This window comes from Cyanistes caeruleus, chromosome 14 (genome assembly GCF_971803275.1).
Source record: "Cyanistes caeruleus chromosome 14, bCyaCae1.hap1.1, whole genome shotgun sequence".
Taxonomy (NCBI): domain Eukaryota; kingdom Metazoa; phylum Chordata; class Aves; order Passeriformes; family Paridae; genus Cyanistes; species Cyanistes caeruleus.
Genome location: NC_141714.1, coordinates 14,829,497 through 14,899,166, shown reverse-complemented (window position 1 = coordinate 14,899,166; position 69,670 = coordinate 14,829,497). Strand labels below are relative to the sequence as shown.

The window sequence follows — 69,670 nt, the reverse complement described above, 5'->3', positions numbered from 1 at the left end:
TCGGGCTCAGACAAAGCTGACGTGGAGCAGGAGCAGATTGAACACCCTCACGAGGGAAAATCCACATCCACCCACAGCAGGAACGATGGAGAGACATCAGGAGCCTCCTCTGGGAGTGATGGAGAGCCACTGGGAGCCTCCTCTGAGAACGATGGAGAGCCATCGGGAGCCTCTTCCAGGAGCAATGGGGACCCTCCTCTGGAAATGATGGAGAGCCACCGGGAGCCTCCTCCAGGAGCGATGGAGAACCCTTGGGAGCCTCCTCTGTGAGTGATGGAGACCACCAGGAGCCTCCTCCAGGAAAGATGGAGAACCATCGGGAGCCTCCCCCAGGAACAATGGAGAACCATCGGGAGCCTTCTCCAGGCTTAAATGCCAAGGAGGGAGGGAGGGAGAGCAAGGGAGATGCTCGAGTGAGCCCACGGGCAGTAAGGAGTGATGGGAAACATGGGAGTGAGAACAGGGAAACACAGGCTGGATAGCAGGGAAATGTTGCCAGCAGGGCAGCACAGGGATCAGGGAATGTCTCTGTCCTGGAGCAGGACAACCTGCTGTGTCCTAACCTGGGTTTGGTGGCTCCGCTCCCAGCTCACTCTCCAAGGGGCTCAACAGCCTAAATAAAGCCCAGCCTAACACAGGTGAAGGCACTGGGAAGGACAGAGGTTTGTAGGGAAAATCTGCTCTCCGTGGGTCGGTGAGGGGCAGCTGCTCTCTGGATGCCCATGGAAACAGACATGGAATGTTCTGCCCAACAAGAATCCAACAAATCAGGGGAAATGGGAAAAAAAGCCTTATTTTCCCACCTCTCTCATCTCCAGCTGCACCAAGGACTTGGGGGAAAAGATAAGTGTGGATCCAGGCAGAGGGATCAGGGCACGGCTCAGGGCTGCAGGAAGATTTAGAACATTGAAGTCCAAAGGCAGGGCTGGATCATCACACAAGGAAAGAAAAATCCCTGGGAGTGGAGATCACGTTAAACAATGTGTTGTAATAAGTGTTTTATGCTTTAGAGGAGGAGAGAGAACAGTGAAATCCCCTGTAAGAGCTAATTACTGCAAATTCCTTTTCAATAAAACAAGACCAAAAAAATCCTCTCTTAACGGAAAAATCCATTTAAGGCTCAACTGAGGTAACCTCGGTTCACATCCTGGAGCAGCGTTCCTGGGAATCAAACGGGATTTAACTGGAGCTTGGCATGACCAGCCCAGCTCCTCAGGGAGCCCAGGTGTTGGGGTGAAGCTCTGCAGGGTGACAGAGGGTGACCCCTGGGCACCAAAATCCCAGGGGAAAGGCTTTATTGTGCTGGCAGTCATGTGGAAAGTCACCGTGAACTTCTTTGGGAGGATGTGGCAGGGATTTTGGGAATGGGAATGGCAGGAACTCGCAGACATCTCCTCCTCTGGGGATCCTGCTCTGCTCATCCTGGCAACTCAAGGTCCCTGTGGCACCTCCCCAGCAGTTTCAGGCCACTGGTGATGTGTGACCACAGAAAGGGACAGTGGGATGTCCCCAGCCTGTGCTGCTGCCTCCCCCAGCCCCACACGACCTCCGTCGCCTCTCCCAGTCCATCCCAATTAAAATAAAACAAAGCCCTGGATTGGGAGAGGATTTGCCTCTGTCCCTGACACTCTGCATTTCCTGCCATTTGGAATGGGGCCACTTTGGTGGATTTCTTGCACATGGGAGCAATAGATTGAATTACACGAATGTCCAGTGCTGAGCAGAGAGACATTTCTTTTCCACATGTTCCTGCAGCTGTGTGACCCCAGGAAACCCAGCGGTGGGGTCTGTCTTGGAGACAAATAGGGATTGTTTTGTGTCCGTGTGGAAATGCTCCCTCCCCCTTGGCTCCCCCTGTGTGTGTGAGGGTTGCCGGGGGGGGATCATTCCCCAGCAGACACGTTCACATCCCAAACAGCACAAACTCAGGATATTTCTCCACCACAAACCCACAGGGTGGGAATGCAGCTCAGGAGCCCCCAGACAGGAGAGCTGTGGCTGCCCAGGGAAGGGCTGGGAGGCTCCTGGCAGAGGACAGATCCATGGCTGGATGGGGCTGCCATGGGTTACTCCATGTGCTCAAGGAGCCACCATTCCCTTCCCACCACCAGCCTGTCCCAACACTTCCAGCCCAAATGTGGGGCTGGAAAAAAGGAACAGGCGAAGAGGGGATGGAGGATGCTTGTGGGAGTGGGATGTTTTGAGCAGTGGGATGTTCCTGGCAGTGGGATGTTCTGGGCAGTGGGATGCTCCAGGCAGTGGGATGTTCTGGGCAGTGGGATGCTCCAGGCAGTGGGATGTTCTGGGCAGTGGGATATTCTGAGCAGTGGGATGCTCCAGGCAGTGGGCTGTTCTGGGCAGTGGGATGTTCTGGGCAATGGGATGCTGTGGCCAGTGGGATGCTGTGGTCAGTGGGATGCTCTCAAAAGCAGAATGCTCTGTGCAATGGGATGCTGGTGGCAGCAATATCCCTGAACTCTCCCTGCTCAATACTTCAGTGTTGATAAGAGCTGGGGCTTTCAGGGTGAAATGGATTCCCTTTTTTGTGTGTTTTGCTTTAACAGGGAAAAAAAAAATAAAGAGAAACTATAAAAGTAAAGAGATGTAAGGAGAACATCCTTAAATGTTTGTAAAGAGAACTGTTTGTAGGGCAGGAACCTTTTGTTTCGTGACCAGTCAACCTTTTTAGGTTGGATGCGGAGCATCTCTACCCAAAGACCTCCTTCCCAACCAGTTCTCCCATCTGCTGGCTGAAACCTGGACCTCCAACAGCTCATTTTCCAAGCAGCAACTCAGACAAAGCCCAGGGAGTCCTGGGGCAAGGCCTGGAGCCTCCCAGGGAACCAAAGACTGCTGGACTCGTGCTGGCTCTGGGGTGATGCAAGGCTGAGGAGCACCAGTGCCTTCAGATCCTGTTCCCATATCCCTGCAGCTAAAACATCTTAGCCCTTTGGGGATCCAGCAGCATCCAACGGCATCCACAGCATCCAACCACATCCACAGCATCACCACTGAGATCAGGGAGGCCGATGGGATCCCCATGGACCGTGGGTGAGCAGGATGAGGAGGGGAGGGAACCTCTGGCTGGAGGAGGAGCTGAGCTGCTCCACATCCCGGGAGTCTGAGGCTGAGGGATGAGCTGCTGAGCCCCGGGAGCTGCCGGAGGAGGAGCCCCTGGCTGCGCTATCCCTGGCACAGCACTTGCAGCGTGTCTATAAATAGGAGTTTTAAGCACAGCAATTAATCACAGAGCGCTACTGTCCATGGGCTGGGCTGGGTTTAACAGGGGATGCAAGTCTGGCATTCCCTGGATTTACCAGTCATGGCTTTGGGGACCCTCCCAAGCGGCACTTGGAGGCTGCAGTGTGAGCTTGGGTTGTTGTGGTTTAACAAGTGACCAGGCACCAGCTGACCACGTGTGACTCTCTTGGGCTGGCGCTGGCAGCAGGGTCAGCACGGATTCCTTGGCATCGACAGCTGAGGAGCAGGAAGATCACAAGCCATGCCAGCCTGTGGAGGTCCATCCCTTCCCAGCCTGGAAAGGGTCTATCACCCACTGTGAGCCCCTAGATGAGCTGGAATGATTTTAAACTAAATGATGAAAGATTTGGATGGGATATTAGAAAGGAATTCTTCCCTGTGAGGATGGAGAGGTGCTGGAACAGACTGTCCAGAGAAGCTGTGGCTGCCCCACCCCTGAAAGTGTCCAAGGCCAGGTTGGACAGGGCTTGGAACAACCTGGGATAGTGGAAGGTGTCCCTGCCCATGGCAGGGGTGGGACTGGATGGGATTTATGGTCCTTTCCAACCCAAACCATCCTATGGCTCTGTGTGTTCCTGACCCCTGAGCTCCCTGTAAGTCCCAGTCCTTTTTCTGAGCCTGGCCTCGTCTCTTTTCTCCTTGAAATGATGCATTAAGTTTCAGCTTTCATATTTTTCAGATTCTGTGCTGCCCAGGTGTGTAGTTTTGAGCTTCATATCAAGTGTTAGTGAGCTCTCTTCACAGAATACGTAGACGAAACAATTCCTTTCTAACTTGACACCAAGGACAATCGTTACAAGTTTCAGGCCCAAAAGCAGAAACAAGGGTGGACTGAAGAGAGAAAACAAGAAGGATGAGACTTCATAATCTGAAGCTGTAATTAGACAATTAACCCAAATATGCAGATGGACCAAAACTGATAAAAATGTGAGACCTCATGACCAGTCATGCAGTTTGTGACTGTTTTTGGGTGCAGCCCTGGCCAAGCTCTTGTACTGCCCAAGGTGTGTCCTTTAAGGCCTGTCAATAAATCCCTTCTTTATTCTTAACTCTGTCCAGCCTCTGTTCTAGGTCAGCCTTCTCAAGGCATCAGAACACGGATAGTGTGAGGCCTTGGCTCTTGTCAAAGTGGGGACAGTGTCCCCCCGGCCCTTGGTGTGAGAAACAGTGAAGGTGAGAGGACTTTCAGAATCCACCAGAAAATAAAAAACAGAGAACCCAGAGCTAGCTGCAGCTGCAAGGCCTGAAAGTAAAGAAGATATAATAATACAATATGCAAGGACATGAAACAATGAAGAAAGTTTTTAGCTTTAGCTAAGATAGGCCTTAAGACTGCAGAAAAATTTTCTTACCAAGACCGTAGAAAGTTTTAAGCTTAATAACGAAGTGTTGTGTATTGTTAATAGAAAGCAAACAAGCAATCATTGTTTGAAGAAGGTGTTTCTAGTGATTGGATAGAACCATTGCCTGTAAGCATTAGCAATGTGCTATTGGCTGAAAAACTTATAAAATGTTCTGTGGCAAAGAGATCTCGGGCTGCTCGCGGCAGACGTGGGCTTGTGCCATCTCCTATGTCTGGACCTGAGACTGGTGCCTGAAATAAAAGCTTGTGGCACGTCACCCAGCAGTCCCATCCTGTTTGTGAACATCTCCAGCACCTTGGGGGTGTTTGGGGCCGTGGGAGCCGTGCTGGGTCTGTCCTGCTGGGAAGCCGCTTTCAGCTGCGGGTCCAGCAGGGCCGTGTCGGGGTCGGTCTGCTCCGCAGCGGGGAGGTTCCGGGGAATACTTGGGGGTTATTGGGATTGTTCCCATTGTTCTGGCAGCTGTGCTACAGCCAGCCAGGCTGGGCACGGGAGCAGGGCAGGGGTGAGCGGCTCTCCCTGCCCAGAGCTCGTCCGTGGCACAGGATGGGGTCAGGGACCACTGGCCGCTCCCACCGGGATGGGTCTGCCTGGGCTGTGGGGGAAGGCTGGGCACAGCGTTTCTTCTTGGGCTGAAAGTGTCAGTTTTGCATAAAATATGAAGTGAAAATTGCAGCCAGGGCTTCCCGAGGGCTGGGAACAGCAGGATCTCCAGGACAGGGGTGCTTGGGCAGGTACAGGGACCTCACTGCACCAGGGGAACCTGTCCTGGTGTGGGTGTCGGTTGTAGGACACGGGGTTTACATCTCCGGGGCTTGGTTCCTGCCGGGGATGGGGAGAGCAGAGGGAAGGTGATGGAGGAAGCAGGAGAGGTTTTCTTTGGAGAGACCCAAAGCAGCAGCCAAGCCTGAACACCACCAGAAGAAGAAACACCTCCAATTCCCAGCGATCCAAGTGAGCTAGAAAAAAATAGAGGGAGAAATGATGGCTCTGGTTTGATTTACGAGCAGAGCAAAAGCCCCACATGGTGTGAAAATGTGGTGCTTTGCTGGGCTTTGCAGGAGAAAATCAAAGCCCTGTTTTGCAGAACTACAGAATCCCAGAATCCCAGGGTGGTTTGGATTGGAAATAACCTTAAAGCTCATCCAGCCCCACCCCTGCCGTGGCAGGGACACCTTCCACCATCCCAGGCTGCTCCAAACCCTGTCCAGCCTGGCCTTGGACACTTCCAGGGATGGTTCAGACACAGCTTCTCTGGATAGTCCATTCCAGCACCTTCCATGCTCCCAGTAAATCATCCTGACTTCTCCCTCATGGGCTGGGAAACAAGCAGGAGCCTTGATGGATTCAGTGTTTTTCCTTCTCTGTCCTTCCTCACTAATTTGCAGCAAAGGAACCAGATAAAGTTTGATAACTTGGAAGGAGAGAGAGTGAAGAAGTCACCCAAGCCGCCGGCTCCCAGCGCTCCCCCGACTTCCAGGGAGGATAAATGAAGTGTTCTCCATTCCCTGCTCGTCTGCCACCCTCCAGTGAGTCTGTCACGGGCTCATCTGTGTCTAAATTAGCTTTGCACAGCAACGCCGTGTACAATTATTGCTGTCAGCCTTTGATCTGACCAGTTTATCTCATCAGCTTGTCAGGCTTCATTCTCCAACCTTTCTCTCCTCGGTGCAGCCACCGGAGCTGCCCGGGCGCCCTTGGAAGAGGCTCTGGGCTCGCAAGGAGCTCCCGAGGGATTTATAAAGGCTTGCAGTCCAATGGTGCAGCCGGAAAAAATGGGTTACAGCAAGCCTGGCAAGATGGAATGGAGCAGCAGAATTCCTGCCACTTCCAGGTCATCCCTCATTCAGAACCAGGGAATGACATTTTTTGGGATTGGCACGTGGCAGGGGACCCACTGCTTGGAGCGTGGTGACATCAGTTCCGTGGGATTCTCCGTGTTTGGCATTCCAGCTTCTGCTGCGAAGGCTCATGGAAAAAGCATTTCCATTGTCTGGGACTTCTTGTGCTCTCTTGCATGAGGGCTGCTGGGAAGGGAACCCCAGAGGGACACAGCTGGGATGGATTAATTAGGGATTCCAAAGAGTGGTCACCCCAGTCCTTTTAGCACCTTGTTCCAGCTCCAGGTGTCGCACAGCTTTCACCGAGGGGCAGTCCTGTGGGAGGGAGGCGCCTGAGGCCCTGTGAGGTGCAGGGTGAAGGATGGGAGGGTGCCAAGCATCCCAAGGGATGCTCATCCCACAGCCAGGTGCCCCAGGGGGTGCTTCCCAATCCTGCAGAGCAGCTTTGGGCACACAGCTCTGTCCAGGCATGCTGTGTCTTCCCAAGGCTTCTATCCCCTCTCCCCAGTTTGTGCTGCCTGCCCAGAGGACCCTCTCCCCCAGAATCCTCTCCCCTCCCTCCTTCCTGGCTTTTCTCTGAGGCTGTAAAAATTCCTTTATTCTGGAAAAGCAGAGGGATGGACCTCTCCTCTCTCCAGGTGTCACTCGTCATCTGCCACCAGCCCAGGTGTGGCTCTGTGGTGTCCCTGACCTGCTCATGGATGGTGAGGACACATCCCCAGCCCCTCACCCCTCCTGCCTCACCCCCTTTCCTGCTGCTCTTTGATTTCTCCGCGGTTGGTTGTGACTCCTGGATCCCCACATCGTTATCTGTCCTCCTTCACTCCCAGAAGTCCTGCGGGTTGGAATTCTGTCTGCTCCAACTCGTGAATATTCCGGACTCTGAAGTTTCCCAGCTCCAGATGTTCTGGCCAGACCAGAGGAAAAAAAAAAACCACCCAAAAAAGCCTCAGCATTAATAAAAACCTTTTGAAAATCCCGAGTCCTATTGCGCAGCAGTGACATCATATCCGTGAAATATGAGCTGATGATGTCACAGCTGGGAAATGAGGGATGATTGTTCCATTTTGGCACACTCTGCTGCTCGGGCCAGACCTGTTAAATAAATGCACATGGCCCATAAATGTGGAGATTAAACCCAGGAGTTGGGAACACAGCCCCGTGGGCACCTGGGCCACAGAGCCTGGCGGGGACGGGGAGCACGGGGAGGGTGCCAAGGGTAGGGAAAGGGTTTGTGTCCTAATTCTGCTCCCAAAGACTGGAGGAGGGGTTTGTCTCCCAACTTTACACCCAAAGACTGGAGAAAGGGTTTGTGTCCCAGTCCTGTACCCAAAGACTGGGAGAGGATTTCTTACCCACTTCAACCCCCAGATCTGGAGTGTCTGGAAGCCTTTGGATTTTCCTTTGCTTTCCTCCCCCTGCTCAATCCCGGTGGCTGCAGGGGACAGAGGAATGGCTTTGCCAGGCTGTCCCTGTGACCCAGGACAGTGGGGGGACAGGAGAATGTCCTGAGGGAGCAGTGACAGACCCTGCACTGCCACCCATCCCCACCCCATAACTCCCACAGCTGCCTGTGCCAGGCATCGTTGGAAAATCCTTCCTTTGACCCCCCTGAGAAGCATTTATCCCTGATATCCTTGGATTCATCTTCCTCACTCCCATGCCAGAGCTGGCTGCAAACATTCCTTCCTGGGCTGGCTGCTTCCACACCAGAGATTTGAGACAACAGTCCATAAAACCCCAGCACTGGGTCCCCCAACATTCCACATCCAGACCCTCCCTGGCACAGCAGGATCTGTTATCCTGCTCATTCCCCTCATCCACACATTCCCTTCCTACGGGTGTGCAGCCTCCTGATGAAGGAACACATTCCATGCCACGGAAAAAGGATATTTTTTTCCATCTAGGCTGTGCTGACAACGTCAGGCCTCTCGTTTAGGCTCCCAGCTGGATTTTTGAATTTGGCCTTTTCCCTCTTTCCTTTTTGGGTCCACTCTTTGTGCCGGGAAGGATGTGCCAGGTGCGACGGGAACTTCTGCCGAGGTATCCATCAGGGAGATCCCAGGGGATGGGATGTTATCTGTGAATTTGATAATCCTTCTTGTTCTTGCTTGATCAAACCAACCTTATTTCTTTATTTACTCACTCATTCCTTAGGACAGGTTTTGATGGGATAATTTCAATTCCAAAAGTTGGGGGAAACAAAAAAAAACCAAGCCAGCCCATACATTTTTTCAGGATGATTTTGTTTTTCTGCACCAAAAGTGAAAATTTCCTTGTCTTCTCACTTAACACGGGCTCATATTTCCAAAAATATGCCAATCATAACAAAAGAAGTGGAAGGAGGGAAAGCAAAGGCTGCAGCCGAGATAAAACGCTGGGACCAACCTGTGCTGACGCTGTTTTCCTTTTTTAGCTCCATGGAAAAGGTATTTTTATGTTTTAGCCCAATGCAGATTTTGTCTTTTTATTTTATTTGAAATCTGAATTTTCAGCAGGCAGGAAACTGTTTCTTTGACAGCTTTAATCAGAAATCAAAGATTTGATCATGCAGGGAGATGGAATTTCAACTTCAAAGCCCCGGCACAAGAGGTGGATGCAGGTACCGGTGTGCTGCGATGCCGTGGAAATGGGAAGGGTGATGGGAGGCAGCGCTGCTGGAGGAAATTAAAGGGGGACACAGCACTGGGGAATGTTCCCAGCAATGAGGAGAAGCCTTCAAAAGGCTGGTGTTTAATTCTTGTACAAAACAAAGCAGCAAACAGCGATTAGAGCCCAAAACCTCCTCTCTGTGCAGCCGCGGTGCCCAGGCAGGGCTGGAGGCTGGGGAAGGGGGGATGTGCCGGCTCCCCCTTCTCCAGCTCCTTGGCAGAGCCAGGCTTGGAAATTTGGCTGCATCCAGCAGCCAGTGGCAGGGGAATGGGGACAGCAGTGGCACCCAGAGCCAGAGCCAGCTGTGGCCACACAGCAGGGCTGGAACTGGGGCTGGTTCTGAAGCTGGGGCTGGTTCTGAAGCTGGTGCTGGTGCTGGTGCTGGTTCTGGTGCTGATTTTGGTGTTGGTATCGATGCCAGTGCTTGTGCTGGCTCTGATGCTTATGGCAGTGCTGGTGCTCAGCTGGGACTGGCACAAATTCTCTTTCCCCCCAGGAGTTTGTGTTTGTAAAACGAGTCTGAAGTAGCTCAGCATCACCCTGAGCCTTTCCCAGGATATTTTTCCCGTTGCATGCAGCTGGAGACAGAAAAGGTGGAGAACCCCACGGGTGGGGAGGTGGCTGCAGCGCCCAGCGAGGGGTCCCACAGCTCCCAGGAGGGATAGGCAGCTCCTGTGCCGGAGGCTGCTCTGCCCATTAGGAACCTGGATTCATATTTCCCTGAGCTGGAGAAACAGAGGGACACGGGGCCCCACATCCAGCACGGTGACCGGGAGCCACCCCTCGGAGCCAGCCCTTCCCATGCCAGCTCTGACCAGGAATTTCTCGGTCGTGCTTGGAATTAAGGCTTTTGCTTGTATGATGTCCCGGGATTTGCTTTTCCAGGCTTGATTCACTCCCTGGAAGGAAAGTGGGGTGTCAGAAAGCTGAGGATCTTCTGCAGGATTTGGAAAGAAAGAAGTCTGATCCATCCATCCATCCATCCATCCGTCCGTCCATCCATCCGTCCGTCCATCCATCCGTCCGTCACCTGAGAGCCCAGGTGCCACAAAGCACGAGGAGAGAGACCACAGGGAAGCACCTAAGACATTCCCCATGGATCTCCATGCCTGCCAATGCCCTGGAAGCAGCAGCTGGCCGGGAATGACAGGGCAGGCAGGAGCTGGGCTTTGCTGCGCGCTGCCGGCACCTTGATGTCTGAACCCGCTGATAATTAGCAGGAATTGGGTTGTAATTGCACCAGCGGCGGCAGAGCGGGAGTGACCTCAGCAGCCGCTAATTCCTGACACAGAAGGACAATCTGGGGGCACCTGGAGCGCAGTTCGGAGCTGCAGCCCTTTCCCAGCCGTGATTAATCCCCAGGAAATGTTCTGTGGTCGGGCCATTACCACTCCAATCTGGGGCTGAAAATGAATCAGAGCCGCGGATGACTGTGGGAAAATTGTCACCAAACTTGGATGGCTTTGCTTTGTTTCACCACAAAACTCCTAACGAAGCATTGAAATGGAGATGGATTCTCTGCCTGGCCCCGACATTAACCCTTAGTGTGCCCTGCCAGGCTGGGGGAGCAATTCCAGACTCCCGGCTCGGCCGGGTGGAAATTCCTTCAGTCAAGGCAGAGAGACTGAGGGAGTGTTAGGGATGAGCTGGGCTCTGCCTTGGCTCAGCTCCTGCCCCGCTCTCCCAGCCCGCACAAAACCCGGGAGCGGCTCCCTGATTTGGGAGTTTTGGGATTCTGGGATCTCCCCAGGGCTCCTCCATCCCCTCGGAGCGGCTCCCTCCGAGTCTGCGGGGTCTGGGTGGCCGCTCGGGGACCATCCTCTCCCGGCCGTCCATCAGCGGCTGTAATGAGATTCCTGGCACCGCCGCTGCCTCTCACGAAGTCCTTCTGCAGGCACTCGGCAGCCCCAGGCACAAGAGCCTCCCCCCGCCGCCACTCGCGGCTCAAAGGCGGCTTTGTGAGGCACCACAGGCACAGCTTTCTTAGCGGGGACAGGCAGCAGCAGGCAGCCGGCAGGCACAGCCCATCCAGGGAGCCTCGGGATCCAGGGAAGGGAGGGGGAGGAGAGGGGAAGGGAGAGGGGACAGCCATGGGCTGTGGTGGGATGGAGAGGGGTGGTGCAGTGACACGGAGGGCTGAAGGAGGGAACGGCTTCCCAAAGCCAGAGGGAAGGGTTGGGTGGGATACTGGCAAGGAATTCTGCCCTGTGAGGGTGAGGAGGCCTTGGCACTGGTTTTGCAGAGAAGCTGTGGCTGCCCCTGGATCCCTGGAAGTGTCCAGGGCCAGGCTGGACAGGGCTTGGAGCAATCTGGGATAGGGGAAGGTGTCCCCTGTCGTAACAGGGGTGGGATGGGCTTTGATGTCCCTTCCATCCCAACCATCCTGGGATCCTACGGGGACGGCACAGACTGGATCACAGCACCGGGCACATGACAGGATGATGTCAGGATGTGTATGGAGCTCATCCAGCCCCGCTGAGAGCCCCCAGGCAGGCTGGAGCCATGGAAATAAATCTGTCCATGCTTTAGATCCCGGCGTGTTTGGCTGGGGAAGGAGCAATGCCAGGCAGGGCTGCACACCCAGGACTGGGGACAAATGGCAGGGATGGCAGGACCAGCAGGAACCCAGACTCCTGGGGCTGGGAAAGAGCTGCAGCCTGCTCAGGGAACACAGTCCACTGAGGGAACCCAATTCTCTAATGGGTTTTTCATACTTCTGTGGATATAAGGAAACATTTGAGGTAGAAAGAGGCAGAAATGTGTGTGCACGGCCTCAGCTCTGAAATTCCATCTCCAAGCCAAGGTGTACATAGACATATTTTGAAGTGTTTTCATTTAAAAGAGTAAAAAAGAGCTCTGGAAAAGGAGCAAATTCTTTGGCTAATAGGATCCACAGGGAAACTGCAAGAACTTAATAGCTCTGCAGGAAAATCTGCACGGCACCTTCCCAGAGAGGATCATGGTGCACACAGGGGAGAGAGGTAGAGGGCAAGGAGAGGGATGAGGTCACAGAATCTGTTTGGGCCTGAATATCATAGATATTTGGGTTGGAAGTGATCTTAAATCCCATCCAGTCCCACTCCTGCCATGGGCAGAGACATCTTCCACAATCCCAGGTTGCTCCAAGCTCTGTCCTTGGGCATTTCCAGGGATGGGGCAACCACATCTTCCTTGGGGAACCTCTGCCAGGGATGTCACAGGGTCCCCTGAATGGCCACAGGTTGTGGTTTTGTCACCCTGTCCTGAGCACAGCAGAGGTTGGGAGCCCTGGGAGGTTTCTGGCACCATCAGTCCTGGTTCCTTAGGTGGAATTTGCTTGGTGGAATTTGTCTCTGTACCCTCAGCACCTTGGCTAAGGGGCTACAAACCCACCTGGCCCATGGCAGAGCCCAGCCAGGAAAGGGGGAAGACAAAAAATAAAGCAAATTTTCCAGGGAAGCAGAGATTTCTGTGAGTGGGAATGGGGCTGGAATGCTTTAGTAATCCAGTGCAATGCCAGGCCTTCTGCATGTGGGAAAAAGAGCCAGGAGTTTTGACCTAAAGCCATCTCCTGCCTCAGCTCCTGGCACACCAGGAGCTGGAAAAGGCTTCCTGGAGCTCTGTGACTCGTGGCTATGGTACCTCCTTTACACTTTGTGGTTTACATGGATTGCAGTACACTGGATTTGAGGTGTGATCCCACTGCTGGTCGTGCTCCCCCTCTGGAGTCTCCCCGCTCTCTGTACGCTCCTGTATATTTATGGACTGTGGGATCCTCACACTTGTGGTTTCTGTACCACACACTCAGCTCAGTGAAATGTTATTTAAAACGTGCAGAGCAGCTCGGGGTGTGCTGACAGTACCCCAGGATTGGAGGGGAAGTGCTTTTCCATGGCAAGAATGGATCCTAAAGGAGAGGGAAGAGGAGAGAGAAGAGCTGAGAAGAGTCAAGGGGAGAGGGAGAGGGAGAGGGAGAGGGAGAGAGAGAGGGAGAGGGAGAGGGAGAGGGAGAGGGAGAGGGAGAGGGAGAGGGAGAGGGAGAGGGAGAGGGAGAGGGAGAGGGAGAGGGAGAGGGAGAGGGAGTTTGCCACCTGAGCTTCACCTCATCCACATCCCTCTGGAAAGAGGCTGTGCCTGTCCCAGAGCACCTCCACTGAAGATCCCAGCTGGAAATGACAGCCCACATCACCACCACGATCCCAGGATTCTAGGGCAGAGGCAGCTGCTGTGAGCTCTGGGGCTGGATGCCCCACGGAGCTGCAGTGGGATGCAGAACCCTGCCCATCTCTCCTTTATCCCAACCAGATTGTCACTGCTTTGTTTATTTGGTCATCTTTGGGCAGGGAAGAAAGGGGTGGGTTCAATTTTCAGCAGCCCATGACAGCATAATTAGGGAAATATAAATGAAAGAAAAACACACTCTAGAAATCCAAGGACTTTCACATATTTTCCCTGTTATTCCATCGGCCTGGAAAAATAAAAGCTACTCAGCAGGAACATTTATTAGCAATTAGGATCTCAGACACTGGGGACAATTGGGGTAATTAAAGCTTCCCACAGCCTCCTGTGCCACCCCCTGCTCCCTGTCCTGCCTCCATGGGACAGGACACCGCGGATCTGTGGGAGCTGAGGCACCAACAGCATTCAACAGGTCAGCGAGGCCAAAACCTCCGGACCATCCTCACCCTTTCCAGGTCAGTTCATCAACAAATGAACAACATTCCCCAAGGGAAAAGAAAATAATGAAGGGGTTCATGTGAAAAAGAGCAATAAAATCTTGTAGAAGAACAAAGCAGCTCAGCTTTCTGCCTCTTCCCCATTCCCTGCCCATCCCAACACTCGGAGCAGCTCCCTTGGAATGGAAGATTTGCACGTGTGCAGGAGGCAGAAGCTCCGAGCTGAGTTTTGTTTCAAGTGCCAGACTTGGATTTATGTTAGTGTGAGGTTCAGGGCTGGTTTTGCCATTGGGATGAGGAGCATTCCCAGGAGGCTGTGTGGCTGGAGCAGGCAGGATTTACCCTGAAGGAATTAAGGTTCAGTTCCCACCGTGCTGTGAAGAGCAGGGACCTCCCTTACTGCCTCACCTGCCCAAAGAATAATGGAAATACAGGAATAAATCAAGAAATGAAGGAGATGGACAGGCCTAATATCCACTGCCTTCTCAGGTGGGAAGATTCCCATTTTCTCTGGGATTTCTGGTCTTGCTGCCATTATCCCAAACCCTCACAGATCCAGAAAGTTCCCAGAGTCTGGATTTTGGTTTCACTGGGAAGCCTCTGCTTTATACCAGCGCTGCAAAAAGCTTTTTAAAAACAACTTTTCTTAGTGACTTTATTTCGTTCCAAAATTGTAACAAAACCCACTTTGAGTGAGGAACTCACAAACAAGGAATGCTGACGCTCGTTCCATGACCAGCTCGGAATTTTCCTGCTGTGCTGATTCATTGGGCTATTTTTATCTTCATTTTTTTTTTCCCCTTTTGGGAAGCTTTTATTTTGGATGAAAAAAATGTTTTTCAGGAAGCAAAAATGACGTTATAATTTTCTTAATCCCTTGTAGCTGGGCTGATCCCAATGCCTGAATGCCAGGGATCTATTTGAGCATTCCATGGCATCAGAGCAGCGTTTTCCCTTTTCTTCCTGCTCTTTTCCATCCCAACACATCCCTGGAATTCTGAACTGGACTCAAAGTGCTGCCAATCTGCATCCAAGTAGGTGGCAACAGGGAGTTCTTCCCTTTGCAAAACTCTCCACATGAAATTCCCAAAGGATTTGGGACCTGAGCTGTGCAAACCCAGGGACGGAGGGAAATGTGATGTGGCTGTCCCAAATTTAAGCCCAGAATCCCACAGCAGAGGTGACCTCTGCCACCAGAAATCTCTCACTTTGAGCATAAACTTCCAGATATTTCTGATTTTCCCTGGTGGGAAGAAGGATTCCACCGATGATTTCAATATCCCATTTTGGAATGTGCATTTCTCAGTCACCTCCAATAACCAGGGCATGATCCCAGCAGGGACCCAGCGGCCCTCAGGGACAAAATGCTTCTCCCCAGGGTGGGTTTTGTCACCAATTCCAGATGATTATTTCTGGAGAGAGAAAAATTGGATTAAAAGTCCTTTCTTTAGGACCAGGATGAGCTCCCTGGCACAGCAGGAAGGGGGGAATTGGGGTCATGCTGCTCCTGGAAGCCTCTTGAGCAGTGATTCCCTGGAAAAAGGTGAAAAGCAGGCAGGACCTTGTGCCCAGTCACAGCCAGAGGCTCTCACTGCGTGGCTGCAGCTCCTCCAGCAGCAGGTTTGAGTCATCCCCGAATGTTCCTGAGCGTTCCCAAATGTTCCTTCGGCCACATCCACATCCAGCAACCGCAGCACGGAGCAGACCTGCTGGGTTCATCCCGGGAAATCACTGCCCTCCCTTCGGGAAGCGCTGTGCAGTGCCCCTGAGCCCTCACTGACGTTCCGTGGCGGATGGAAGGCAGGAATCCTGGAGTTCCAAGGGAGGATTTGAGTAAGGCAGCCCCGAGCCTCTGTGCTAATGGCTTGTAAATCCATACCCAGTGCATCCCATTTGCCAGCTGATTCCCGGGGTCCCAGCGTGCCTCCATCCTGCAGACATTTGCTGGCAGCCCGCGGTTTCCCGGGATCCCCCGGGAATGGAGCAGGGACTGCAATCATCCCCCCACCATCCCCCCCGGCCCCAGAGCCGCTGGCAGCTGGAGTGATCCGCACATTACGGGATTTATATGAAGTGCTGCTGAACAAGAAAGATTTGAGGGGGTTTAGCAGCTCCCTGGGACAGGGATGAGCTCAGAGCTTTGGCTCGTGCTCCAAGCGGAGCTGAGGCTTTAAAGTCACACACCAGGAGAGGCCTGAGGAGAGACTAGGCTCCTCCTGCCCCTTGGGATGTCCCCACGGCACAGCCAGGACCTGCAGCAGGGCTGGGGCTTCATGAGCCCATCCAATATTCCTGAAGGATCCTCAGAGCTCTGGCTCGTTACCTGAGCTGGGCTGGGGTTTAAAGTCACGCACCAGGAGAGGCCTGAGGAGAGCCAAGGTGGCACCTCCTGTCCCCTGGGATGTCCCCACAGCACAGCCAGTGCTCCAGAGGCACTGCCAGGACCCACAGCAGGGCTGCAGAGGCCATCCAGTGTTCCACAAGTGTCCTCAGGTGACAAAGCTGGTGACAAACGATGCACTCAAGTGATGTTTTCTTTACCTAGGAGACAGGAACAGAGAGAAACTTGTGTGTTCTTGTGCAGTGCTGGAATAAGCAGAGGCCTCCTGAACAGGAAAGAGGGTTTATCCAAACATCAGCCTTGCACCCACCCATGTCCTGCTGCTGCAGCCCCTTCTCTGCCCCATCAGGACAGGGCTTTATTCCCAGGCATCAGCTGGATTTTCCCTGGCTGTGTAATCTCCTCTTGCTGCAGTCTGACCTGGAGCTCAGCTCGAGGCAGCTCAAAAACCAACCCAGCCCTGCCTAAAAAAGGAGCTGCACCCACAGAACCCCAAGCCAGTGATCAAGTCTCACCAGGAGGCAGGAATCGCATCCATCAGGAGTGAGGAGCTGTGGGATTAACCCCCTTGGTGGCTCCTCACTCCCTTCAGACAGAAAAGCTTTTAATAGGTCAGCAGATAAAGAATAGCAGCGCAAACATTCCTTATCTGCCCTGCCATGCCTGGGCTCTGGAATACAACTGATCCCTGCCATGTGCAGCCCCACTCCAGCGAGTTTATCTTCATTGGAGGCACAGTCATCCAGCGAGATTGGGATGTAATTACCTCCTGCAAACCCAACTGCAAATCTTCCCAGCCAGTCATTAGCTCCGAGACAGGCAGACAGGCAATTACAGATGAATAAATGACTGAGAAATGACTCCGGGAGCCTCTCAGCCCTGCTTCCACCTCCAGCTCACAATCCAAGGCGCAGCTCTAAGCTGTCCATCAGGCCCACCTGCGCCTGGCACGAGCCTTTCCTGATCCCACTCCACTCCTCCCGGCCTTCCCAAGACTCCCACAGGTAACCCCACACCTCCCTCCCTGTGATCCCGGCAAAGGCAAACCCCCCAGCTGCCTTTCCATAGTCTGGGATGGACCTGGATAACCTTGATGAGGCCCAGCCCAAGGCTCCAACACCTCCTGAGTATTTCACTCCTGGCTGAACTCCTCTTTCCCCTTTTCCCTTCCTCCCTTCTCTCCGCAGGTTTTTAAGCCGCGGTTCTGAACGTGTGAAGTCTCCCAAACAGGTGAGCTATAAAAAGCTGGAGAGCTCTTTGTAGGGAGGCAGCAGCACCATGGACTCATGGCTAGAGCAGGCAGCAAGCCAGGACACGCGGGATCAGGGCCTGGCTCCAGCAGAAACTTCCTCAGTGGCCCTGGAAAAGGGGCAGAGTGGAGTCCCACAAGAGCCCTGCTCCCTTCACAGCGTTTCTGAAGGTCCCAGCACCCAGAGGGGCACAGAAAGCCCCCCAGAGCTTTAGGAACAGCTCTCCATCCACTGGGATCACCGACCTTCCTCTTCCTCTCCCCCCTGGGAGCCCAGCTGGGCAGACTCCAAGCCTTTCCCAAAGGAGGCCGGGTGAGTTGTGCTGGATGCATTTCCCAGCTCTGCTCTTTCTGAATCTCCTTTAAACGGGCAAATGGAACGCTCCCCCCACAGAGCCCCCTAAAAGCTTTTCATCAATTCCTCTCCAGCGGTGCCAGCATTCCCAGTTACCTGCTGGAGCTCACTGGGACTGCCAGCACCGCATCCACCCTGAGGCCGCATCTCCAGCCCCGCACTCCTGCTCCCCCCTCCTCCTCCCCACCAGCCGGTGGATGTTTTATCGTCTGTGATTATTTACTTAACCAAACGCAGGTATTTGCAGCCCGGAGGGCTTTCCCCACCGGGAGGCTGGAATAACAGCATGGAACAGCATCAGGCCTTGGGAATACTGACAGCATCCCTTGCTCGGGGAGATGGCGGTGCTGGCAGGAGGAGGAGAGCTCAAGAGGTTGTTTGATTGTTTCCTGGTTGTGAAAAAAGTCAGCTGGTTCCAGGGGGGAGCAGAGGAGGAGGGAGATGCAGGGAAGGGGGTGGTGACCTGCTGGCGATGGGAGAGACACTTCTGGCACAGCTTTGGCCGGATGGAAGCCTGGATTCCTGGCGAGCCAGGGCTGTGAGTGGCCAGGTCTCCCTCATCTCCCACGGGAGGTGTTTCCTGGATGCAGAGCCTCCTCCCAGCCCAAACAGCTCCAACCCTCCCTTGTCTCCTGCAGAAACCTCGCCGTGCTTGGGATGCTCAGGAGAAGGCTCCTCTCCCCACGTTCTCCTTCTCTGTGATCTCACACCTACAACAAGGCAAATTTACCTGGCTCTGGGGTCCCAGCCAGGCCTGGAGCTCAGGGGGAACCTCACAGTTCCAGGAGGACCTCAGTGCTCTCCACACTGGAAGAGGGAACTCCTCCTGGAAGGGGATTGCAGCAAGGTGGGGGTCAATTGCTTCTGCTGTGTCCTAGGTGAGAAAGGAAAACAGCCTCAAGTTGCACAGGGGAGCTTCAGATTGGACATTAGGAAAAATGTTTTCACTGGAAGAGTGGTCAGGCCTTGGAATGGGTTGCCCAGGGAGGTGGTGGAGTCACTGTCTCTGGAAGTGATCAAGAGGTGACTGGATGGGGCCCTTGGGGCCAGCATTTAGTGCTGACTGTGGGGCTGGGCTGGTGGTTGGACTTGATGATGCTGAGGGTCTCTTCCAGCTTTGATGATTCTGGGATTCTGCAGGATGCCAGGCAGCCAGGACCCTTCCCAAGAGTCCTTTCTCAACCTTGGCATAGCTTGTGACTGTCACAGGGCTCCTGCACCACAGGGAGATCACAACCAGATCTGGGGACACATGTCCCAGTTGATGCCAGGCCTGAGCAACCTCTGTGAACCCTTTCTCCAAGCAGGGAGCATCTCTCCCAGCTCCTGTCCCAGATCCCAGTGAACTGAGCCCTCAAACCACTGGGATCAGGGCCTGTGGGATGCTGGGGAGGCTGGTGAGCAGACTTTGGGCGTTTCAAGCATGGTTTGAGTTGCTTTTCTTTTTCTGGACCACACAGGCCCTCCCTGAGGCATCATTCCTAGAAAAGTCAGAGCACTGCAGGATTTATGGGCTGAGGGAAGAGCTGGAATTCAGTTCTCTGTCCTTGGGTTCCTGCTCAGGAGCTCCAGCACAGTCCTGTCCCCATCCCAGGATGGGCAGGAGGGGGACAAGGGACTGTCCCAGACACACAGGGATGTGGCTGGGCGGTGTCACCTCTCCAGCAGGTCTGGGGACTCTGTGTGCCCCTGGGAGGCCGTGCTGGTGTGCCCCCCCTCAGGGCTGGCAGAGGTGACACAGGGGTGGCAGAACTCAGCCCAGGGTGCTCCTGAGAAGGAATATCCCCGGGGATTTGTCAGAGAACGACTGGACCCATGGTGGGATGCTGGACCATCTCACAGCATCCTGAAAGAGCAATAAAACCCCCCTGGGGACACAAAAAAAGTGCTGGTGTTCTGACCAGGAAGGAGAATTGGAAGCTGGAAACATTTATCCCTGTGAATGCCTAGGGATGAGCAGTGGGAGCTCTGCCAGAGCCGCTGCCCTGGGCTGGGTTTGGCACCAGCAAAGGGGGTCCTGCAGCTTTGTCCTGCCCAGCCCAGGCACTGGTGGCCCACTGGGCTCCCAGGAATGCAGGAGCTCTGCCAGGATCCAGCCAGGCCTCTGGGCTTGGCATGGGAGGAGAGAGGGAGAGCAGCCCATGGGAGGATGAGAGTTTAGATCATGGAGGACCTCACTGTAGAACCAGAGAAAAATCTGTGAGAGAAAAGTTCATCAACACAGGGAGACAGGCTTTGGGAAACAGGGGTGGAGGGCTGTGGGGAAGGGTCTGCCCACCTACAGGGAAAACTGGATGAGAATTTGGGGCTCAGCCTGGTTTTCCTCAGCCTGAAGGGGCTGGTGCTGCTGCAGTGATAGGAGAACCTGGAGCAGGTGTAGCACAGACACTGACTGTCCCTGCAGTGCTGCCCTGAGCTTTCCCTGCTGCTCCTCATCCCTGTGCCTCCCCTCTCCATCACTCCATCACACCTCTGTGCTTCCCTGTCCACATCACATTCCAGCCAGGCACACACAGCCCCTTTCAGGCCACTCAGCTGTGAGCTGGGACACAAAACTCTGAGGTGAGAGGCTCATCCTCCAGACCTGGCCCAGGAAAGGAGCTGGGATCCTGCTGCTCTTTCTCAGGAGGCAAGAGAGACATCTGTTCCCTGGAGCCTGGCACAGGGAGGATGGATTTTAGCTCCCTGCTGACCGAGGGCTGGGGCTGCTTCCTTCGGGCGCTTCCCACCTTCTCCCAGCCCTTAGTGCTGAATCCCAGCATTTCCCTTCCCTGCACTCCGTCCTTCCAGCACACTCCCGGTGCAGCACCTGGAACGTGGCTGCTGTACCCTTGGGCAAGGCAGGAATATGGAAATGTCAGTGTTATTTGCAAGGCAATAATGTTTGGAGCCGCTGAGGTCACTCAGCATTAACCTGCTGATGACACTGTTTAATCTTCCCAAGAGGTTGGAATCAAAGGGAAAACACAGCGAGCTCATTCCCAGGAGTGTGTCCTGCACTGGAGTTTACAATCAGAGGAATGTGGGCTGTGTTTGGACTTGGCTGGGTTAGGAAAGGCCTTTGCAGAGGTTTGTTTATTCAGAGGTTAATGCAGCCACTGGGAGGGAGCTGCCAGCCAGGGCAGGGGACAGCAGCTCCTGTGCTGGCCCTGCTGCCCTACCTGGCACAGAGCTGCTTCAGGTGAGAGCCCAGAGTGCAGGTGAGGTCTTTTTGCTGGAACATCTCCCACGGAATAAACAGCTGGAAGAGCCTGGAGTGCTCTCCTGTATTGCTCTCTACTCCTGAAAAATCCAAATGTGGTCCTCATCCTTTAAAGTCACCCTCGTCACTTAAAGTCACCCTTGCTGTGGTCCTCACCTGGATGGGTGAGGCTGAGGTGGTTTCAGGGCTGTTCACACTTACTCCTCTGGGATTCCCCCATGCTGGCTCTCATCTGTCTGAAATGGGAATATTTGTTTGGTTCTGTCAGAATATGTTTGAGATTCTTTTTTCCAGTTCAACATCTCTAGTGTGTTCTCTAGACCCAAGCTGAAGCACAAAAGGCTTTGAAGGCATTTGAAGGCATTTGAAGGCACCCCTCAAGCTCCTCAAGAAACTGCTCTGGCAATTTTTAGGATTTCCTTGCTAATTGTTTGTCAGCAGGACAATTTCTCAGCGATGCTGTCACTGACAGTGGGCACAGGGGGGACAGGTCCCAGAGCCAAGTCACAAAGTCACTGTAGAAACAGCTGCCATGGATTTAGATGTTGCCATCCACCGCTGAGCTGGGATTACAGCTGGGAATTCTCTCCATCACCTTCAGGGCAATGTTAGCAAGTCCATGTATGAGTTAGTAAGGAGTGTTTATGGAGCATAAGCAGGGATTCCCAGAATGGTTTGGGTTGGAAGAGACCTTAAATCCCATCCAGTCCCACCCCTGCTGTGGGCAGAACCACCTTCCACTGTCCCAGGTTTCTCCAAACCCTGTGCAACCCAGCCTTGGACATTTCCAGGAATGGCAGGTCCACAACTTGTCCTTGAAGGAAGATGAAAACCGCACATGGGACACATCCAATTCCATGCCCAGAGCTGGGAAGATCCAAGATGTGGTCACAATCCTGCTCCAGAGGCCAAGGGCCCTCTTCTCCATTCCCAAGTTACCAATTCCTTCTGCCCTTGCACTTTGTTTCTCTTCCCTCAGAAGCTGTCCAGGCATCAAACTCTTGTCCAGGAGTTTTTTATGGAGGGCCACCAAATCTCCCCAATCCAACTGAAAAACCACGGCGTGGCAGAAGGCAAATTGTCTTTCCTCTGTCCCTTTCCATGGAATATGGCAAATAAAAGCTTAGGAAGTACTGTATAGTCAAGAAAATCCTTCAGCACAGCTCTGTGCCTGCAAATTCAGGCTCAGCTCCCCATCTCCCAAAGGAATCTGTGCCAAGAGCAATCGGATGTGGGGCATGACCTTTGTCAGCACTTAAGACGCCCTTTGTTGGTCACCTCCATAAGCTCCTGCCCGGTCTTTAATGCACAAAGGGAAAGGATCTGATCCCATCCTTCATAAACACCAGGAGGATTCCACTCGTTGATTCCAAGGGAGCCCGAGCAGGGAGAGGGACTCTGCGAGACAAAGCTCTTGGTTAAACAACATCGATGGCTCAAATATTTGCCAACACTTGCGAACACAAATATTTACGCCGGCAGCAGGAGCCAAGGCAGATTTTTCCTTCCAGATGTATTAAATGTTTCCTTGAGTGTGCAGAACTGGGAAAGGGCTCTTCTATCACTCGCCGGCTCATTTTCCAGGCCACTGGATGCACTCACTTATTTGGCAAATCTTGCTGTTAACGGGTTTTTCTCAGTTGATTTTCCGGACTTTCCTGCTTCCCCTGACAATCCTGTGCAGGGAGGGAGAACAAATGTGTTTTTTTAACTCTAGCAACCCAACCATTGTCACCCACTGCCGGCTTTCACTGCCAAAGAGGATGATTGGGGGTCCTCCACATCCCTTGGACCTGCTCAATGTCCTTGTGGGAAGGGAGGATGTGGAGCAGGGTCAAACATCCAAGGAAGTGCAGGACTTTGTAAAGACACCAAGGCTGATGTATGCTGGATTCAGCCCATTCCTTGGCACATTCCAGAGGCTGGAGTGACACCTGAACCTCGGGGGTGACTGCTACCACCTAAATTGCCCCATTTCCAGAGGAATGCTCAGCCTGGATAAATTACATTCTTTTGGAGGTGCCTTCCCTGGTGGAGAAGGACCAGCAGTTCTCCTGCTGCTCCTGTCATTGCTCAGTGGTCCTGGGAACGTCTCTGATGCCAGGATACTGCAGGAGAGAGCTCTGATCTTGCTCAGGCATCCACATTCCCCTTATATGCCAGGATATTGCGCTTACAATAAATGGGAGGCTTGTTCCCAGCCCCAAACACCGGCGAGGAAAAAGGGGAAGCAGCAGTTCCTTCTCAGGGAGTTGTGGTGGATTCAGCAGCAGCAAGAAAACTTCAGATCCAAGGGGATGAAGGGAGGCACTGGACAGCCAAACTTTAGTCCAGGAGCAGGGATTTGCATTTCAGGGATGTGCTACAGGTCCATTGGAAGAGAAATGAAACATCAGTTTAAGGCCTGGTGTGGTGCAATTCTATGGATAATTATGAAGGGGGAATATTGTGAATGAATACAACTCCAAATCCCTTTCCAAGCTGTTTGGCTCCTATAAAGTGAAGAAAAGCTCACACATGGTTTTGGTGTGGGTAATAGGGGGCAGATGAGGTTGGCCTTCCTCTGCCAAGGCAAAGCGAATCCAAATGGAGCCTCCAGGGATGAAGTTGTTCATCCCACTGGTTGGTATCCTGCCTCTGGAATTAATGGACCCAGAAATTTTCTGGAAAAAGGTACTTTAACACACAGGCAATGGGAAAAATCTTGTGTAAAATTGGGTGGAAAAGTGGGTGACATTGGACAGGAGCTTGGTTTTCCTGCAGGTCCTGCAGGTCTTTCACACTGTCCCAGTAAAAGCTCCAGTGGGCAGACTGGGAAGGGGCTGCAGGAGACACAGAAACACATTCCAGGGACACAGCCAGGCCAGAAAATGGGAAAGAGCTGCTCTGGCCCAGGGAAAGGTGAACAGAACTTTGTGGATGCTGAGGATCACATGTGGAGAGGGTGTGTCAAGATCGGGAATGCTGGACTGGGGACAGCTGGGAGAAGCTTCCCTAACATCTTCCCACTCTTTGGCTGGCTCCATCTGGCTCTCCCAGCACTTTGCTTAACAACATAATCCAGCTTGGCACCTGCATTCACACCCCCGGATCTGCAGGGGAAAGCACTGACCTGCACTTCCAGCCAGGATCATCCCGGGAATCAGGAATCATTCCTGTCCCTCACAGGGTGACAGGAGCAGGGTACTCCCTCCTGCCCTGCTTCTCCACACCCTGCAATTTATTAACCCTTGTTGTGCCTGACTGAGAACTGGGAGAGAAAGAAGCAGAGGATTCCAGGGTAAATCACTGGGACAGCTGTCTGGTTCACTGCCTGGGAAAGGCGAGGGAGGAGCGGACACACGGCGCTGGCCTTCGGACTGTGACGCTCTCTGGAACCACCCCAGCAGGCTTCATTGGGTCACAGAGCCGTGGAATCTCCTGAGCTGCAAGGCACCCACAGGATCATCCAGTCCAACTCCTGGCCCTGCACAGACACCCCAACAATCCCACCCTGTGCCTGGAAGAGTGGTCCAAATGCCTGGAGCTCTGGCAGCCTCGGGGCTGTGCCCATTCCCTCAGAGCCTGGTCAGTGACTGACACCTTCTGGGGGAAGAACTTTTCCATCCTTAAAATCCAACCTAAACCTGTCCCCACACAGCTCCAGCTGTTCCCATGGTACTTCAGGAGCAGCTTCCCTTGGTCTCGGCCATGGTGAATGTTCTTAGGGTGTGGATGATCCTCCTCCTGCCCCATGGATAAACCCGAGCTGTGTTTCCTGGAGAGTGGCCCCTCTCCAACCCCGGGGAGGAAATGAGGCTCTCTGGACTCTGTTCCTTCCTCATTTGGCAAGAAAAAATGGAGATGTTGGGAGGAAACAATCCAGAGAAATGTTTCACATCAGTGAGACACACTCCAAAGTATTTTTGGCAACGTGGTGTGGGAATTTGGCTTGGAATGTTGCTCGGAAGCTCGAAACTCCCATAAGCAAAAAGTGGCACCTCCATCTCTTGTGTTTGGAGTGTTTTGGGCCCTAAATGAGGGAATCATAAGAGGCTGATGATAGAACTAATGGTGGTCTGAGGGATTTTCTTTAGGGAAAAAATCCTTCTGAGTCCCCAACAATGGTGAATGCTGGGAGCCGTGGATGTTGTCCATGGGTTTGTTGGCACAGCAGCAGTTTGCCTGTGCTTCCTGGAAAGCCGTGGCTGTTTCACACCCAGAAGGGCTCCAGCAATCCATGTGCTATCCCAGCTTGTTGAAGTGGCTGAGGAGACGGCTCTCGCTGTGCCTGGTGCTGCCTTTGGAGATGCCTTTGGAGCACTGGGAGTAGCAACTTCCAGCATCCTCCAGGGACTGGGATTTCAAAGGAAGACAACAGCCAAGAGGGGCCGAGCTCAGGCTTCACAGAACAACTTCAGGGTCCATAAATGAACATCTCTGTTGTTTGCTCCTGGATTTTGGAACTTGAGCATATGGATCCTGCTCCTTTTCTGACCCGGAGCAGTGATAAAGAAAGGATTATTCCCACCAAAAACTCAAAGGCCTTGAGGGTCTTATTTAATTAGAAGGGAATAAACCAAATATCCAGTTCCCTGTGTTTAGTTCAATATACACCTTTAACTCTGAAAACTCAGGAATCTCTGGCAGGATTTTTTTATTTTTTGCTAGAAAAACAAACAAGAAACGCTGTTTTCTGGCCAAAAAAGCCCGAGCTGTTCATTTCTTCCCTCTCTTTGTTTTTCCCTTTTTTTTTTTTTTTTCATTCTGGGGCTGGTTTGGAGCAGCTCAGTGAGGAGGACACGCTGGATAAACATGGCACCAGCGGGGTGTTTGGAATGCTCCTCGCTCCGGACCTGCTCCCTATGGAGAGGAGGAGGCTGGAGGGCTGGAGGAATCCGGGTCATGGAGCAGAGGGCAGGGAGAAGACAGCTCCTCTGTTCTCCTGGCGTGCCCAAAGCTTCTCAGCTGAGGAGAACAACTAGGGTGTGCTGGGCCTTTTATTTTGTGTTCCCAACTTCCCCTTTCATCCCATGTGTCAAACAGCTTGGAAGCTTTGATTCCGGAGGCCAAGGAATTTGAACTGCAGGCCCAAATCCCTCAAGCATCTTTTGAGATATAAAATCCTGAAGGAAAGTTCGGGGTGCCTTCAGCCGGCGCCCTGGGGGTGCAAGTCAGGAGAGCCTGGGGGGTGGAATTGTCCTCAGCCATTCCTGGGTGGATAAGTTAAGGAGTGGGGAATCAGCCCAGGGAATGCAGGCACCATTTCAGTCTAAACTCACACAGAGTGCTTGGATTCTGCATGGCCACAGAGGGAAAATCTTCCAGGAAGGGATGAGAATTCAACAGGAATACTTGTGGATAGCCCTGCTGTGGGGATTGGAGTGGGCTCATGCCAGAGGGTCAGGCAATCCTGGAGTTTGGCTTGGGAGCTGTGTCTGCCCATCCAGGGCCCTCTGCCGAGTCACACTGTGCCTCCAGTAAATCCATACCACGAGCTATGGGAGTCCCAGTAACACCCTAATGGGAGCTTTCCACAGAATCCCACAGTCCCAGACTGGTTTGGGATGGATGCCCCCAGCAGACCAGGGTGCCTTGTCAGTGTAGAAATGGGATATCCCATCTCCCTGCAGGGATGTCCTTCTCTAACAGGGAAACTGAGGCACAGGGAAAGTGGAGGTTGTCAGGAACATCTTTGCCCCGGGAGTCTGGCCAGTCTGGGGAAAACCTGGCCTGGCAATGAGCAGTGAACACACTGCCAAGGATTTCAGACATTCCCATTTCTCTGGAAGAGCATCAAAGATCAGCCCTCTCCAGGGATGGATGCAGCATTCCAGGTTCCTGGTCCTGGCCGGGATGGAGTGGGAATGCTGGGGAATGCAGTCTCCATGGCCATGGCTCTGCGCTGCAGAGCACCAAGTCTATCCAACCTTTAGGTCCTGCCTTGCTTTCCCAGTACGCGGCTTCTCCCAGGGAAAAAGGGTCCCGGAGCGAGGCCATGGAAGGCAGGGGAGCCTTTGAGCTGACGTCAATGAGCTGGAGCCTCTCCCGTGCCCAGGGGCCTCCTGCTGCAGGGAATGAGCAGCAACCCTTCCATGTCTGCGGGAGGGGCTGCGCTGCACCAGCCCCCGTCTGTAACCACAGCCCAGCCCGGCTTTCATTGCCACACTCACCACTGGAAGTGTTTAAAAGGAGGGAGGGGAGAGCTCTGGCTGTGCCCTCCCTGCCCAAGGGTGGTACCGAGTCCCAGCCTGATCCCAGGGAGGTCTGGGCACTGCCTGGAGCAGAGCTGAGCTGTCCCACTTCAGAAGTCCTTCCCTTTTCCCCAGGGATCCATGGCAGTGGTGCATGCAGTGAGAAGTGGCTTAAAGCCCCCAGTCCTTTCTGCCCTGGAGCAGAAGGCACTGATGGGACCCAGATAGGGCTGTCTGATGCACTTCATGGAATCATGGAATTCCTGAGCTGGAAGGGACCCACTCATCCAGCCCCTGGCCCTGCATAGACACCCCAACAATCCCACCCTGGGCATCCCTAGGAGTGGTGTCCAAACACTCTGGCAGCCTCAGGGCTGTGCCCATTCCCTGGGAGCCTGTTCAGTGCCAAAACACCCTCTGGGGGAAGAACCTTTTACCTAAAATCCAACCCAACTCTTTCCTGACAGCTCCAGGTGTTCCTTGTGTCCTGTTCCTGGTCACAGAGAGCAGAGACAGGAGCTGCCCCTTGGAAGGAGCTCCAGCCCCTGGTGACTCATCCCCTCTTCTGCAGGGTCACCACAAACACAGGGATGGTTTTTGTGCACATTTCAGTCTCCTTCAAGAGCATTTTGGGTCTGGCACAGTGGGTGGTGCCAGGCTTTCCCAAAGAATGAGCCCTTGGGAAGCAGCCTTTGAAGCGGACAAGAAGCTGCCCAGCAGCTGCTCCCCGAGGCCTCTCTGTGTGCCTGGCTGTGGCACAGCTGAGCCTCAAACCGGGGGAAACCCTGGGGCTGCTGCCTTCTTGGGGGATCTTCCCTTTCTCTCCTGCTCTCTGTGCCACCCTCCACACCCAGAGCTGACCCCTTCCAAGGCACAAACCCACAGCTGTGCTCGGGGCTGGCACAGGACAAGCCCTGTGCAAACAGGAGCAGCTCCAGGTGTGGTGTCAGCATGAGCCAGGTGCTAAAACCATGACCCGGCACTTCCCTTTGGAACAATCACAATCATTAATTTGGATGTTTGTTGGTGTTCCTTTCCTCAGGGATGTGTTGGTGTTCCATTTCTCCCCCCTCATGCTGGCAGATGGATTCAGGGGGTGGCTGCCCCTTTGGATGGTGGCAGCAGCCAGGAAAAGGCAGAGGGCAGCTGTCCCAGCCCTGGCATGCCAAGTGTTATCCAATAATCCCTCATGGCACTCCTGCTTCCCTCGGCTCTCAACACTTGCTTTTCTCCCTTGAACCAACTGCTACCTTGTGGCCAGCAGTGGATTTTTAGTTAACCCTGCCCACACCTGAGAGCCAAATGCCACCGCGGGAGGAGTGGGGATTCACCTGGAGCGTGAGGCAAAGGCAGGAGCACTTGGAAGAGTCAGGAACAGCATTTTTACACCTCACACGTGTGTGCAGGAAACAGGAGTGTGCACAGACGTGTGTGTGCACAGAGCAGGGAGGGGCAACTTGGTACAAAAGGCAAAGGTGTAGAATTTGAGGGTTGCCATGGCTACAGGTCAGATGCCTTTGTTCTCGCATCCTGGTGCAGCTTAGGGAGATGAGACACGCCAGCCTCGGAGCACGAGCAGGCGAGGATGGGGTTTTAATTGTTTTTTAGATGTGATGGCAAATAGCTGCACACTTTTTGTATCCAGGTTTGAAAGAAAAGGCAGCAAACGAAGGCAAGCTCCAGATTCAGATGGAATTGAAGCCACAGCGAGTCTGGGGAGCTGAGTGGCATCAAGGGAAACGTCCCCGTCGTATTGTCATGGTCACAGACAGCCCCTCTGTGGAGCCACAAAGCCACTTGTGTGCGGTGACCCTGGGCTGACACGGAGCCCAGTGTCCTCATGCCCAGCCCTGGGTGGGAGTGGGCACCATGCATGGGTGGGAGGTCACGGCTGTGCTCCTGCCTTTGTTTTTCCCTTTGAAATCCCCTGTCCAACTCTCTGCTGTCCCAGCTTATTTGATTCCGAGCTGGAAAGGAGATTTCAAACCAGGATCCATATGGGGCCCGTCAGTTGCGACTGGATTCATTTTAAAGTCCTTGTTAAGTCCAACAAAAAGCCAAAGATTAGAGCTGATATGTTGGCTTTCATCCAGATGCTGATCCTTGAAAGGCTGCCTTGAGACCGCCAGGCGACTCTTTCATTCCCCCCCTCTTCTTCTTGCTCTTCTTCTTCCCTTCTAATTGCTTCCCAAATTTGGGTTTATTGCCATGGGTTTGAAGCCAGGTAATCAGAACCAGGATTGTTTTTCTCTCCCCCATCTCTTTCTGGTACCCATCAGATTCTGGCTCTTTGTTGGCTCAGAAAGTCCACGTTAATTCCTTGACCACCAAGGGCTGGAGCCCTTTGGGATAACGCTCCAAGCCAGCCCTCGGCATTCCTGGCAGCCAGAGAACCACAGCGAGAAGAAAAGCAGCATGGTCCTTGTCTGTCAGGAATGTTCTGTCCTTTTCCCTCAATCCAGGGCTGCAGCTTCCCCTTCCTTTGCCCCTGAGGGGCATTGTCCTGGTAGTGCCACAGCGGATGGGGACATCTGTGAGGGGAAGGGCTGGCACTGAGCACTGTGCTGCGCCCGGAACATGGAGCTGAGGTCACACCCAGGTGATCCAGGCAAGGACAGCAGGAATTCCCATGGTCATTCCCATTGTGCCAGTGGCCCAGCTGCACTGCACTGCTGGAGAGCTCTCCTCCAAGCTCCTCCCTGCTCTGCACATCCCAGCATGGAGTTGTCTCTCTGGGAACAGATAGCTCTTGACAGCCGGGATTGCGAGGGAAGCAGGAGCGGCCAGGAAAAGGAACAGAGCTCCATTAAAAGCCGAGTGCAATCAGGGAAGGAGCGAGGGTGCGGATAAGAGGAAAGGGAAGGGATATTTGTGCTACCTGGTGCCAAAAAGCAGGAAACTGAGCAGAAGCAGAGATGGGACAGAGCTGGGAACGTGTTGTGTTCCAGGATCTCATGGTGGAGACACCCAGCAGAGGCTCCTGCTTTGTTTCTCGGTTGTGCATCATTGGGAGCAGCCCCATATGGAGCCTGTGCCATCCTTGCTGGTCAGTGTTCCCTGTGAAGGGACAGACCCAGAGCTCTGCAGGAGGGGGCCTGAGCTGCTGGAAGCATGAGGAGGTCAGGAAAGGGATGAGAGCCTGCAGGGCTTGGAGCTGTTGGAGTGGGATGCTGGAGATGGAAGCAGAGGACGGATTCAGGCTGTATTGGAGATGATGCAGCAGAGTGAGCATCACACCCTGGGCACCTCAGAAGGGGTAAAATAGGTGCCTCCAAGCTGGATCCAGCCCTGCAAGGTGAAGCCCAGCCAGGCTGGCCCACGGAATGGCTCCTGGCTCTGGCATGGGAAAGGCCATCCCCAATGCATCTCCAAGGCAGCTGCACCCACGGGATGTGTTTGAAGTGTTTGGAACAGCACCCGTGGGATGTGTTGGAAGCATTTGGAAGAGCTCCTGCCAGGGGCTGTGTGGGCTGTGAAAAGCTTATCCCCTTTTGGAGTGTCCATACATTCATTTAAAGGATGAAAACAGGGCCTAACACACCCTGTTAGGGCAGTCCCAACGAGCCAGGAGACCGAGAGATTCCCAATCCGTGCCGTGCCGCATCCTGCACATTCAGAGCAGGCACAGAGATGTGCAATGTGTGTGTGAGAGACTCCTCAGCCAGGAACAGCTTGAAAAGCCATTCAGGGAAGTATTTACAGGAGTTGAGGATGGAATGGGCCTGCTCTGGCTTTGGTTTCATGGCTGCTTTAACTCCAGGCTGTCTCTCCTGGGGGACAGCACAGAGCAGTGACCCTTTGGACAGCAAGGACACTTGCCACAGATTGGTGCCATGTGGCACCGAGACCCAGCTGGCACAGCTGGAGCAGAGGGGGAGGTGGCACAGTCTGGGGACATGCCAGGGTTCGGTGTGGGTTGGAAGGCAAATTATTCCTGCACCTTGTCCCACTCATCCCTGTCCTCTTGCCTCAGTCACAAACCAGACCCCAGGAAATTCCCATCCAGTTTCCTTTCCCAGACAAACCATGCAGGTTAATGCTGGAAGATACTTCTTATTTCTGGAAACACCTTCTGGAGCATTTTACTTTAAAAGCTTTAGTTTATCCATGAGGAAACTGCTGTTGGAAGTGGCCATTATCCACAGCATTTCCCATTTCAACAAAAAGCCAAAGTTCTCCTTTTTGGAGCGAGGGGGAAAACACAAAGTTGGAGTGTTTGGTCTGGACCTGCTGAACAGCTCAGCTTTGCTCAGGGCTGGCCCCCAGCATCCCTTTTCCTGCTCCAGGATAATGGCAGCTCAGAGGCCAGAGCAGAGACAAGGAATCAGCACGCTGGGAAAACAGCGGGATGTGTGCGAACCGCCTTGGATAAAATCCACACCAAGCACAGCCCAGGCCATAACACAACCAAGAACAGCAGAGCTCTGAAGTCTGAGGAATAACATTTCATTTCTCCCCCCATTCCCCCATTGCTTTTTCCAGTCCTGCTCCTACCAGGACACACCTGGGCTCCAGCCACCACATCCAAGGACCACAGAACCCATGGTCTCACCGCAGCCCTAAACCAGGGCTCCAGCTTTGCTGAGGCCAGGCTTTGGCATGCCTGGGTTATTTTAAGTTCAGCCTTTTCTCCTGGCTGTGGGACTGTGACTTTACCAGGAGCTCCAAAACTGGCTCAGCTCATCCCAGCCCAGGGAAACACCCCAGAGCCTGGACCAAAGTTCTCTCATTCCCAACTCCCCCAGTCCTGAGATTAGGCAGAGACTCAAACAAATGAAGGCAGTTGCTGGAGAGGACAGGAAGCAATTACAGACCACCCTGGAAAGGCAGGACAGGCAGCAGCTTGTGTGGCTGCTGCTGTTTAAACAACAACCACCCCCAGGCCGGCAGGGCAGGAACATCTCAGAGGAACAATGCTGGAGCGAGGTGCAAGGAGTCCAGAGAGGAGGATTAACACGGAATGCTCCGGCACAAGGGCCCTGCGCTCCTGCTGCGGGGTCAGGAGGGTCCTGCTGGCAGGAGGAGGACAAACAGGATGGGCTGGTGATTCCAAAGGGAGTCAGGAGCTCCTGGTACCCCGCCAGCGGGGGACCCACGCGGGTCAGGGGCAGGGTGGCCTGCAGGATGCCTTTTCCATCTGCAGGGCCATTCTGCAGCAGGAGTTTTGTCTTTGCCATGGAGGGGGAAGCAGGGGGGAGGCATTTCCAAGCTGTTTTCTCCAGGATATCCCAGCTCTGCCTGACAGCTGGTTCCCATTGGGCTCCTGACCAAAGGCAGTCTCCAGCAAGGGTGGGAGTGGGCGGGAGGGGGGAAAGAACCTCCTAATGATGAGGACGAAGAAGAGGAAGGATGAAAGGCCCTGAAATGCGGAGGGTGGGACTGAAGCAGGAGGACACTCGGAGGGAGGGGCTGCAGAGGCTTTGAAGCTCCTCTCTATGGGGAGCCTCCTTTAAACCCTACACCAGACTGGAACAAGGTGGGGGAGGAGGGGCTGGCTCTCTTTTCCCTCTGAAATATTCCGAGAGGTTGGGACCCCTGCTCAGGATGGGCTGTTTCTGTCCATTAAACATTTTAAATGCTTGTCCATCTCCCGTGGCCTCCCGTCCTTCCGCTCCTTGTGGCAATGGGCTGGGGATGGGAGGTTCCCAAGGATGATGAAAGGATTTAGGGCATAGGGTAGAGGTGACAAGGGCTTGTGTCAGTCACAGCCTTGTGCCAGGGAGTTCTCAAGTGGAGGAGGAGGAGGGAAAAGGGGCTGGTTATGTCCCAAAGTTCAGCATTGGATGGGGAGTTTTCCTCTTCTTTTGGGAATTTCAGCAGGGAGGTCAAGGGGAGGATGGCTGGTGCTGCCTGACTTCCCCTTGCTGCCTGCCAGGAAGTAAAACAGCTGGGAAGGGAGTTTTGGGATCGGTGCCGCTCCTTCCTCAGTCCTTGCTCTGGAGGAGCTGCCTCATGGAGGGGGTGGAGGAATCAGCTGCCTCTTGGAAAGCTCCTTCCCCACCCTGCTCCTCCATCCAGGCCCATCTTTTTTATTACAGAGTATCCTGAGCTGGAAGGGACTCACAAGGCTCATCCAACCCAGCTCCTGATGTCCCACTCTCCTCATCTGTAAGGATGCTGGGAGGACATTTCCTCTTCCTTCCCCAAGCAAACCTCTCCCTGGAAAACGGGACTACAGCAGGTTGTTAAATCACATCCAGCTGAATTCAGAGCATCACAAAATACAAAGGCAGCCAAAAAATAAAGGTACAGGGTGACAAAGAGTTTGTCCAGCAGAGCCTGACTTTGGAGAGCTCAGCAGCATGGATGAGATTATCCCACTGGGGCTGAGCTACCTCGTCCTCAGCTCCTCAGGAGTATGCTCCAAAGAAGTGGATGAAATCTAAACAAGCCTTGCTCTTCCCATTGGAATCAGCAGACCTGGATAAACCCTTGGATGAACCTGGCAGCTCTGAGTGTTCAGAGCTGTGCTGGGAGCTGGAGCTGGAGCAGGGCACCCTCATTCTTCATCCCTCCTCAACTGTAAAAACCCAGAGGAAAAAATACTCGGTGGCTGCATTGTTCCTCCCAAGGTTGTCAGGAAATCAGCGGGAAGAGGCACGCGGGGGACACGGCACAAACAATGGGAGGAGAAAGTTCACAACAACCCTGGGCTGGTGCGTGGGGGCTGCTCCTGATGGGAGGATTGGAGGTTCAGGGTGGTGCTTTGGGCAGTTCCTGTGGGCATCCCAAGGGTCCCTGTGCCCCTGTGTGTGCAGGGATTCCCAGTGAGCTCCCCAGGCTGCCCCATCCAGCAGGAACCTGGAGCTAAAGGGCACCCGGAGTGTTTCCAGCTGGTCCCTCTCCATCATCATCCAGGGGTGAGGCAGCTGAAGGTGCAGCTCTGACAGGGGATGGTTCAGGCTCCTGGCATCTCACAAATTTGGGGCCCATCACTCCATGGCAGTTAAGTGAAAGCAGTGGATGCAAGGAGGGGAGGGCAGTATTCCCAATTCCCATGCCTTTTCTCTCCCTAGATTCCCTTCACCTGTTTTATGTCGGACTCATCCCTTTCCATGTGCCTCTCCTAGGGAGAAGCCTCCTGCTCCAGCTGTTTGCTCTGGAACAGGCAGGAGGAGTGGGACAGGGATGATTTTGATGGACACCTTCCCTTTCTCCATCCCTGAGCAGCAGCAGGAGAAGGATGGATGGACAGACAGATAGATGGACAATGTGTACTTCCAGCATTAAGCCCCAGCTACCCAAGACCCTACTCCTGGACATTGTCCCAGCCTTTTCCCTAGGGAAAAAGGGCAGAACAGTTTTTGGCTTTGTGAGTCCTCAGGAACAGAGTTTCAATAAATTAAACTCAAACAAATAAGGAAAGAAATCATCTTTAAGTTGCTCCAACAAGGCCAGAGGGTGCAGTGGCCACTGGCAGCTGGATACCTGCCTAGGAATCTGGGCGACAGGAGGATGAGCAAGGGCAGGGCAGAGCAGCAGGAGGTTCTGGAGAGGTTCGGATCCTCCCTCTCCCCTTCCCACCTCCCCATTTTGGTTTGGTTTTGCAGTGGGACCTGCAGGTGGCTGTGCCCTGTGACCAATTGGGAAATAGAACTTGATTTTAAGTTAATTAAAACTGCCCTCTGTCTGTTAATCTTCTTGTCAGGTTTTAATTAAGTGCTGATAAAGACTCAGCATGGGGAGGGATTCCTGCTCCCACCTTCTGTGACCCAGGGAACCCGGAGGGGCTGTTGAAGTCATGTTGGGGTGACCCTAGGTCCCAGCTGGTGCTGTTACCCTTCCAAAAAAGGGGTGGAATTTGATCATTTTCTTCTCTTTCTCCCTCAGTCCCCAGCAGATTCCCAGCTCTCCTCCTAGGATGGGTCATGCTCCCAGCAATGGCTGATTTACTGCTCGTGAGCCAGAAAATTCCGGATAAATGTCAGCTCAGAGTAATCACCATTCCTTGCTGTACAGCCAGACTGGGCTGGGAACATCAGGAGTGGGATTAGGGCTCTCCATGAACTCCTCTATCCCTGTGGATGTGTCCCCTCTTTCTGCTGGAGGTGGGGTAGGAGGAGAAACCATGCAGGACTCTCAAGATGCTCAGGACAGTGAAATCCCAGAATCCCAAAATCACTGAGGTTGGAAAAGCCCTCCAGGGTCATTCAGTCCAGCCTGTGCCTGATCCCCACCTTGTCCCCAGCCCACAGCACTTCCAAGGCATTCCTTGGAAACCCCCAGGGATGGGCACTCCAAACCTGCAGCCCCTTCCAATGCCTGACCACCCTTTTCATGGAGAAAATCTGCCCTTCCTGATACCCACCGGTCCTTGAAGTGAAGGATCTTTATTCTCCTCGTTATTTCAGGAGAACAGGTTGGATCTCAGCGTTTCCCACCACGCAGGTGCCTCTCCCATCCCTTTTTCCAATGGCATTTTGCAGCCATTATCCCAAACACTGGCCACCAATTGATACAATTTGCCAGATAATTCCTTGCTACAAATTCCTGTATATATTTCCACGGTGGCATTGACATTTCCCTCTGGAATGACACAAAGAAAGGATCTTTTCTCAGTAAAAGCTATTCCATTCCACCTCTGCTGAGCCCATTTTTGGCTGTTTTTTAGGCAGCAGATTTCCCATTCCACACTTGAGTCCCACATAAGCCCTTCCTTGTATTTTTAAGGTCCCCAGCCAAAATTAAGACATTTCCCATTTTAACTTCCAGCACCTTGTAATGCCTTTAAACCATTACAGATATTCCTTGGAATATCTCAGGGCCAGACCCAGAGCACAAATGGAATTAAAAGTCGCTCGTGCAGAGCCCGAGCCAGGAATTGCTGGGTCAAAGTGTTCCTTGTCCCTCTGGTTTTTGGGATCAGCACAGGTCCAGCACCTGCATTTAGGATCAAGGAGTTATGGAGTGACACTGCTTTTAAAATGACTTGTGACTGTTCCCAGCTTGGGGTGTCCCTGCTGGGATTCCTGCGCCTGCTCCCCAGGATTTGGCAGTTGCAGGGGGGGATTTCTGGAATTGTCTTTCCATTGTGCTCCAGTTCCAGATTCCAGCATCTGAATTTCCCAGTCCCAAGCAGGACTTGTCAATCTCTCAGAGTTTGTTTTGGAGCTAATGGATTTCGGAAGGTTCCCATCAATCTGTCCTGCTCCTCGGCACTCCTGGGAATGCTCTTGGCTCCTCTGGCCAGCGCGGCTCTGAGAGGTGGTTTCTCCATCTCAGTCACCAAGATTTATTTTGTACAGGCATTTTCATATGCTGAGGGGAAAAAAAGGAGGAAAAGCCACCTGGAATTAATTGTCAGCACAATGGAAGTTGGCATGGCCAGGCTGGGGAGCAAGGGGGGACAATGGGTTATTTCCCACAAATTGCTGTGGGGACAAGCACAACTAACAGGGACCTAGTGCCAAATCGAATGAATAGGGGAGACTGGAAAAAAAATTATGGGAAAAAACATCACCAGAAAAGTCAAAACCTTTCGTCGTAGTATTTTCTGTGGTGAATTAATTTTTATTTTGAAGGGACATTGAGAAATCTGCCGGGGTTTGAGCAGAGATTTAAAGAGGCAACCCAAGCTCTCCTCAGAGCTGGATGTGGAGCTTGGGCTCATGGACACGATTCCTTCCTCCCTTTTCCCTCTTGGCTGCAGGATCCCAGGATAAAGCCCGTGGTGGGGAGCCCATCCCTGGCTCCATAGGGGGGATGTGGTGGACCTGCCCCATTGCCGTTCCCTGCTCCCAATCCAGCCTTATCTCCCTCCCTCCTGCCCTTGCCCACTGTGTTTATTCCCACCATAAACTTCTCCAGGAGTGACTCTGGCTCTCCTTGCATTTGTTTGGAAACCCTGTCCCCACTCCTGGTTTATCTCTGGGTGCAGTGATAACAACAACCAGCAACTCTCTTTGCTAACAGCACCGGCTCCTTTCAGTGTTCCCATAATCTAAACCAGCCTCTATCTCCTCTTCCTTCCTCTGGAGAAGCTCCTGGGCTGGGAATGGCCAGGCCTGTGCCTGCACTTGGATTCGCCTTCTGCAGCTCCCCTGGAACCAAAGGAAATATCTGGTGTGAGTTTCTGGGAGATTCCCATCCCAACACAGTGGATGTGGAAGAAAGAATTCCTCCATCCTTGGTTTGAGGTAACTTTTAACACCAGGAGTGGGGCCTGCCCTGGGAGGGAGGCACTGGGATCCTCCCAGCGTGGACAGGTGGATGGGGACACACATGTGTCCCCATCCAAGTGACAAGTGGATGGGGACAGACATGTGACAAATGGATTGGGACACACATGTGACAAATGGATGGGGACACACATGTGACAAGTGGATTGGGATACATGTGTGAGAGGTGGATGGGGACACACACATGACAAGTGGATGGGGACACATGTGTGACAAATGGATTGGGACACACATGTGACAGGTGGATAGACACAAGTGTGATAGCTGGATGGGGACACGTGTGGTAGGTGGATATGGAGACGTGGCAGGTGGATGGACACAGGTGTGACAAATGGATGGGGACACACGTGACAGGTGGATGGGGACATGTGACAAATGGATGGGGACACAGGCGTGACAGGTGGATGGGGACACACATGTGACAGGTGAATGGGGACACACATGTGACACACGTGGATATGGACACACGGTAGATGAGGACACATGTGACAGGTGGATACGGACACACATGTTGTCACACACGTGACAGGTGGATGGGGACGCGTGTGGCAGGTGGATGAGACACACATATGACAAGTGGATGGGGACACACATGTGACAGGTGGATGAGACACACATATGACAAGTGGATGGGGACACACATGTGACAGGTGGATATGGACACACGGTAGATGAGGACACATGTGACAGGTGGATACGGACACACATGTTGTCACACACATGTGACAGGTGGATGGGGACACGTGTGGCAGGTGGATGAGACACACATATGACAAGTGGATGGGGACACACATGTGACAGGTGGATATGGACACACATGTGACAGGTAGATATGGACACACACATGGTAAGTGGATGGGGACACATGTGACAGGTGGATGAGGACACATGTGACGGGTGGATATGGACACACATGTTGTCACACACATGTGACAGGTGGATGGGGACATGTGTGGCCACGCTTGTGCCTGGCACTGGGGCTGCCCAGTGCTGTCCTTCCCGCCAGGGTTGCATTCCCTGCCCTCCTGCTGAATTCCTGGGGGGTGTTTTCCCCATTTTCCCTTCCCCCCAGGACAGGGGTGTCCCTCCCCAGCATGGGCACCGAGCACACGGTGCCACTTGGCTGTCACCTCGTCCCCAGCAGGGATGTGAGCGCTGGCAGGCACTGAAGGTCAGCAGAAGGACATCTCAATTATTCTGTGTCATCTGCGAGGAGCTCGGCGCTTGTCAGAGTCCCAGCGGAGAGCAGCGAAACAGTAACTTGGCTGCAGGAAAAAAGGGAGTGGGAAAAAACATCGGAAAGGAAAGAGAGGGGGAAAAAAAAAGGCGTCTGCACAGAAGCTCAGGTCAGCGGGATTGACAGCTGCTGGGAGATATCTCCATTCCCTGTGCCGAAAATAACACCTCCATGGGCTCCAGAGCTGCGTTCCCAATTAGAGATTGGGCACTGAACAGGGGAGAAAAAATTCTCCGTGATAATTTCAGAGGAGGGGGAGGAAATGGAAAGCCAGCTTGTGAAGGAAGCCTGGCTCACTGCTTCCAGGAAGCTGTGTTCCTCGGGATTGTCCTGGGGGTTTGTCCTCCTCATGGCTCTTATCTTCACCACTCCTTTGGATGCCCTGGGAAATGGGAGGAGGCAGCTGGTGAAATAACTCCAGAGGAGCAGGGGGGTCCAGGCCCTCACACTGGGATATTTTTATTGATTTATTTCTATACATAGGAATATATCTATATCCTTTATCTATAAATATCTATATATTCCTCTATATTCCAATATTTGCCACCAGACCTGGTCATGCCTAACTCTCTAGATCAGTATCAGCTCCCCTGTCTCCCTCTCTTCACCACCTTGTTCCCAGCCTGGGGATTCAAACCTGTCTCTTCCATGTCATTCATCAGTGCAAGAGGGACTGCAAAGTGTTTCCAGAGGGAAAAGCCCCTGGAAGCTCCGTGTCCTGGATCACCAGGAGCTGAGTGGGCTGGCCTGGCTGGGAGCACCCACATCTGGGGACCTCCCTGCAGGTGCTACTGCTATAAATTAATTAATGCACTAATAAATGGCACTGGCCACATTGTCAACCAGGGGCCATGAGGGCTGCCAGGAGCCTGGGGCAGCAGCAGAGGCTGTGCCAGAGCCAGCCTGGGAGGCACCGGCTGTGGAATTCCTGGATGCTGCTCTGAGCAGCTGTGGCTGGACTTTGACATGTGTTCTCAAAGTGAGGTCAGGCTTTCAAAACCCACTGAAACCCCCAAAGCGTGGAAAACCATGATGTCCCTGGGAGTGCTGGTGTGTGGGACATGGATCTGCTGGCATTCCAGGGAAAGCCCCTGCTGGCACTTCCCCTGGGGCTGGTGGCTCTTCCAGCCTGGGCAGTGCTGCCATGGAGCAGCTCTTGCTGCCAGCCCTTCCCTCTCCAGGCTTCCCGTGATCCCCGTTTTGCTGGGAATGGGCCCTCAGAGGGGGAGCGGGTGGCTCAGGCTGGAACGAGTGCTGCTTTGGGAGTGTCCATAGGATGGGGTTTGGATGGGATGGGAAGGTCCTGGCTGCCAGATCCAGCAGAGCTTTTCTCTCCTGCACCGCACCTGACCCCACGTGAATTTCCATCTGGGATTGCAGGAGGAGCCAGGAGCCGTCCTCTCCTTTGATGGTGTCTGTTGGAGAGAGGAACAAAGCCAAGGGCTCACCTGCTTTGGAAGGAGGCTCTGCTCCCTCTCCCCATCCCAGACCTGGAGTCAGGCTCACACATCATAAAGTGTCCCTGCCGTGGCACTGCTGCCCTGGAACACGGAGCTGTTTTATGTGCCGAGAACCAGGAATGTCTGCACGGAGCCTCAGCCACGGCGGGAGCAGCTGCAGGGATTTCACCTTTGGATCCTGGCAATTGTCGAAGCAAGAAGGCCGAGGAATTGCAAACACATTCAGCTCCAAGGTGCTGGCAGCTCCTACCTGGCTCTGAGCTGGTTAAGTGCTCTTTTATTGGGCTTCCCTTCCCAACAGGCTCAGGGCAGGAGGCCCTGGAGGGTCAGGTGGCCTTCCCCATCCTGCCCCTTACCCCAGTGGGATTTTCTGAGCACTTTGGGAGGGTGGGCAGGGAGTCTGTGTGTCACCACTGGTGGCTGGTGTCCCCTCAGTTCTGAACAGACTATCCACGGCAAAGGAATGGCAGGGAAGCTGAGGTTGCAGCCTCAGGTCTGATTTTATTCAGGATTGGGAAGAGCTGCCTGTGTTCAGGGCTCCCAGGGTGCTGCCCCGGGGGAGATGGAGCAGAGCCTGCCTGGAGAACACCAAGTGGGAGAGCAGGGAACGGCAGGATGGCGAGACACCAGCACCTGGAAAGAATTAACACTTCCCCTCAGCAGGAGCTTGGAAGGGGAAAGAACAAAGCAGGCGAGGGAAAATCAGGGCAGAACAAAATGGTGCTGGTGGAAAAAGGCATTCCAGCCTCTCTGCGAGGGGGAAGGAATGGCCGAGCAGGGCTGCTGGGCTGGGGGAGCTGCTCCCTGCAAGAGGCTCAGCCTGGCCCTCATCGTCTCTTCACTTCTGCCTCTCCTTCTTCCCTCCTCTCTGTCCTTCCCTCCATTCCCAGCTTTATCCCATCCCTCTTTTGTTCTGTATTCTCTCTGAATTTGTCCATACATCCTTCTCACACCCTCTTCCCCCTCTTCTGTAGAACAGTGTTTATTCCTCTACCCAAAGCCCATTCCCATTTTCCCAGCAGCCTGTTGTCCTCTCTCCAGGATGATCCCTCAGTGCTGATCCTCACCCGGGAGATGCAGGAATGGCGATAAGCAGAGTCTGATGCATTATGGGGAACTAAGAAATATTCTGGAAATTCCCACTAATTTGAATTTGACCCCTTTTTGGAAGGATATCCTGTGTCCTCCGCTGGGATGAGGGCTTGTCCCCTCTGGGACTTGAGGCTTCCCAAAGGTTTTGTTTGGAATAACTATTGCTGATCCTCCTGCCCGGCTGCTCTTCACACTCCACCCGCTCTGATCGCACCAATTACTCCAACAAAAGACAAAAATTTGCATTTCCAAGGGAGTTTCCCTCCTCCGCTGTGCCCTCAGCAGGGATGTCCTTCACCCCATCGGGGTCAATGAGCCATGAGTGGGACTCATGTGACAGTCCCGACACACTTCCCAGGGGAATTTCTTTCCTAATGACATTTAAACCGCTCATTACTCCTTGACTGTGCCAGAGGTTTGGCTGAGTGCGGCTGCGGCTCCGTTATTGCTCAGGATCCCTGGAGCAGGGGCTGGGAATCTGGACGTGGGGAAAGGGTGAACCTCTCTTAGCTCCCCCCCGAGATACTCAGCTGCAAACCCCAAAGGCTTGGGCATCCGAGGAAAGTCTATTTCACTTTTTTTTTCTTTTCTTTTTTTTTTTTTTTTTTTTTTTTTCCATTTTCAGCTCATCTGTTGGGATTTTTTTGCCTTCCTGAAAGCAGGAATGAGACGAGGTCTCCAAAGAGTTTCTGCTCCACATTTCCACCCAATTTTCTTGGCCTGAGGGGTTGCACGAGTTCGGAGAAGCCTTCAAGCCTCTGAGCATTCTCCCCAGAGCTGCGCTGGTGACAGAAAGGATCTCCAGAACTGCTCCACTCCGTCCCCCCGCAATTCCCAACTTCCTGAGTTTCTCCCAGCGCCGCTCCAGCCCCGCTCCGACCCTGAGGTAATGGGGCAGCAGTAAAACCTTAGGAGGTACGAATGAACTGCCGGGGATTAAAGCCCCAGCACAGCCTCCTGCGAGGCTTTAAAAGCATCCTGTTTGCAAACAGCTCTGGGGCTGCATCCCGCATTCCTGGGCATTCGCCCTCTCCTGCTTTTTTCATCTGCAGGGAGGAACTGCAGCTGGAGCAGCTCGCCAGGTCCGGTTCTTCCATCCCCCTGGGGCACCAGGAGCGCTGATCATTCAGCCCCTTCCCGAGAGTTTTGCCTTGCCCTACATTTTTCCGAGGCGCTTTTCTAAAAGTGCTTTCATTCCGGCTTGTCCGTGTCTTTTCCTGGATGTCTGGGAGATGTGTGGGAGGTGAGCTGTGCCCTCCAGGGAGGCTCCCGGGGCACCAGGACACCTTAGGGCACGAGTGAGATCCAACCTCACCTGCAAACACGTTGTGCCTTGGGCTCCTCTGAGCTCATTTGATGCCCCATGGGGTTCCCCCACTGCATCCAGCCTTTCCTGAAGGAAAATTCGCACCCTTTTCCTTGGACTACAGAGCTGAGCACCCCAAACCATCCTATAAATTTCCAGCAGTCCCGTGTGGTGGAGTTTGGAGGCTGAGTTCGTGTAGGATAATCTGTGCAGAGAGCGGCTGAGCAGCTCTTGGCAGGAGAAGTGGGAAGTGGTTGGAACTGGGAAGTAGCTGGAACTGGGATGTGCTGGGGCATTTGGGATCATTTACAGAGGGTTTTTTCCAGGCCATGCAGCTTGGCACCGAGACTTTTTTTGGAGAGCTCAGGCAGCTCATCCCAGCTATTGCACGGATCTTTGAAGATTAGTCTGGATAACTTTGAAAGGTCTCCCTTCCCCCGGGATTTCTGGAATTCCTGGCTCTGCCTGGAGCAGAGCAAAGGTTGCTATCCCTGTCTGAGGTGGGAACAGGACCTGTCCTCCCAAAGGAGAGCAAAGCAAAGGCTCCCAGCCTGGATCAGCTGAGCTGGGCTGCAGAGCCGGGCCTGAGCCAGAGCGAGATTTTTCCAAGCAGCTTGGAAAAAAACACAGGCTTGGTCCCTACCCGCTGTCAGCAAATCCTCCAGCTTGGATGGGATCCCTCCAGCTGCCCCTGTGCTGCCTCTGCACTCTGGGTGGGCTGAAGCGTTTTCCCAGAGAAACCAGGAATGGGATGGGCAGAAAACCAGGGACAGTGGGAGATTATTTCACACACCCACTTGTAGCTGAGCACCTGCCCCTCCCCGAGCACGGTGCTATATCTGCTCCTTGGCTTCGCTCTCCACCTGTTTAATCCATGTGGGATGATGGGAGCTGGCTCCACTGACATGGAATGTGGGAAAATGGGCTGTCCTCTCTCTGGAGAGCTGCACATGATGAGGTGCCCCTGCTTCTGCAGCCACCACAGTGATAAGGGAGTGTTGATATCTCCAGGATTCCCTCATTCCGAGGAAAACGGGGCTTTTCATTCCAGCCTGTTAAAGTGTTTTCCAGAGCTCTCACAAATGTAACCTGGGAGTGCTGCCTGTGTGCAGCTACTTCCCATCAGCCTCCAGAAGCATCCCACCATCCTGGTGCCCACCTGAGCTGAGGAGAGGTTTGTGAGGTGGGAATTTCCTGCATTCAAGCAGACATTGGTCCCCTCTGAGGTGGCTGTTCTGCCCCAGCTGCTCTGAGCCCAAATTTCTCCATCTCCTGCAGCTCCAGCTCGCTCCTCCTGGGCTCTTGGAGCACCATTGGCACCACAGGAGGGTGGGCACTGCCCTGCAATGGAGGAGGCACCAAAAACCCCTCGGGGTGACTTTTTTTGGGTGTTTTCTCCCTCTCTTCGCCTGCATCTGGGGGAGCTGGTGACCCAACCCCTTCCCACCTGCCACTACCACAGAGAGAAGAGCCCTGTGACTGGGAATGTCACCTCCCAGGAGGAGGGGACCCTGGGATCCCTCACAGAACCGTGTGGGGACTCCAGAGGGGAGGCCAAGCTGCCCTGTGAGCGTGGGCTGAGGCTCAGGGGCTGCCAAGGGGCACCTGGGGGAGATCAGCATTCCAGCAGCTCGGGGGATCCGGGGATGCTCCTGCAGGAGGAGGGCACCAGGAAGGGAGACTGAGGCTGGAGGTGCTGGAGCCCATCCTGTGCCTCACTGTTGATGTTACTTGGAGGCACAAGAGACTCCTGTGCAAAGTGAATTCCCAGGACGCTGCTGCAGCTTCTCTCCAGAGGCATGGGGATTTATTCCAACCAGGAAAACCTTTGGTTTCTCTGGACTCTGTGGCTTACATCAGGCACAAACCACCGGTCTCCCACGTGGCTGCTCTGCATCCCAGCTCCCTCCTTGCTGGTAGAGCAAGACCCTCCCACCTCTGCTTCTCCCAAGAACTCCCATCCCGGGTGGAATTTTAGGGCTCTGTGTGATCGTGGGCACATCCAGGGAGTGCTCCCATCCATCTGCTCAACTTCTTGGGAAAAACCAGGACAGGCAAACAATGAGTGAGTACAAAAGCACATGTGGAGCCTTGGCAGGGAGCATTCCCTGACTCCCAGCATCCAGGCGGCCGCTCCACGCTCCCATCCCTGCCTCTCCAGCTGTAATTAGTGCGGGCTGAGCCCTGGGAACGCGCTGGAATGGGAGTGATGAACAAAACAGCAGCTCCAGATGAGCCAGAGCATCTGAGGGGGTTAGGATGGAAAAGTGGGATGGTCTGTGCTCTCCAGCCGGGTCCGGGTGCCTGCTCTGGATAACGAGCACCTCGCTCCCGGGAGCTGCCGGCACCAATTCCCTGTGCAGGAGCACATTCCTGAAAGCGCCCCTGCTCCAAGTGGTATTTAGCTCATGCTCTGATGCTGGATCAGGGGTCTGGAAAGGCTCTGTCCTTGGGCTCTGTCCAAGGCTGTTCTCACATCCCTCCAGCGATGCTGCTCCTGCCTGGAGGAGCCGACCTGCTGGAGAGGTGACCCAGGGCTCCCATAAAATTTTCCTCTGCTCAGTGTCCTCCAGGTGCCCCCAGCCAGAGCATTCCAGCCTTGCTCTGGTGGCTGGAGACCCATATTCCTTTCCTCCTTCCCTGCCTCCCAGATCTGTGCACACCATGGGTCTGTTGTCTGTCCAGTCGTAGCCAGGACTTTGCTGTGCTGGAATCGTTTTGTTCTGTTTGATCTTTTTCTGGAGAAGGCAGAAAGAGCTCCGTGAATTCAGCCAAATGGCCTCCACCTGTCACTGTGTCCCGAGGAGGAATGGAGGGGCCCTGTCACTGTGTCCAGGTGATGGACAGGGGGGGTTCCTGTCACTGTGTGCAGGTGATGGACAGGGGGGTTCCTGTCACTGTGTCCAGGTGATGGACAGGGGGGTTCCTGCCACTGTGTCCAGGTGATGGATGGGGGGTTCCTGTCACTGTGTCCCGGTGATGGATGGGGGGTTCCTGCCACTGTGTCCAGGTGATGGACAGGGGGTTCCTGTCATGACTCCCAGGTGATGGATGGGGGGTTCCTGTCACTGTGTCCAGGTGATGAACAGAGGGTTCCTGTCACTGTGTCCAGGTGATGGACAGGGGGTTCCTGTCACTGTGTCCAGGTGATGCACAGGGGGTTCCTGTCATGACTCCCAGGTGATGGACAGAGGCCTCATCCCAGCATCAGGTGATGGATGGAGGGGCTGAAGGGGCTGGGAAGGGCTCTGCAGGCGGTGTCCCACAGCATCCCTCGCCCTGTCCCCCAGCGAGATCAGGGCACTGATAATGGCTTTGTTTAGAAGGAAGAGCAGGAAGGGACGTGGAAGTCCAACAAAACAGGAGCTGCCTCACCCAATGTCCCAAGGCCCTCGGCTGCCAAAAGTGGATGGAAATAAACTCTGCAGACAATGCAGGGCCCTATCTGGGAGCGGCAGGAGCCCGGCCAGGCCCCGGTGTCCCCGCAGGATCTGATAGGGCTCAGGGCTGGCAGGACGGGCGCTCCGGCCATTGTTCGGTGCTCCAGCCGCTGCTCTTGGCCCGGGATCCACATGGAGAGAATGGCAGGAAATCAGAGCAGATCGTATCCAACCTTCAACTGCAGCACAGCTCAGGGCTGTGCTTTTCTCCCCACTGTCCTTGGTGGCTCTTTTTTGGACACGGTTTTCTCCCAAAATAGCCGTGAATGCAACCACTGCCGGACCGTTCATGGTCAGAGTGGCCACATCCTCTCCCTGCAGAGGCTGAAACCACTCAGCTCATGAAACACCAGCCTGGAACTGCCAGCAGGGATCGTTCAGGCTCAGGGGGGTCTGTAGGGTGTGTCCCACCGTGCCCAGGGCTTTGGGGTACCCTCCCCTTCCCCGCAGCTACAGAAGCTGGGTTCTACCTCCAGCTTTCCCATGGAGCAGCTGCTTGGCTTTGGATAAGGCAGGTGTTGGTTCTGAGGCAGGATAAATCAGGGTAAGTCCATGGAAGTCTGGCTGAGCTGTGCCGTGGTGGGGGTGAGCAGGTTCATCCATAGCCTCCCGCTCTGTATCCCAACAGCTTTCCTTCTCTCAAACATTGCCCCTAATTAATTTATCTGTACCTATGCTCCTGGTAATACCATTATTTGTAGTACCTCAGTGCATCCCCCGGGAAGGGCAGAAGTCTTAATTAACATCCGCAAAGCTGCCTGAGATCGTGCCTGGAAAATGTGATCTGGAGCAACTCCCTGTCCTACCAAGGTTGTTTGATTCCCTTTTCTTTCCCTTCTTTGCAGGTCCCTCCTTTTCCAGACAGCCCGACCTGTGCCTGCCTTTCCCACAGCCCAGTGTGTGCCATCCCAACATTCCAGAGTGTGCCATCCCGACATTCCAGTCTGTGCTATCCCAACATTCCAGAGTGTGTCTATCCTGACATTCCAGTCTGTGCCATCCCAAATTCCAGTGTGTGCCATCCCAACATTCCAGAGTGTGCCCATCCTGACATTCCAGTCTGTGCCATCCCAACATTCCAGAGTGTGCCCATCCTGACATTCCAGTCTGTGCCATCCCAAATTCCAGTGTGTGCCATCCCAATATTCCAGTCTGTGCCATCCTGACATTCCAGTGTGTGCCACCCCGACATTCCCGTCTGTGCCATCTCAGCATTCCAGCCTGTCCCTGCAGACCTGGAGCATCCGTGGAGCTGCTGGAGTGGCTGCTCAGGACAGGGTTCAGGCAGGGAGGAGCGAGGGCTGGGTCACCTGGGGCAGTGCCAGGCTCCGGTGGCTCTGGGGGTAGCCGCGCTCTGTGGCACACGGGCAGCACAGATGTGGCCCAGCTGCAGATCACAGCCCAGCCTGGGATCTCCTGCCAGGTGTGCAGTGACCTGGATCCTTCCTTTCTCCACGTGGGAGCCTGTCTGGTGCCTGTCCTTGGGCTGAGCATCCCTACAGGTTCTCCCCTCTTCCTGGGAGGACCCAGGCCTGGCTGTGACCCCTCCCTGTCACACTCCTGCCAGGACAGCAGAGGGACAACCACCCAGTGACCCCGGAGCAGTGGCAGGACGATGCAGTGTCTCCACAGCTCTGGAGGCCCCTGGCTCCGTTGCTGGTTGCTGCCGAATCCTTGCAGCCAAATCTCCGAGGTCTTGGCTGAGCCGAGCTCCAGCACCAGCCAGATTTCTGATGCTTAGCAAAAATATTCATTAACGACTTAATCTGTGCACACACAGGGGAAGCTTTTAGGGAATTTGTTCGAGGGCTGTGAAAGAGGGATCTGGCCACTGCTTCCAGCTCTGCCTTGATCTGTGATCTCATGGATGAGGAATTCAGGAAAATGCTGCTCAGGGACATGGTCCAAAGCATCCCCTGTGCTCACACCGTGCGCTCTTCCCTGCCCTCGGTGCTCACTGCTTGGCTGAGCGTGTCCCTGTGCCAAACACTGCACAATTGTCACCTCAGCCCTGCAGGCTGCACAGTTGTCACCTCAGCCCCGCAGGACACAGGGAGGGGATGCTGCTGCCCGCCTGCTTTGGGAGGGAAGGTCTGAGGGCTGTGATCTGGCCCAGGATGCCTGGTTTGGGATGGAAAAGCTTCACACCAGGCTGTGCAGCCTCCGTAAGGTCACAGGGGTGTCCCACCTTCTGTGACCTCTGGCATGGCCCATCCTGCTCCTCAGTGTCCTGCCAGGGCCAGCAGGCCAATGAACCCTGAGTTTCAGCAGGAACAAGGAGAAGGCTGCTGGAGCACCACCAGAACATCACCTGCGTGCAAGGCAAGGACAGGCAGGAGAGGGCTGGGGATGCAAGAGCCAGCAGTGGGATCTGAAGGGATTTCTGGGCTGGGGTTGGTGCCTGTGCCACCTCTGGAGTGAGGGCTCTGCTGGATGGTGCCTCCTCAGCCCCGTCTGCACCCTGAGCAGGACAGGGCTGCTGCCACCGTGGGAGTGGCAGGGTGACAGTGTCATTGTGAGTGTGACATTGCCAGTGGGAGGGTGACACCGACTGGTGGCTCTTCCCTCCGGGCTGCCCGGGTGCTCTGGGGACTCGTGTGAACACAGAGAAGGGATTGGAGCCTCCTGCCCTGTGCCCAGAGGGGACACTGGGAGAGGAGGGACATTCCCACGGGACACACCGTGCACGGGGCTTTGCCAAGGCTGCGTCCTGCTCTCCCTGCTCCCTCCCCTGTGGCTGTTGAGTCTAACACTGACCTGTTACAGCTGATAACAGCCCAGGGCTGCTGCTCCTGCTTCCAGAGAAATCCTGGGATGCCAGATTATCTCCTTGCACATCAGGAGCCCTCCGGCTGCCCCTGCACCAGCTCCTTCCCCCTCCAGTGCCTGCCTGGGCCAGGCACAGGAATAAGGGGGTAAATGGGGGCAGAATCCCACCCTGGGGTGCCCCCTTCCCTCTGGAAGTGAGAGCTGCGGCTGGATGGACACGCACAGACAACTTTAGCAGAAGTTTCCAACCCTGTACATGAATCCCTTTGGAAATGAACTTCCTAAATCACGTTGGAATATCGAACCATGCCCCAGGAAAGATTGGTGTGTCCCAAGGGAGGTTGGTGTGTCCCAGGGAAGGTCAGTGTGTTCCAAGGAATGTTGCTGTGCCCCAGCTGAAGCCCCTGCCATGCCAGTGGCTCTGGATGGGGGTGACTCCCAGGGACCACACTCTGGCAGGGCTGGAGCTGCAGCAGGGTCGGGATTTGAGGGAGGTTTTATAGCAAAAATGTTGATGAGTAATAAAAAGGTGCTGCTGAGCCTTGTTGTGAGGAAAGAGGGGAGGGAGCAGAGGGGCCGAGGGAAAGAAAGGAGCCCAAGGAGGAAGGGAAAGGAAGAAATGACCTTGGTGAGATTTTCTGGCTGCTCTCCAGGTCACAGGGTGATGCCAGAAAAGCTCCGAGTCCCTTTTGGCTGGGAGCACTCCCCGCTAGGTGAATCACACACACGGTGCTGGAACGTTCCACGCTCCCAGTCACAGAGCTCGCAGTAATTAGGAAAACTGGAAGACCAAGGCAGGAGGAAAAGTATGAGTCACATGAAATTGGTGTTATTGGACTGCAGGAGAAGCAGCTTTGCAGAATTCCTGAGGAAAAGGCACTCCAGCCCCGGCTGCTGCCGGGAAAAGCCATCGGAGCTGCCCTCAGCCTGCACCGGGAGAGCAGCAGCCCAGGGAGAGGGCAGGAGACACCAGCATGTGTCACACGGGGAAGAGACATTGCACCTGGATGAGATGTGGGGGGATTGGGGGTGTTCAGCCTGGAGAAGATCAGGCTCCAGGGAGACCTCAGAGCTCCTTCCAGTGCCCAAAGGGACTCCAGGAGAGGGACTGGGGACAAGGAGTAACAGGACACAGGGAATGGCTTCCCACTGCCAGAAGGCAGGGATGGATGGGACATTGGGAAAGAATTCTTCCCTCTGAGGGTGATGAGGGCCTGGCAGAGGCTGTCCAGAGGAACTCTGGCTGCCCATCCCTGGAAGTGTCCAAGGCCAGGCTGGATGGGGCTCAGAGCACCCTGAGACAGTGGGAGGTGTCCCTGCCCATGGCAAAGGGGTGGAACGAGATGGTCTTCCAGCCCAACCCCTTCTGGGATTCCTGATTTCAGGCAGCTCCTCAGGCTTCCAGGGGACTCGAGCTGCTGCCTCCCAGGCAATGCCAGGCTGGGAACCTTCTCCCACCCCCCAGCACGTGCCAGCAGCAAAGGGTGACCTTGTTATCCCTCGCTCATGTGGACAATGAGCCTGAATGCTGCTGGCTCCTGGGGACAGCCTGAGCCCCACACAGCCCCTGATGTGCAAGGGAGTTCCATCAATCACACACAGTCTTCCAAGGAACTGATGGATGGAGCTTTCATCCCTTTCTTTGCTTGACCCTTCTGCTGCTCTTCATTACCACCACAAAGGCTGTGTTAACCTGGGAGCAAACCCGTGCTCCTTTAAGGAACTCTCCTCCTGACTCATCCCATCTGGCTTGGGAAAAACCCTGTTCCAGGAAGGCCCTGGGGTGACACTCCTGGAGCATCCCTGGCTGGACACACCAGCATGGCTGATGGGTGACTATCACATCTAAACACACCTTATCACACCTTATCACACCTTATCACACCTTATCACACCTTATCACACCTTATCACACCTTATCACACCTTATCCCGTTGTATGATGTCATATCCATGGCACCACGGCACTGCCCCCGAGCCAGCCGGTGCCATCACACCTCTGGGGACCCGGGAGGACAGAGCTGGGCTTCTTGTGCGGCCTCACCAGCTCCCTGCTCCCAGCAGGGTGATTCCCACCAGCTGAAGGATGTGGTTCTGTATTTAGCCCCCATCTGGCTGTGGGAGGCTGCGGGGGCCACCAGCGTCCGGGGAAGATTCCATTTGGGAACGCCGAAGGGCGGTGGCGCATCGGGCGATGAAGGGATGCGATGGACAACTCAGGCTGAACACAAAATCTTCCTGCAATTCTCCAGGACAGATTGCTACATCTCTCTGCCAAGAAATCAGACATTCCTGCTGGAGTCAGGCTTTTCACAGGAGCCCCCTCGGGGACATCAAGTGAGGCTAAGACAACAGGCCAGAGCTTTGTGAGCAAATCATGAGTCCCCAGTGTCCCTCCAGCTGGCAGGACCGTCATTGACCTCAATGGCCTTGTCCTCCCTGAAGCAGCTCTGTCAATTTGGCCACTTTCCACTTAATAATGGAGCTGGAATATAAAGATGTATCCAGGCCCCACCACAAAACAGCTGGAGACTGCAGGGTTGGCTTAATCCTGGTAGAATAAACCAGGGAACCGGTGGGAGTCAGCTCGGATGTTGCTGACGGGGTTCGGAGCAGGGCTGAGCAGTAAAAGGGATCAAATGTGTGAGGCACAAACTGTCTGGAGCCACGGTTGTTGTTGTTGTTGTTTTAACTAATTGAATTTTAGTGCTGCTGAAAGGTTTGACAGCTCTGGGGAGCAGTGGCCAGGTAAAGCCCCGGCACGAATCCCTCCTAATCCCAGTCTGCATCCAGACACCCGGAGTTCCTCCCATGAGGCCAAATTTGGCCCCTGGAAGATGCAGCTGGGACTGGAGCCAAGGGGGCTGCATCCCTCCCAGAGATCCTGGCAGACCTGTTCCAGGCTTCATGGGGATGTTGTGTGTTCCTGTCCCTGGGAGCAATTCCTATGGATCTGAGCAGGGAGGGACAAGCGACCTGTGCCATCCCTGCCTCGGGGACAGTCCTTGTGCCTGAGGAAGGGCAGGGAGGGACACTGAAGGTGTTGAGGGGAGTTGCTGCTCATGGTGAGAAATCTGCTTTTATTCCTGGAATGGCTTGGATTGGAAGGGACCTTAAAGCTCATCCCATTCCATCCCTGTCATGAGCAGTGACAATTTCCACTATCCCAGGTTGTCCCAAGCCCGATCCAGCCTGGCCCTGGACACTCCCAGTTTGGTCAGCTCCCAGGATGCCTCTGCCAGAGGAGGGAGATGGGGCTGCCGGGTCAGTGGGGAGGAGAGAGCAGGGGAAAAGAGCAGCATCCCTAGAAGTGATCACCCTGCATCCTTCCTGGGGATGATCAGGCAGGGAGATGGCTGCCCTCAACGTGCTGGGTGACTTCTGTCCCTGCCATGGGGTGGGGATGATTCTCACCAGGTTTGGGAAGTGCTGAAGGCTCAGACACATTAATCAACCACTGAAAATTCTGGTAAAAACCTAGTGGGAGCTGCCCTGCCCATGCCGCTGCCTCAGGGTTTGGACTGGGAGCAGTCCCTGGGGCTGGTTTGGAAGGGTGCAAAGGCTGGGGTGGGCTGGGCTGGGCAGTGCAAGGTGGTCAGTGCAGGGTGGACAGTGCAGGGTGGGCAGTGCAGGGTGGGCAGTTCCAGGGTGGGCAGTTCAGGGTGGGCAGTGCAGGGTGGGCAGTGCAGGGTGGGCAGTTCCAGGGTGGGCAGTGCAGGGTGGGCAGTTCCAGGGTGGGCAGTGCAGGATGGGCTGGAGTGGTCAGTACAGTGTGGTCAGTGCAGGGTGGGCAGTGCAGGGTGGGCAGTGCAGGATGGTCTGGAGTGGTCAGTACAGGATGGTCAGTGCAGGATGGTGAGTGCAGGGTGGTCAGTACAGGACGGTCAGTGCAAGGTGGTCAGTGCAGGATGGTCAGTGCAGGATGGGCAGTACAGGACGGTCAGTGCAAGGTGGTCAGTGCAGGATGGTCAGTGCAGGGTGGGCAGTGCAGGATGGGCAGTGCAGGATGGGCAGTGCAGGATGGGCAGTACAGGACGGTCAGTGCAAGGTGGTCAGTGCAGGATGGTCAGTGCAGGGTGGGCAGTGCAGGATGGGCAGTGCAGGGTGGGCAGTGCAGGATGGTCAGTGCAGGGTGGGCAGTGCAGGGTGGGCTGGGCTGGTCAGTACAGGATGGTCAGTACAGGATGGTCAGTGCAGGGTGGGCAGTGCAGGACGGGCTGGAGTGGTCAGTACAGTGTGGTCAGTGCAGGATGGTCAGTACAGGATGGTCAGTGCAGGGTGGGCAGTGCAGGGTGGGCAGTGCAGGATGGTCTGGAGTGGTCAGTACAGTGTGGTCAGTGCAGGATGGGCAGTGCAGGGTGGGCAGTGCAGGGTGGGCTGGGCTGGTCAGTACAGGATGGTCAGTGCAGGGTGGGCAGTTCCAGGGTGGGCAGTGCAGGATGGGCTGGAGTGGTCAGTACAGGGTGGGCAGTGCAGGGTGGGCTGGGCTGGCCAGTGCAGGGTGGGCAGTACAGGATGGTCAGTGCAGGGTGGGCAGTTCCAGGGTGGGCAGTGCAGGGTGGTCAGTGCAGGATGGGCAGTGCAGGATGGGCAGTGCAGGATGGGCAGTGCAGGATGGGCTGGAGTGGTCAATACAGTGTGGTCAGTGCAGGATGGGCAGTGCAGGGTGGGCAGTGCAGGGTGGGCTGGGCTGGTCAGTACAGGATGGTCAGTGCAGGGTGGGCAGTGCAGGACGGGCTGGAGTGGTCAGTACAGGATGGTCAGTGCAGGGTGGGCAGTTCCAGGGTGGGCAGTGCAGGGTGGGCAGCACCAGGGACCCCTCGCACAGCGGGGCAGGTCTGTGGCACTGGGAGAACTGGGGCAGTGTTTGTCCCACCAATGCCTTGGCAAGGACGGAGGCGGCTCTTTCCCAAGGGAAAGCTCACAGGGGCACCTTGTCAGCCCTCTATAAATAGCTGGGAAAAAGCCCGGCAGGAAGCGCTGGATTTTAGGCAGGGCCAGGGGAAGGGCTCGGTCTCAGCCTTGCCAAGTGTCGCTCCCGTGGGACGGTGACTCCTCAGCCAGGAGGCCACGGAGGAGCCCCCAGGGAAGCTGCTCAGCAGATTTCCGAGCCGTAAAAAGCGGCTGGGTTTGGCCATTTTCACCAGCCGTCTTTGTCATCCTGATGGGCACAGAACATAAATTCTCCACTCGGGTCCCCTTGCTGGGATCTCGCTCACTCAGATCAGATTTAATCCTTCTTTGGGGCCGAGCCGAGCCCTGCCTGGCTCTGCTGTGTCAGCTCGTGTCCCTGACCCGTGTCCTAGGGGCATCCACCGGAGCTGCCTGCGGGATTTCCAGCCGGGGCAGCCCCCGGGAAGAGCGGCCCCGTTAATTTCCAGGGTGTTCCCCCATCCCAGGCCCGGCAGGACGGACATAAAACTAAGGAAGGATTTCAAAACCCCGTGGCTTTGCTGCAGCCTTTTGTTTTTAAGTGATGCCGAGATCGCTGCCCGGCACAGCCCCGGGCTCTCCCGCTTTGCGGCTCAGTTTGTGGCTTGTCCCCAGCATGAGAAATGTCCCCAGCAGGGTTGGTCACAGCTCGTTTGGGAGCTGCCAGCCCGGGCTGGGGGCTCCGGCCGTGCCCTCGGAGCCGTCCCTGTCCTGTGTTAGAGATCTAAGCTCCCCCAAGGAGGGTAATGGACAGGAAATTAGAGATAAGTAGGTGGTTTGACAGGATTAGGGATAAGCAAAAGAAACTTAATTATGTGATAGCTGCTATCGGACAAGCGCTGCTGCGAAAGGGGATGTAAATGACCTAAAGAAAGCCCGGCACCAGATCAAACAGGCGCACTCCGCAGATAACAGCCCAAAAACACGGGGTATAAATATTTATCACACATGGATTCTCCAAACACTCCCTACTCCCGATCCCATTAACAATAGATGGCAGTGAGGATAATAAAGGCTTTCCACGAGACTTTTTTCCTTTTCTTTTCCTGGGGCTTTTGTCCACGTGCAGCTGTGGGTGTGTGTGTGAGAGATAGGGATGTGCCCCAGGGGTCCGGGGGTCCGGGGGTCCCCTCCGGTCTCTCTGCCAGAGTCCCAGGGGCTCAGGCTGGGCTCCCTCCGCCGCCTCTGCTGCTCCGGGGAGGAGGAGAACTCACCCTGCTCTCGCTCAGAGGTCCCTGGCCGGCAAAAAGGGGATGGTGGTTGGACCAGGGGACAGGTTAGAGTCCCAAAATCCTGCATGATTCCTGCTGATTCATCATCCCAGGGGAGAGGAGAACTCACCCCACCGCTGCCCGGGGGTCACTGGTCAGCAAAGAGGGGGTGATGGATGTTCCAGGGAAGGGTTGGAGCCCCAAAACCTGCACAATTCCTGCTGCTTCTCTCCCCGGAGCAGGCAGTGGGAAATCACTGGACAGTGGGGCATGTTCTGATGGAGCCATTGGGAAACCTCTGCCCTTTTTGTGCCTGCAGATCCCAGCGAGGGTGGCAAGTTCCAGGCTGTGATCTCAGCCCAAACAGGGAGTGATCCCCCCGTGCAGCCCCCCTGCCCCCTCCCCAAACAGGGACAAAGACCCCCTGCACAGCCACCCCTCTCCTCCCCTTCCCAACTCATCCTGCTCCTCTTCCCGACTCATCCTGCTTGTTGTTATTTATTTCCCCAGAAGGAACACAAAACCTCCCAAACCTGGGCTGGCAAATTACCGAAGCCCAGGAAATGAAAACTCCAGGGCAGCATTAATTGGAAGGCTTTTTAATTAAAATCAGCTTGTTTCACAATCAAAGATAAAAGGAGGGAAGAAAGCTGAAAGGAAAAATAATAATAAAGCAATTCCCTGCCTGCCCCTCTGTGGCATTCACGAGGTGTGGGCTGAGCACCCTGTGTCACCCGCTCTGCTGTCAGCCCTCTTGATTTCCTTTTTTCCCCAAAAAAAGGTCTTTTTGGTCTCTTCTTTCTCCCTGACTTCATTCCCATCTGCTCATCCTCTGCCTGCTTTTGGTCCTGGCCTCCCCCTTGTCCTCTCTCCCTGTCCTCTCAAGCACCCGTCACCCTGAGCAGAGGGTTTCTCCCAGGGAAGAAATTTTCCTCTGAACTCTTTTATTTGTGGGAATGAAATTCTGGCAGAGATGTAGCATTGCCTAAAGATTTAACTGCTGTGCTGAAGCAGCACTTGATGAGGCTAAATGAGGTTTCTTGCTAACGAAGGGGAATCTTTGTTGCTGGGGAAAGGCTGATGGCCCCGAGGCTGCTGAGGAAGAACCAGGTGGAGGAGCAGGAATGAAACCAGGAAATTCTTCAATCAAAATTTATGAATCAGCCAAAAAGCTGCTCTTTCTTAAGGCAATAATTTTGGTCAAATTCCCATCTATTTATATATATATATTTATTTTTTTTTAAATGATGGTCAGAGCTGAACACAACCCCTCATGAAGAGGAAACAGCTGGCAGGAGAGATGGAGGATTGATGGTGATGGAAGCTTTGAATTTTGGAAATCTGGTGAGGGCTTTCCAGGAGAAATCAGTGCCTGGCCAGGGTGAGGACACCGAGTGACAGAAAACAGCTTGAGGCAGAGGTGAAAGAGCCACCAGCTGCCCATCCCTCAGCTACCCAGGCACTGGGCACATCCCTGCCTCCTCCAGCATGGAAAACCTTGGACAGGCATTGCTGGAAGTCAGGAGAGAGGGACATCCTCCAGCGAGACTGTCCCGAGAGCCCTGGGGCTCTCAGACCTCGAAACAAGGTGAGGGTTCATGGAATGCAGAACTCATGGAATGCAGAACTCATGGAACCCAAGTGTCCCAGAGCTCTTCCCTGGTGCCACCAGAGCAGGCCCAGGTCTCCGAGGGGGCCCTGCAGAACCGATGTGGGAGGCAGGAGAGAGGCAAAGCCCCATCCCGGCGTTCCTGCTGCGGCAGGGACAGGAATGGGAGGTGGGGAAGCTGGGATTCCTTATTAACTTCTGGGAAGTGCAGCTCTTCTCCACATCGGGAACGTTATTTATGTGCAGGGGATGGCGGCTGCTGATGAGAAACACATTGATTGAGGTTTCACAGCTACTGAGCACAGGAGATCCCTATCAGTCCCAAACCTTATCAATGTGTTCCTCATCATCAGCCGGCATCTCATTAACATAACGAGCTGTCTGCTCCCATTTGGGAGAGCGGCTCCTCCGTGCTGCTGCCTGCACATCATCCACACGCCAATTCCTCGCTGGAACAGCCTCTCTGCTGGTCTGAATCCCGGGAAGGAGGGAGTAGTAAGACATCACTTGTTCCATAGTTGTTAGACCTCAGTAAATATGTTTTTAATCAGCAATTAGGACTTAATTAATCTGCTGAAAATATTGTTTTCCATCTAAATGAAGCTTTTAAAGGAAATCTGAAAGGAGAGGTGGGAAGATGCCACAGGTGATGTTTGGGTGACAGCTGAAATCCCAGGGGTGGGTTTGGGAGAAACTCAGGATGAGTTATTGATCCCCCATCCATGAGCTCCAGGAGGATGGGGCTGCCTGGGAATTGTTCAAACCCAGCCAGCCAGCCCTTGCACCCCCATCCTAAATTCCAAGTTTAAGGAGTGAAGCTGAGACAGTCTGAGAGCTCAGCCCTGCAGGATCCCTGGGATGTCCTTGTCCATCCCGAATCCCACAGCGCTCCATGTTCAGTGCAGGGGACGGGTGTTGGCCACATGCCTGGGAAAATGGATTTATAGATTCATGGGATCACTCATGTTGACCTTTAAGATCATTAAGTTCAACCATGACCCCAGCCCCACCAGGCCATCACTAACCCATGTCCTCCAGTGCCACATCCACAGGGTTTTTGGACACTTCTGGGGCTCGTGATCCCACCACTGCCCTGGGCAGCCTGGTCCAAAGCTTTCCAACACTTTATGTGGAGAAAAGGTTCCCAAATCCAATCTAAACCTCCCCTGGTGCAGCTTGAGGCCATTCAAGCTGTTCCTCAGATGCTCCACATTAAAATAACCCCCAGGAGATGTTCCTGTCCTCCAGAGGAATGTCAGAATTCCCATTGCTGTCTCCCGTCCTGCAGAACAGTTTTGTTGGGTCTTGTTCCCATTTATCCTTCCTGTGCCCAACTCCCCTTTTCTGTCTCTTCCCTCTTTTCCTGCTGGCAGATGGATCTCAGCCACAGCACCACAGGCCAGCCTGGCACTGCCGCCCTCCCACAGGTGCCGGGATTCCAGCTCTAATCCCAGCACCAAGTGTTTGTCCTTTCATTTCTCAAGTGGTTCAAGGGAATCTTGGCTCAGCAGTCAGATCATTAATCCAGAGCAAACAACGGGCTCTGTAGGTCCTTTCCAGCTAATCCGCTATTTCCACTGATCCGGCTGACCCTTCCAGCAATCCCAAACCTGGACACAGCGTTGCTGTAAAGCCACCTCCGAGGGAAGGTGCCACAGGAGGTAAACGTCCACAGCTTCCCTGGCAGCTGTTGAGCTGCCAGCTGTGCCGTGGGGTTGTTCATCCCAGCACTCTCATCCTAGGAATTTTGAGCTGTGCCAGCTGGGAGCAGTGATGTTGCCTCCAGATCCTGAGATTCCGGCCGGAGTCCTCCTCTCCCTGTGGAGGTGATGTGTGCCCACCCAGCCAATCCCAGAGGAGCTTTGGGATTGGAGAGTGTCAGATCAAGCTTGACAAGTTTTATTTCCTGGATACCAAATTTACCCAGAAACCCACTAAGAGAGAAATAAACCCATTAGTGAGTGTGAGTTAAATTCCAGCAGTTCCTACCCTGCTGGAAGTGACAGAAATGTTCAAATAACCCAAATGTTTTGAAACTCGATGCCACAGGGGCTGGGATTTTGTTCTCATGTTCAATCACTGGGTTTATTTCAAATAAATGTCCCAGACTTAAGAGAGAAAAAAGAATGAAGTAATCTGAACATAAACAAAATCCAGGCTGTCATGTAGGAACCGGGCAGTGCAGGGGGAGTCGAGGTGCCTGGCCTGGTTTTCCTGAGATAAATGGATGAAAGAACCACATGGATGAGCTGCAGGGACTGGGATGAGCATGGAGCATCCCTTCCCAGAGGTTTGGGAAGGGTCCTTCAGCAGAGCCACTGTTCTGAGCTGCCTGGGACGCTGCTGGGACCAGGGATGTTCCACAGCACCCACGGAAGCTGAGAGACAGAGTCCTGCCCCAGGGTCTCTCCAATTCCCCTCATGGGGCTCTGATGAGGAGGTGGCAGAATGAGCTTAATTAATGGACCTGCTGAAGTTCCCAGCTGGTAGAAGCTGGATCTCAGTGCGCTCGGGCTCTGCACAGAGTGGTGGTGGTCACACTGGTCATGCTGGTCACGGTGGTGGTGGCTGTGGTGGACATGACCAACATGGACGTGGTCTTGGACATGGTTTTGTCTGTGCTGCTCACATGGATGCAGGTGGCTCCTGCCTTGTCCTGCTGCTGCCCGCTGGGATCTGGTCTCTCAGTGAGGGCACAAGGGGACGTGTCACATCAGCCCAGCGTGACTCGAGCCAGGGCTGCCACAGCTTTGGCCAGGCTGGTGCTGGGAGGTTCTGCCCAGGCACCCATCAGCCCTGCCAGAGCCTCTGCTCTGCACCCATCTGCTCCCCACCCTGCCCGTGCCCCTCCACACGCTGGCACCCAGAGCTCATCCACACCCAGAGCCCACCCGCAGGGCCCTGGCTGAGGGAAAGGCTTTTTTCTTGTGGTTTACACCGAATTTCTGATGGCTTTTTCTTTTCCAACCTGCTCCCCACATGGCTCGCCCCCCTCCCCCCGTTCAGCTCCGAGCTGGTGACAGCAATCTGTTCCACAGCCTTGTCAGTGGGAAAGGCTGGGATGAGTGACTGGAGCAGGCGGGATGTGCCAGCGAGTGGAGCTGGTGCTTGGCTTCCCTGGAGCGCAGGGACAGCTGCTCCCTCCACCGATTGGCTGCAGAATGAGTTTTCCTTCTCTTTTTTCCAAACCTGGTCCCTGATGGACTCATCCCTCATTTCGCCACTTCCCGAGCTCAGCTCGGATGCTGCTTTAGCCATCAGGAGCTGAGGTTTATCCGATGGAGTTATTGTTGGCTCCGGCTGTGGAGCAGGCAGTGTCAGGGTGGTGTCAGGTGAGCTGCCTTGGGGAAAGGGCTTTTCCCATCTCCGAGTCTTGGCTCTGCTGGAGCACTCTTTGCTTTCCCTATCACCAGCAGGGTTTGCTTGAATTCCTCCAGGGTGGGAATATTACGGAATATCACAGAATCATTTTGGCTGAAAAAGACCTCAAACATCATCGGTTCACCCTTTGAGGGGATCCAGGGATTTCCAGGCTGGACGGCATGGGACTGTGCAGAATCATAGAATCCTGGAATCATAAAGAGTTCTGAAAGCATCAAGCCCAGCCATGGACCCAGCACCACCACTCAGGTCCCCAGGGTCACACCTCAAGGGCCAACAAGATCAGGGGTGCAGGACTGAGTTTTGCCGATTTTGGTGGCATGGCCTGAGCCCCATCCACCTCCTTCGCCGGTCTGTGCTCCTAAAGGTACAAGAAACCTCCCTCGGAAGGGGAAACTCCTGAAACGATGAAAGCATCAGGAGAAATTTTAATTGAATGGATCAGACGGCTCCTTTGGAGCGGGAGCACTGGGGGTGTGACCCAGCTATCGACACCCAATCCGCGATAAACAAACAGCAATTACTCAACTCCACAAAAGCAGCCTGGCAGAGCTAAATAAAGCTCGGGAAACTCCAGCAGAGCAGCTCTGAAACTGCGTGGGAAGGAGCTGAGTGTGGCTGGCTCTGAGCATCCCTCTGGGATGTGTGGCTGTGGCTCGGGATGGCTGGGTGCAGGGGCAGCAAGAGAGAGGTGGCATTTGGGGACAGGCTGGGCTGGGAAAGCCACCTGGCTGTGGTGAAGTGTTCGGTGTTCTCCCAAGCACAGATTCCATCGGGACCACAGGAGGAACAAAGCGGTCCCTAGGGGAAGCCTGAACCTGGAGGGAGGGATGGTCCAGCTGCGGGTCACTGGGGTGCTCCCAGCTGCTTCTTCCCCCCAAAATCCCCTCCTCCCTGCCATACCCCAATTTCCATCATTGTGCAGCCAAGGCCCACTTTGGGAGTAAATAAATAAACAAGCAGGGCCAGCTCTGTACATCGATACGGAGCTTTCTGCCAGCAGAATTAACAGGAGGGATTTTTATCCCATTTTAATAACTGCTGAGAACTGCCTGGTGTGTCCTCTGCAAGAGGCTGCTGTGAGCCCAGCTGGAGCAAAACCATCCACGGCAGATGTGTCTTTCCCTTTCCAGACCCATCCTCATGGGTCTTGTTTCCTTCCCCATCTCTGGGAAAGGAGAGACTTCAGGCTGCCTCTTTCCCCGACCCCCATCCCCGGCTCAGCAGCAGGGATGTGTCCCAGGGTGAGTCTGCTCGGTCTCCTGGAGTTACTGAGCACTCTCCCATGGTTTGGCAAAGCTGTTGGAGTTTGGGGTTGGATTTTGTTTGTCCTTTTTCTGGTTGTTTTTTTTTTGGTGGTTCATTGCCTCACACACCTGGGCCAGAGGTGTTTCCCTAGCCGGTGATGTTTGCCAGGGTGCAGCATCAGGAATGGGGTGTGTCCAGGCACCCACCTCCCCTGAGAGCTCTTCCAACCTCTGGCAGCTGCCAGATCCAGGGATTTCCCGAGCCAGGGGGCTTATCAGGATGGCTGTTTGCAGGAGCCCTTCTCCTGCCGCTGTTCTGGGGCCTTGTCCTCGGCATCTGGGCCCTGCGATAAAAGACTTCCTCTGATTTGACTGAAATCTGCTGCTGCGTCACTTTATGGGATGTCCTGGAGGGGGGTTGTGTTCCGAGACAATGGGAATATTTTCTTCTAATTCACCTCGTCTCGATTGTCCTCGGTTTTATTGAACTCTCTCAGATTTCCTCCTCACTCTCCTCCTCAGCCATGGCGCTCCTCCTGGAATAAACTGCTCTGTTCTCCTGGTCATTCTTCTCTCCTTTCATTACTTCCAGCATTTTTATAAGCCTCCTTCCCAAATCCCTGGCACTTGAGTGTCTCCCACCCCCTTACCTGGGCTCCCCTCAGGCTCGGGGGTTGGACATTCCCTCATCCAAGCCCTGAAACCGCCTCCTCTCCCAGCAGGGACCTTGCTGCCCTCCTCTGTTTCCTGCTGCTTGAGCCTGGAAGGTTCCCTGCTGATCCCACTAAATTGCTTCTTACTCCACAGGTGACTGAAAATCCGTGAGACAGCGAAACTCTTTGGAAGGGAACCTGGATGTATTTGTTCTCAGTGCAAGCAATAACAAATGGAAGAGGAAGAAACTCCTCTCCTATGGTGGGGAATGCCCCCCTGAGCCTGTCATTCCCCGTGCCCATTCCCTGCCCCGAGAGCCTTGGAACGTGCCAGGTGTTGGTGGGGGACGTGCAGGGCATCGATCCCACCCATCCCAACGGCCCCGCGATTTTCCTGTCGCCGTGGCAACTCCCAGGCTCAAAGATGCCCATTTTGCCAAGACAAGGGAGTGAAACAGAGAGCAGGGAAGCGGCAGGGAGTGTGTGGAGGTGGCAATGAGAAGGATGGCACGCCAGAGGAAGGAAAACAGGGACAAAAAGAGAGGAGTGGGGACAAGGAGGGGACAGGGAGGATTTATCCCACCTTCACATGGCCTGGGCATCACCAGGACCGAGCTCTACACTCCAAGAGCTGAAACAAAGGGTGGGAGGAAGAGGAACTCGTGTCTTGATAACCACGAGGTTGAAGAGGTGACAGGGCGAGGGATTTGGGCTCCAAGAACTTTCTCAACCCATAAATTTTCAAGAGCGGCGCTGAAGCCAGGAAACCTGAGCCGGCTTTGGGAGATAAATGATCCCAGGAGCAGACGGGGTCAGTCCTTGGCCTCCTCCCCAGTCTCACCTTAGCTCTGCCACAGCCACGGCCTGAGTTTGTGCCTGTGGGGCCTCGGGTGGGCTCCAGCAGAATCATGGAGTGGTCTGGGTGGGTGGGGGACCTTGGAGCTCTCCTGGTCCCAGCCGAAACTCTCTGACTCCTGTGCAGGAGGAGAGGGATCTGCTTTGATCCACTGGCTGCAGTGGTGGTGCTGGGAGGTGCTGGACAGGGTGGCCACATGGGCTGGGCACTGCCTCAGCATGGAGCAGCTCAGCCTGACACCTCCCTCCGTGTTTCAGGCCGTTGTTTCCCCGTGTTTCACATCCCTGTTTGCGTTCCCTCTCCATGGCTGCTCGGCCGTGAATTCCCTGCCAGGAGCAGGCCCGGAAACAGCTCCTCAAAAATGGAATCTGGCCCGAGAGCTGGCTATTGAAACGATTTGATGAATAATTTAGGATAACAATTAAAGTCAAAAACTTCACAAATAGCTCATGAGCAATTCCTGAACCGGAAGAGAGGACAAAGTTGGGCTGATAAAGGCTCTGCTGCCCATCACTCACAAACGCCTGGCCCTGGGCCCAGCGGGAGAGGAGGGAGGGCTGTGGCCTCCTACCCAGGCCCCCAGCACCCACCCAGCACCCCACAGGGATCCCAGAACCCACCCAGCACCCACAGGGAACCCCAAACCCACCCAGACCCCACAGGGAACCCCAAACCCACCCAGACCCCACAGGGACCCCAGAACCCACCCAGACCCCACAGGGACTCAGAACCCTCCCTGCCCCCAGCCCACCAGGGCTGCAGGACCACCCTGCTCAGAGGGCACAGAGATGTGGGGACACGGGAGCTGTGGGAAGAGGGAGAGTGACTGAGCTCACTGGCACATGTGGATTTGGTGTCCTTCCTGACCTGTCCCTGGGTCTGCCCAGCTCCAGCCTGGCAGGAAAGCTCAGGGGCACACGAAGGGACACTGCAGGTGAGGCTGGAGGATCCTGGTTGGGTCCTTACCTAAAGACAAATCCCACTGAGCCCAGAAAAGCCCCAAAACTGGGCACAGGGTGCAGCTGGAAGCAGAGCTGTGCATTCTTCCTGGAGCAGAGCAACTCCTCACCCCATCCTGGGATGCTCCAGGTGGGCATTCCCCCTCTCCAACTCTGCCCGCTGCCTCCTGGCCCTGGCAGAAAACGCAGGGACAGAACTGAGTTGATTTGAGCTGCCAGGACCTGTTTCCCGGCTGCTGGAGTGACCCCTTCTCCATCTCCCCAAGCCCGTGTTCCTTCAGATCAAACAAACGCTTTGCTCAAAATGAAACAAAATGTTTCAATTCCCTCTTGGGTCATTTCCAGCTGAAAAGCGGAGGAGCAGTGAGGAAAGAGCCTGATTAAAAGGTTTGGAGTTTTGCTTGCAGCTTTTTCCAGGGGGGTTGTGTCTCTCTTCCATCCATTTTTCCAAGGGGGTTGTGTCTCTCTTCCATCCATTTTTCCAGGGGGGTTGTGTCTCTCTTCCATCCATTTTTCCAGGGTTGTTGTGTCTCTCAGCCAGGAGGGAGGTGGGAATTTGGGTTCTGGAGATGTGGGAAGGGCCAAGCTCTGCCCAGCCCCAGCCGGAGTTCCCCTGGGCATCTCCGGTCTCTGTGGGGTGTCCAGGGAATGCTGGTGAAGGTGCCACCTTGGGGACATCTCTGCTGTGACATTGGAGGGTGCCTGTCTGGGGACAGTTTTGCTGTAAAATCCCAGAGAAGATCCCTGCCAGATGTCCTGGCTAAGGAGGAAGAGGGAGAGGAAGGGAATTAATGGGAGCACAGGAGGGAGAGCAGTGGGTGAACATTGCCCCCAGCCCCAGAGAATGTCCCATCTGACAGCCATTCCTTCTCCTCCAGCACAGATCCCGGGATCCCTGCCCAGATCCCGGGATCCCTGCCCAGATCCCAGGATCCCTGCCCAGATCCCGGGATCCCTGCCCAGTGTCCCTGCCTGACCTCCAGCCCGGGGGTGGGATCTGGCACCACAGAAGGAGCCGATGATGCTGTGCCTCAGTTTCCCAGCAGTGAACTGGGGGTGGGGACAGGTGACATCAGCAACAGAGTTGGTGTTTGGCAGAAAGCTGGATACGGGAATGTTCTCTGGGAATATCCTGATAGCTGGTGTTTTAACAGGGTTCCAGAGCTATTTAGGCTGGAAATCGAAGCCTTGGGCTGTCCCAATGTTCCCTGCTGGTGTCTCACCTTTTCAAGGCAAGAAACAGAAACCATTGCTGAGCATTTTATTTTCCAAACTATTTCCAGGGGGATTTTGGTCCTGATGTGGGATTAAAAATGAAACTGAAACCACAAAAAATGGGAAATGTTGGGATTTCCCAGCAAAGAGAAGCTCAGTTTCTGGCCCAACAGCCCTCTCTGACATTTGAGGAGCACTGCTCCATGCAGGGAAGGTGCTGAGCCTGGCAAGGAGGAGGATGCCCAGCTGGAAATGCCCTGGGAGAGTCCAGAGTGTTCTCCCTGGTCATTCCTTCATTTATGGCACCACATTTTGCACTGTGGAAAAATTCTGGGTGGCGACAGCCGAGAACCACCCACTTGTGGCACCTCTTTTGGGGCTGAGATGTGGTTAGGGAGGTTCCCCCCATTCCCACCCCCTCCCTGGCCTGGTGGGATCTGTGGAACATCACTCACCATCCCCAGCACCTGCTCAGAGACGGGCAGAGACTCCGGAGCCGCCGGCACGTTCGGCACTGCCGAGGTTTTATGGAGATTTATGGTAAAATATTCCTGCGTCCTCGCTCCACGTTTATTTTTATTGATTTGCAAATGCAACGCTTTGTTCTGCATGCCAGGCCTGTGCCTGCCGGGGTGGCAGGAGCTGTGCAGGGAACAGTTTAATGGCTCTTGGCCCCCACCCCCAACACAAACCCTCCACACCCTTCCCCCAGGCAGCTCAGCCTGGTTCCAGAGGAACGGGAGACAGTCTCAGTCCCCAGCTTCCCTATCCTCATTCCCTGCATCCCCATCTCCTACATCCCCACCCCCATTCCCTGCATTCCACGAATCTCCATCCCTGCATCCCAAAGCCCTGCATCCCCATCCTCTGAACTGGCAGCCCCATCCCCTGCAGCCTCATCCCCATTCCCTGCTTTCCCATCCCAAACCTTCCCATCTTTGCCTCCTTATCCCTGTCTTCTGCATCCCCATCCCCATTCCCTGCTTTCCCACTCCCATTCCCTGCTTTCCCATTCCAATTCCCTGCTTTCCCATCCCAAACCTTCCCATCTTTGCCTCCTTATCCCCATCCCTTGCATCCCTAGTTCTATTCCCAGTGTCCATCCCCAATGCTGCCCTCCAAGCCCTGTCCCTCCCCAGCCTCTCCCAGCCCAGGACCCCTCTGTCTCCTCCTGCAGGAAAGGAATGTCCTGGAAAGGAGAGAGCAGAATTCCCTCCCTTTCCCTTTCCTTGCTCCCGCCTCAGCCTTTGTCCACCTGCCACTGTCACTGGATGGATTCAAAGGAAACGCAGGAATTGCCACTCGGCACAAGACCTGGAACACATCCGAGTCTCTGCTTCCAGCAGGTATTTCCATGGCATTCAGGTTTTGTCTGGGGGATGTGGGGACAGCCCCAGGAAATACCAAGAGCTGACGTTTTCCTGAGAGAAAATAGCTGTGTCCTGCTCCAGGGCGCTTTCCAAAGGGACATGGAGCTGCAGGGACCTGTGGTACTGCTCTGCTGGGTGCTCAGAGATTTGAAATTAAAACATGCCAATCCAGGATGAGAAACTCCTGCTGGATGTTTTTTTATCCACCCAGTAGCCCTGCTGTGCCCAGTGAAGCCCTTACAGTGGCTGGAGCTGGCTGCACGTCTGCACATTCCATGAAGAGGGACTGAGGGATGCCAGGAGAGGAGCAGGGCAGCAGAGTCTTTCTCACCCTGTGATGTCCATTGATTGTCACATTTTTGAGCCTCCACAGGGTGCTGGGGTCTCTTGCTCAGCACAGGCCACAGGAGAGTCCCAGCTCATCCCATGGGATGGAGCCTCCGCAGCCCCACTGGGCTGGAATGGGCACACCCGGCTGGGCCAGGGTTGCCAGAGGCTTCTCCTTCCCCAGTATCCCAAATCCAGACTTATCCTCCTGCTGCTTTCTGGGGCTTAGCCCTCTCTGTAGCTCTCCTGATGGAGACCTGATCCTTTGGAGCGAGGGGCTGTGGGAGCAGCCTCCAGGAGAACCCGGAGACAACCAGTAACGGGATATTTCAAGGAACCGGAGCACTTTATGACCATTAATAACATTTGCAGCTCCTGAACGTTGTCCAGTTCCACAGGAACAGCCAGACCCGGCTGTGCAAGGCTGAGCTGGGCTGGGCTGGCTGGTGGGACCAGCTGGCTGGGGAGATGGCTCTGCTCCTCCTGGGAAATGGCAGTGGCCAGGGATGCCCTGCAGGGATAAAAGCTCAGCCCCAGCTCTTCCTCATACATCCCAGGGGAGGGGACAGGGAGGCTCTGCAGTCACAGGTCCCTGCTCAGCCCCAGCTCTTCCTCACATGTCCCAGGGGAGGCCACAGGGGTGCTCTGCACTCACAGCCGCTGAAACCCATTCCCACAGCTGTGCTGTCAGAGCCCTCTCCATCGGCACTCCCGGACCCGTCCCTGTGCACACCCCCCACCCATCACCCCGTTGTCCCCGTGCCCTGGAGCAGCCCCGTGCAAACACTGCAGATCCTGTGTAAACACAGCATCCAGATATTTTCCTCATTTATCCCTCGCCGACAGAAGAGCAGCCCCTTTCCCCAGGAAAAATAAACCGACACAATGGCGACGGCGGGTTCAGCAAGTGTTCCCTCAGATTTCCAGCATGTCCAGGGAGGTGGCTGTAAACAGACTGACAGCACAACGCCAACCTTGGAAATTCCTCACAGCCAGTTTCCTGTCTCAAATTCACACCAGCGCTTTTCCACCGGGGCCTTAAATTAATGCCCGGCTGGGGTGCGTAATTACCAGCTCCCTAATGGGCCAAAACATCCTGAAGGGCTGAAGTTTCCTTTTTGATTTGTGGCTCCGAGTCAGAGTTGTAATTACCAAATTGATTTTAAATGCAGGCTCCGCTGACAGACTATTGGCAAACGGCATCTCCGAGTCCTCAGCCATTCATAAAAAAAAAGAGGAAGCCCTTGATGGATATACCTTGATCTGCAGCTGCTGTTTATTTAATACAATTTATGGGCAATGGTTTTAGGTTTTATCAGGAGCTGCAGCTCTGGAATTGCTGCTTTGGCAGGAGAGGTTGAGCTGAAAAGTTGGGTCAGAGCCGTGAGCTGCCGGAATCACTTTTTCACATGACGCCCCCTCTCCCTGGCCCAGCCTGGCTCGGATCCCCCCTCGCCCGCTCCCCTCCACAGCTGGGATGCTCCATGTGGTGGGAGCGGGCTCTGGGGCTGCCCCACATCACAGGAGCAGCTTCCAAACCCACAAGGCCCCAGAGGCCGCAGTTTTCGGGTGCTGATGCAGCACTGGCTGGCAGCCCAAACATCCCTCACCGCTGCCTCCCACCGCTGCAGCCCCGGGAGCTGCTGAGAGATCCCACCCCTGTGCCTGGCACCCACAGCTTCCCACCGGGAGAGGGGCCAGCCTGTGCCTCCCCGTGGCTTGGCTGCACCGAGGCTCCCCTTGCCCAGGTGGGGTAGGGAAGCCTCGGTCTTCCATCCCCATCCCTTTCCTGGGTGCAGGTTCCCCCTGGATCTCAGTGCCCACACCTCCAGGGGAGCTTTCCTGGGATGATCTTCTCCCTCTAATGGGATTTGCTGCTCCAATGCCCTCTCCATCTGTGTGGTCCTAATGCCCAGGCAGGAGGAACCAGAACTCTCCAGGTTCCGAAGGAGAACCCCCAGTGTGGGACAGGATGGAGGGGTAGGGCCAGCACAGCCCAGGGGTTGCTCAGAAGAGGCACTGATGTCCCCAAAGCATCGCTGTCACCTGTTGTGCAGCTAGAGAGGTGTCCAGCAGTGTGGGAGCTGCAGGATTCCATGGAAGAACTGGGAGCACAGTCCCAGCACTGGGAGCTTCCCAGTCCATGCTATTGAGTGGGGGGCTGGCATGGCCATCCTTCCCTTCCAACATAAAAACTCCATCCATCCATCCATCCATCCATCCATCCATCCATCCATCCATCCATCCAACTGGTCCCCAACCCTTTGGAACAGCTCTTCAGCACTAAGAGTATTTGGATGGAGCCCATAAGAAGCATTTGCTCCTTCCATTCAGCACCCCTGTCCAAGGAAATGGCATTTCCTGGGATCCTGACACATTTCTACCCCAGATCCATTTTTTATTCCAAGACTCCGGTTTCCCACCTGCAGAAGGGCTGACAGGGTTTATCTCGCGCTCAGTCAGCGCTGGGAGCTGCTGATTAAAGCAGAAAATATGACGGGTCTTAAACCTTCAGGTGCATCCCAGCTCTTCTTGTCTGCTCCTCCCTCTCTTGTGCCGGGAGATGGATGGCTCTGACTGATCCCGCCGGCCAGAGAGATTCCGGATCCCAGGGTCATTCCTGGGGCAGAGCTGAGTGTTGGAGCCCGAGGAAGGGGATATTCAGTGGGGAATGAGCTGCCCCCAGAACTGAGGGAGACCAGTGGGAAGGAATGAAGGGATAACAGGACAGTGATGGCACTTCGGGAGCAGAGGGTGGATGAGGGTGAAAGGGGGATGCCAGGAGCGTGCAGTGTTCCCTGGGCACGAGGAGCTCAGGGACAGGGAATGGCCAGGAGTCCCAGAGGAAGAGGAGGAAAGGCAGTCAGGGACTGGGCAGCTGAGGAAAAATGAGGTGATACCCAGGTGACAACTTGGAAGTCTGGGTCTTGTCCTGACTTTTCCATGCCCTGGAATGTCTCTGCAGGTGTCCCCAGGAGGAGATCCCTGCCAGAATCCCTACAGCAGGCAGGGCAGAGGGGAGGCAGAGGTGTCCCTGGAGTCAGAAGGGCCCTGAGGAAGGTGTGGGAGGGGCTGGCTGAGAGGAGAGCAAAGTTTGGCTGCCTCCATGGAAAAATACCTGGTCTGTTTTGTTTCCTAGATATGTGATGAAGGATAAGGATTTAGGAGAGAGGGAGGGAGAGCTGCAGTTAATCCGCTGATTAACCTGAGGAGAGATAGGCCGGGCCTCAGCCAAGGCAGAAGGGCAGGAGAGGGAAGTCAGAATCCCAGCCCAAGAGCAGCAGGACACAGGGACAGCTCAGCCCTGGCCAGGTGTGGATCCAGATCTGGAGGCCATGG

The 69,670-nt window shown here is 54.6% G+C and overlaps 4 long non-coding RNA genes across 7 annotated transcripts; 2 read left to right on the top strand and 2 right to left on the bottom strand.

The window, feature by feature from the left end:
- Window positions 1–14,397: 14,397 nt before the first annotated feature.
- Window positions 14,398–24,347, bottom strand: LOC111928601 (uncharacterized). 3 transcript variants are annotated; one of them, XR_015276279.1, is made up of 4 exons: window positions 24,030–24,337; window positions 21,074–22,593; window positions 17,939–18,589; window positions 14,398–17,470 (listed from the first exon to the last, which is right to left on the bottom strand). It is a non-coding gene; the product is annotated as an uncharacterized LOC111928601 (long non-coding RNA). The 3 variants fall into 3 exon arrangements; XR_015276278.1 differs by having other exon boundaries at window positions 14,398–18,589; window positions 24,030–24,331; XR_002864207.2 differs by having other exon boundaries at window positions 14,398–22,593; window positions 24,030–24,347.
- LOC111928602 (uncharacterized) lies at window positions 24,344–25,488 on the top strand. Of its 2 annotated transcripts, none has more exons than XR_002864208.2 (2): window positions 24,344–24,484; window positions 25,120–25,488. It is a non-coding gene; the product is annotated as an uncharacterized LOC111928602 (long non-coding RNA). The 2 variants fall into 2 exon arrangements; XR_015276281.1 differs by having other exon boundaries at window positions 24,558–25,488.
- Window positions 25,489–28,376: 2,888 nt separating this feature from the next.
- Window positions 28,377–38,683, bottom strand: LOC147650580 (uncharacterized). Its single transcript, XR_015276280.1, has 2 exons — window positions 38,399–38,683; window positions 28,377–37,130 (listed from the first exon to the last, which is right to left on the bottom strand). It is a non-coding gene; the product is annotated as an uncharacterized LOC147650580 (long non-coding RNA).
- A 647-nt stretch (window positions 38,684–39,330) lies between these two features.
- Window positions 39,331–47,247, top strand: LOC147650579 (uncharacterized). Its single transcript, XR_015276277.1, has 4 exons — window positions 39,331–39,489; window positions 39,886–40,198; window positions 41,683–45,199; window positions 45,442–47,247. It is a non-coding gene; the product is annotated as an uncharacterized LOC147650579 (long non-coding RNA).
- The last annotated feature ends 22,423 nt before the right edge of the window (window positions 47,248–69,670 follow it).